The 72,089-nt window shown below is 38.3% G+C and overlaps 2 long non-coding RNA genes and 1 pseudogene across 3 annotated transcripts; 2 read left to right on the forward strand and 1 right to left on the reverse strand.

The window, feature by feature from the left end:
* Positions 1-7,716: 7,716 nt before the first annotated feature.
* On the forward strand, positions 7,717-8,402 carry LOC146730162 (uncharacterized). Its single transcript, XR_014927894.1, has 2 exons — positions 7,717-7,821; positions 7,866-8,402. It is a non-coding gene; the product is annotated as an uncharacterized LOC146730162 (long non-coding RNA).
* Positions 8,403-15,369: 6,967 nt separating this feature from the next.
* LOC144344311 (bifunctional purine biosynthesis protein ATIC-like) lies at positions 15,370-39,431 on the reverse strand (annotated as a pseudogene). The gene is made up of 12 exons (XR_014927883.1): positions 39,379-39,431; positions 38,005-38,131; positions 33,854-33,930; positions 33,071-33,137; positions 32,460-32,548; positions 25,588-25,666; positions 24,646-24,718; positions 21,552-21,836; positions 20,900-21,036; positions 20,472-20,531; positions 19,899-19,993; positions 15,370-16,135 (listed from the first exon to the last, which is right to left on the reverse strand). The product of XR_014927883.1 is annotated as a bifunctional purine biosynthesis protein ATIC-like (transcript).
* A 4,378-nt stretch (positions 39,432-43,809) lies between these two features.
* LOC146730163 (uncharacterized) lies at positions 43,810-57,323 on the forward strand. The gene is made up of 2 exons (XR_014927948.1): positions 43,810-43,843; positions 57,128-57,323. It is a non-coding gene; the product is annotated as an uncharacterized LOC146730163 (long non-coding RNA).
* The last annotated feature ends 14,766 nt before the right edge of the window (positions 57,324-72,089 follow it).

Consider the following 72,089-nt stretch of genomic DNA (forward strand, 5'->3'; position numbering starts at 1 on the left):
TTTTAGCTAGCCACCTGTCTGCCTGTCATTTTAGCCAGCCACCTGACTGCCTGTCATTTTAGCCAGCCACCTGTCTGCCTGTCATTTTAGCCAGCCACCTGTCTGCCCGTAATTTTAGTCAGCCACCTGTCTGCCCGTCATTTTAGCCAGCCACCTGTCTGCCCGTCATTTTAGCCAGCCACATGTCTGCCTGTCATTTTAGCCAGCCACCAGTCTGCCTGTCATTTTAGCCAGCCACCTGTCTGCCTGTCATTTTAGTTAGCCACCTGTCTGCCCGTCATTTCAGCCAGCCACCTGTCTGCCTGTCATTTTAGTCAGCCACCTGTCTGCCTGTCATTTTAGCCAGCTACCTGTCTGCCTGTCATTTTACCAAACCACCTGTCTGCCTGTCATTTTAGCCAGCCACCTGTCTGCCTGTCATTTTAGCCAGCCACCTGTCTGCCTGTCATTTTAGTCAGCCACCTGTCTGCCCGTCATTTTAGCCAGCCACTCGTTTGCCCGTCATTTTAGCCAACCACCCATCTGCCCATCATTTTAGCCAGCCACCTGTCTGCCCGTCATTTTAGCCAGCCACCTGTCTGCCCATCATTTTAGTCAGCCACCTGTCTGCCCGTCATTTAGCCAGCCCCCTGTCTGCCCGTCATTTTAGCCAGCCCCCTGTCTGCCTGTCATTTTAGCCAGCCACTCGTTTGCCCGTCATTTTAGCCAACCACCCATCTGCCCATCATTTTAGCCAGCCACCTGTCTGTCCGTCATTTTAGCCAGCCACCTGTCTGCCCATCATTTTAGTCAGCCACCTGTCTGCCCGTCATTTTAGCCAGCCCCCTGTCTGCCCGTCATTTTAGCCAGCCCCCTGTCTGCTTGTCATTTTAGCCAGCCACCTGTCTGCCTGTCGTTTTAGCCAGCCACCTGTCTGCCCGTCATTTTAGCCAGCCCCCTGTCTGCCTGTCATTTTAGCCAGCCACCTGTCTGCCTATCATTTTAGCCAGCCACCTGTCTGCCCATCATTTTAGCCAGCCACTATCTGTCTGTCATTTTAGCCAGCCACCTGTCTGCCTGTCATTTTAGCCAGCCACCTGTCTGCCTGTCATTTTAGCCAGCTACCTGTCTGCCCGTCATTTTAGCCAACAACCCATCTGCCCATCATTTTAGCCAGCCACCTGTCTGCCCGTCATTTTAGCCAGCCACCTGTCTACCTGTCATTTTAGCTAGCCACCTGTCTGCCTGTCATTTTAGCCAGCCACCTGACTGCCTGTCATTTTAGCCAGCCGCCTGTCTGCCTGTCATTTTAGCCAGCCATCTGTCTGCCCGTCATTTTAGTCAGCCACCTGACTGCCTGTCATTTTAGCCAGCCGCCTGTCTGCCTGTCATTTTAGCCCGCCACCTGACTGCCTGTCATTTTAGCCAGCCGCCTGTCTGCCTGTCATTTTAGCCCGCCACCTGTCTGCCCATCATTTTAGTCAGCCACCTGTCTGCCCGTCATTTTAGCCAGCCCCATGTCTGCCCGTCATTTTAGCCAGCCCCCTGTCTGCTTGTCATTTTAGCCAGCCACCTGTCTGCCTGTCGTTTTAGCCAGCCACCTGTCTGCCCGTCATTTTAGCCAGCCCCCTGTCTGCCTGTCATTTTAGCCAGCCACCTGTCTGCCTATCATTTTAGCCAGCCACCTGTCTGCCCATCATTTTAGCCAGCCACTATCTGTCTGTCATTTTAGCCAGCCACCTGTCTGCCTGTCATTTTAGCCAGCCACCTGTCTGCCTGTCATTTTAGCCAGCTACCTGTCTGCCCGTCATTTTAGCCAACAACCCATCTGCCCATCATTTTAGCCAGCCACCTGTCTGCCCGTCATTTTAGCCAGCCACCTGTCTACCTGTCATTTTAGCTAGCCACCTGTCTGCCTGTCATTTTAGCCAGCCACCTGACTGCCTGTCATTTTAGCCAGCCGCCTGTCTGCCTGTCATTTTAGCCAGCCATCTGTCTGCCCGTCATTTTAGTCAGCCACCTGACTGCCTGTCATTTTAGCCAGCCGCCTGTCTGCCTGTCATTTTAGCCCGCCACCTGTCTGCCCGTCATTTTAGTCAGCCACCTGTCTGCCTGTCATTTTAGCCAGCCACCTGTCTGCCCGTTATTTTAGCCAGCCACCTGTCTGCCTGTCATTTTAGCCAGCCACCTGTCTGCCTGTCATTTTAGCCAGCCACCTGTCTGCCTGTCATTTTAGCCAGCCACCTGTCTGCCTGTCATTTTAGCCAGCCACCTGTCTGCCTGTCATTTTAGCCAGCCACCTGTCTGCCTGTCATTTTAGTTAGCCACCTGTCTGCCTGTCATTTTAGCCAGCCACCTGTCTGCCTGTCATTTTAGTCAGCCACCTGTCTGCCTGTCATTTTAGCCAGCTATCTGTCTGCCTGTCATTTTACCAAACCACCTGTCTGCCTGTCATTTCAGCCAGCCACCTGTCTGCCCGTCATTTTAGCCAGCCACCTGTCTGCCCATCATTTTAGTCAGCCACCTGTCTGCCCGTCATTTAGCCAGCCCCCTGTCTGCCCGTCATATTAGCCAGCCCCCTGTCTGCCTGTCATTTTAGCCAGCCACTCGTTTGCCCGTCATTTTAGCCAACCACCCATCTGCCCATCATTTTAGCCAGCCACCTGTCTGCCCGTCATTTTAGCCAGCCACCTGTCTGCCCATCATTTTAGTCAGCCACCTGTCTGCCCGTCATTTTAGCCAGCCCCCTGTCTGCCCGTCATTTTAGCCAGCCCCCTGTCTGCCTGTCATTTTAGCCAGCCACCTGTCTGCCTGTCGTTTTAGCCAGCCACCTGTCTGCCCGTCATTTTAGCCAGCCCCCTGTCTGCCTGTCATTTTAGCCAGCCACCTGTCTGCCTATCATTTTAGCCAGCCACCTGTCTGCCCATCATTTTAGCCAGCCACCTGTCTGCCCGTCATTTTAGCCAGCCACCTGTCTGCCCGTCATTTTAGTCAGCCACCTGTCTGCCCGTCATTTTAGCCAGCCACTCGTTTGCCCGTCATTTTAGCCAACCACCCATCTGCCCGTCATTTTAGCCAGCCACCTGTCTGCCTGTCATTTTAGCTAGCCACCTGTCTGCCTGTCATTTTAGCCAGCCACCTGACTGCCTGCCATTTTAGCCAGCCACCTGTCTGCCTGTCATTTTAGCCAGCCACCTGTCTGCCCGTCATTTTAGTCAGCCACCTGTCTGCCCGTTATTTTAGCCAGCCACCTGTCTGCCCGTCATTTTAGCCAGCCACCTGTCTGCCTGTCATTTTAGCCAGCCACCTGTCTGCCTGTCATTTTAGCCAGCCACCTGTCTGCCTGTCATTTTAGCCAGCTACCTGTCTGCCTGTCATTTTAGCCAGCCATCTGTCTGCCTGTCATTTTAGTTAGCCATCTGTCTGCCTGTCATTTTAGCCAGCCACCTGTCTGCCTGTCATTTTAGTCAGCCACCTGTCTGCCTGTCATTTTAGCCAGCTACCTGTCTGCCTGTCATTTTACCAAACCACTTGTCTGCCTGTCATTTTAGCCAGCCACCTGTCTGCCTGTCATTTTAGCCAGCAACCTGTCTGCCTGTCATTTTAGTCAGCCACCTGTCTGCCCGTCATTTTAGCCAGCCACTCGTTTGCCCGTCATTTTAGCCAACCACCCATCTGCCCATCATTTTAGCCAGCCACCTGTCTGCACGTCATTTTAGCCAGCCACCTGTCTGCCCAACATTTTAGTCAGCCACCTGTCTGCCCGTCATTTAGCCAGCCCCCTGTCTGCCCGTCATTTAGCCAGCCCCCTGTCTGCCCGTCATTTTAGCCAGCCCCTTGTCTGCCTGTCATTTTAGCCAGCCACTCGTTTGCCCGTCATTTTAGCCAACCACCCATCTGCCCATCATTTTAGCCAGCCACCTGTCTGCCCATCATTTTAGCCAGCCACCTGTCTGCCCATCATTTTAGTCAGCCACCTGTCTGCCCGTCATTTTAGCCAGCCCCCTGTCTGCCCGTCATTTTAGCCAGCCCCCTGTCTGACTGTCATTTTAGCCAGCCACCTGTCTGCCTGTCGTTTTAGCCAGCCACCTGTCTGCCCGTCATTTTAGCCAGCCCCCTGTCTGCCTGTCATTTTAGCCAGCCACCTGTCTGCCTATCATTTTAGCCAGCCACCTGTCTGCCCATCATTTTAGCCAGCCACTATCTGCCTGTCATTTTAGCCAGCCACCTGTCTGCCTGTCATCTTAGCCAGCCACCTGTCTGCCTGTCATTTTAGCCAGCCACCTGTCTGCCTGTCATTTTAGCCAGCTACCTGTCTGCCCGTCATTTTAGCCAACCACCCATCTGCCCATCATTTTAGCCAGCCACCTGTCTGCCCGTCATTTTAGCCAGCCACCTGTCTGCCTGTCATTTTAGCTAGCCACCTGTCTGCCTGTCATTTTAGCCAGCCACCTGTCTGCCTGTCATTTTAGCCAGCCACCTGTCTGCCTGTCGTTTTAGCCAGCCACCTGTCTGCCCGTCATTTTAGCCAGCCCCCTGTCTGCCTGTCATTTTAGCCAGCCACCTGTCTGCCTGTCATTTTAGCCAGCCACCTGTCTGCCCGTCATTTTAGTCAGCCACCTGTCTGCCCGTCATTTTAGCCAGCCACCTGTCTGCCCGTCATTTTAGCCAGCCACCTGTCTGCCTGTCATTTTAGCCAGCCACCTGTCTGCCTGTCATTTTAGCCAGCCACCTGTCTGCCTGTCATTTTAGCCAGCCACCTGTCTGCCTGTCATTTTAGTTAGCCACCTGTCTGCCTGTCATTTTAGCAAGCCACCTGTTTGCCTGTCATTTTAGTCAGCCACCTGTCTGCCTGTCATTTTAGCCAGCTACCTGTCTGCCTGTCATTTTACCAAACCACCTGTCTGCCTGTCATTTTAGCCAGCCACCTGTCTGCCCGTCATTTTAGCCAGCCACCTGTCTGCCCATCATTTTAGTCAGCCACCTGTCTGCCCGTCATTTAGCCAGCCCCCTGTCTGCCCGTCATTTAGCCAGCCCCCTGTCTGCCCGTCATTTTAGCCAGCCCCTTGTCTGCCTGTCATTTTAGCCAGCCACTCGTTTGCCCGTCATTTTAGCCAACCACCCATCTGCCCATCATTTTAGCCAGCCACCTGTCTGCCCGTCATTTTAGCCAGCCACCTGTCTGCCCATCATTTTAGTCAGCCACCTGTCTGCCCGTCATTTTAGCCCCCCCCCTGTCTGCCCGTCATTTTAGCCAGCCCCCTGTCTGCCTGTCATTTTAGCCAGCCACCTGTCTGCCTATCATTTTAGCCAGCCACCTGTCTGCCCATCATTTTAGCCAGCCACCTGTCTGCCCGTCATTTTAGCCAGCCACCTGTCTGCCCGTCATTTTAGTCAGCCACCTGTCTGCCCGTCATTTTAGCCAGCCACTCGTTTGCCCGTCATTTTAGCCAACCACCCATCTGCCCGTCATTTTAGCCAGCCACCTGTCTGCCTGTCATTTTAGCTAGCCACCTGTCTGCCTGTCATTTTAGCCAGCCACCTGACTGCCTGCCATTTTAGCCAGCCACCTGTCTGCCTGTCATTTTAGCCAGCCACCTGTCTGTCCGTCATTTTAGTCAGCCACCTGTCTGCCCGTTATTTTAGCCAGCCACCTGTCTGCCCGTCATTTTAGCCAGCCACCTGTCTGCCTGTCATTTTAGCCAGCCACCTGTCTGCCTGTCATTTTAGCCAGCCACCTGTCTGCCTGTCATTTTAGCCAGCTACCTGTCTGCCTGTCATTTTAGCCAGCCATCTGTCTGCCTGTCATTTTAGTTAGCCACCTGTCTGCCTGTCATTTTAGCCAGCCACCTGTCTGCCTGTCATTTTAGTCAGCCACCTGTCTGCCTGTCATTTTAGCCAGCTACCTGTCTGCCTGTCATTTTACCAAACCACTTGTCTGCCTGTCATTTTAGCCAGCCACCTGTCTGCCTGTCATTTTAGCCAGCAACCTGTCTGCCTGTCATTTTAGTCAGCCACCTGTCTGCGCGTCATTTTAGCCAGCCACTCGTTTGCCCGTCATTTTAGCCAACCACCCATCTGCCCATCATTTTAGCCAGCCACCTGTCTGCCCGTCATTTTAGCCAGCCACCTGTCTGCCCAACATTTTAGTCAGCCACCTGTCTGCCCGTCATTTAGCCAGCCCCCTGTCTGCCCGTCATTTAGCCAGCCCCTCGTCTGCCCGTCATTTTAGCCAGCCCCTTGTCTGCCTGTCATTTTAGCCAGCCACTCGTTTGCCCGTCATTTTAGCCAACCACCCATCTGCCCATCATTTTAGCCAGCCACCTGTCTGCCCATCATTTTAGCCAGCCACCTGTCTGCCCATCATTTTAGTCAGCCACCTGTCTGCCCGTCATTTTAGCCAGCCCCCTGTCTGCCCGTCATTTTAGCCAGCCCCCTGTCTGCCTGTCATTTTAGCCAGCCACCTGTCTGCCTGTCGTTTTAGCCAGCCACCTGTCTGCCCGTCATTTTAGCCAGCCCCCTGTCTGCCTGTCATTTTAGCCAGCCACCTGTCTGCCTATCATTTTAGCCAGCCACCTGTCTGCCCATCATTTTAGCCAGCCACTATCTGCCTGTCATTTTAGCCAGCCACCTGTCTGCCTGTCATTTTAGCCAGCCACCTGTCTGCCTGTCATTTTAGCCAGCCACCTGTCTGCCTGTCATTTTAGCCAGCTACCTGTCTGCCCGTCATTTTAGCCAACCACCCATCTGCCCATCATTTTAGCCAGCCACCTGTCTGCCCGTCATTTTAGCCAGCCACCTGTCTGCCTGTCATTTTAGCTAGCCACCTGTCTGCCTGTCATTTTAGCCAGCCACCTGTCTGCCTGTCATTTTAGCCAGCCACCTGTCTGCCTGTCGTTTTAGCCAGCCACCTGTCTGCCCGTCATTTTAGCCAGCCCCCTGTCTGCCTGTCATTTTAGCCAGCCACCTGTCTGCCTGTCATTTTAGCCAGCCACCTGTCTGCCCGTCATTTTAGTCAGCCACCTGTCTGCCCGTCATTTTAGCCAGCCACCTGTCTGCCCGTCATTTTAGCCAGCCACCTGTCTGCCTGTCATTTTAGCCAGCCACCTGTCTGCCTGTCATTTTAGCCAGCCACCTGTCTGCCTGTCATTTTAGCCAGCCACCTGTCTGCCTGTCATTTTAGTTAGCCACCTGTCTGCCTGTCATTTTAGCAAGCCACCTGTTTGCCTGTCATTTTAGTCAGCCACCTGTCTGCCTGTCATTTTAGCCAGCTACCTGTCTGCCTGTCATTTTACCAAACCACCTGTCTGCCTGTCATTTTAGCCAGCCACCTGTCTGCCCGTCATTTTATCCAGCCACCTGTCTGCCCATCATTTTAGTCAGCCACCTGTCTGCCCGTCATTTAGCCAGCCCCCTGTCTGCCCGTCATTTAGCCAGCCCCCTGTCTGCCCGTCATTTTAGCCAGCCCCCTGTCTGCCTGTCATTTTAGCCAGCCACTCGTTTGCCCGTCATTTTAGCCAACCACCCATCTGCCCATCATTTTAGCCAGCCACCTGTCTGCCCGTCATTTTAGCCAGCCACCTGTCTGCCCATCATTTTAGTCAGCCACCTGTCTGCCCGTCATTTTAGCCCCCCCCCCCTGTCTGCCCGTCATTTTAGCCAGCCCCCTGTCTGCCTGTCATTTTAGCCAGCCACCTGTCTGCCTGTCGTTTAGCCAGCCACCCGCCTGCCCGTCATTTTAGCCAACCACCTGCCTGCCCATCATTTTAGCCAACCACTCGCCTGCCTGACATCATAGGTCGACACGAGTGACATCATAGAATGATGCAAGTGACGCCATAGGTTGATACGAGTGACATCATAGATTGATATGAATGTTGTCATAGGTTGATATGAACGTCATAGGTTGATATGAGTGACTTTATAGGCTCATATTATTCATGAAACAAAGATGAAATTATTCTTTCATATCTTTCTTTTTCAGGGTAAATTCGTGGACGACGAAACAGAAACTCATTTCAAAGTACATGATCACGCGTGTTATATAAAAGTGGTTAGTAGTGGTAAAAGATGTGATGGAATCGAAACTAACAAGGGAAGACAAATTGTGTCTTGAAAAAAAAACTTGCACAGTTTCCTTCCCTCCCATAGTTTCTAATGATTCACCCCTTAGCTCTGTGAAACGTGAATTCATCTTCATGACTTGCCAAACTGTCATGGCAACACTGCATCTGGTGATGATTAGCAAAACATATTTTTAGAGAGTTGCTAAAAGCCTGGTGTGTATTTGGGGGAAAGCTAGCAAGGCCACACCAACAAATTATCTTGTCATCTGATTTTTCTTTTGAAAAGCTTGGGACAACTAGTGTACTGTGAAATACTTTATTTTAGCTGGAATAAATTTTTTGAGTGTTTTGTATGGATTTTATTTTCACTAATTTTTGACAAATTGAATGTAAAATATACGAAAAACAGTATATTCGCTGGATTTTATTTTCACTGAATAGCAAAAATTAATTCAAAGCAAAAATAAAGTATTTTACATTATTTTATGTTTATACTCTGATCTTGGTTGTTTTTGCAAACATTGAAGCAGTTTTTAATCAGCAGTGTGAACAATTGCTATAAATGTGGTTGATTCTCATGATTTTTTGGCACAAAGAAATTAAATCCAAAAATGTTATCTGGCTGGTGTGAGCTGGTCTGTTATTTTTTTTTTTTCATCTAACTTAAAAACAACAATTGTCATTTTTGGTTTGGTCAAATTCCAGCCATGTTACATTTAAATGAACTGTTAATAGCACAGCTTGCATGACATATGTGTATACCAATTTCATTTGTCTTGATGAATATTGTTCAGACACAATGATATAATGTGACCTCTTAGAGAATTTATCCTTTTTTTTTAACTTTATTTGATATGTAATCTAATTATGGTGTAATAGCATCAGTTTTTTTCATTCAACCACTTTGGGTGTAATAGCTAGTCTACACAACATTCAATTTAAATTATGAAATTAAATTTTTTATTATCTTTTTCTGTACTTTTTCGAATTCTTCACATTTTAAATGTAATTTCTGTTGATAAGATCTATTGTAATGTAGTGGAATAGTGGTTTGAATATAAAACATGATTTAGTTTCCACTGGAATTCTTGTAGTTTTGTTTGAATGGTAACTCTAAAATCATTTCCCACTTATTGTCAGCAGTTACTTCAATTAAATTTTACCTTTTGGTGGAATAAAATAAAGAGATGAAAGAGCATTTCTTATTACTTTACATGTTTGCCGTATTCAATGGACAAAATATGTTAATGTACAGACAATAGACAATTCTAGTCTAACAAAGAGGGGAGTACACCCTGTCCATTCTAGTGGTAGAGCGGAAACTATGCCATGCCAAAGGTGATATTGTCTGGGAGTAAATCCAATCTGTTGTATCGGAAGATGTGCCCAATCTTTAATTTTAAAATTTCTTTAATTGAAATAAAAAGGACAGATGTAAACAATGCCCTTTAAAATGAAATCTAAATAAAAACACTCTTGTTATCAATGAGAATGTTGGCGTTATTCCAAATTATATTGTTAGCAACGGGTTGCTGGGATTGTAATTTCCACCAACTGCACAATAGACTGTGATAGAAAGAGGGTAAAATAACAGGTAGTAGCTCAATTTTACAAGTCATCTGAAGATGACACAGCCCCTACTTGTCAGATGTGATTATAGTTGGCTATGAATTATAAAGTTTGATTGTATATGTATACAAGTGACCTGACGGTTGAAATAGCTCTGCTGTCTTCATTAGGCCAAAAAAAAAATTTTGTTGCCCTCAGCGACAGACCGAAAAATATGAAATATTGGGTCATGTTTTTTTTTGTTTTTTTTTATAGGCCCAAATATTAAAAACTCGCCATTTTAAGCAGTAAAAAAGTGTTTCCTCTGAAAATTAACGATCCCGAACCGTTGTTTGCTCCACGGGGGAAAAGTAGCGACTTTGAACCTTGGGTTGATCTGTATTTCTTTGACATGTTCTGAATACTATGAAGTCTCAAGAGCAAACGCGTCTTTTGCATTTCAGGCCATTATTAAAAATATCGCCGCACCAAGTATTTTCTTAATTAAATAAAAACATTTTGAATCAAAAGCAATACGTTTGTTGTAGTAAATATAATTTTTAATACATGAAATGCACAAAATTTAATGTGACATTTTATATTAAAACTCTAATCTGGTTACATCACAAACAAAACGACTTTTGCACATTGTTTTAGCGCTGTCAGTAATTCTCACTTCCAGGTTTGTCATTGTGTGTATGTACATGTGTACAGCAGTAGCAAACATGGTGAACACGTTTGCTGTGTACATGACAGCAAAAAAAAAAAAAATCCGACCGGCCGACCCAATTTTTCAATTTTCCGACTTGAGGGCAACATAATTTTTTTTTTTCGGCCTTATCATGGAACAAGAATCAGTAAAGTCGTTGTAATATTCGGTCATTTAGAGAACATTGCACTTGAGTTACATTTACAATTATGAACGTTTATAGTCTTCATAAGGATAGTGCATTTCATTGGACAAACATCATTGAGGCTAAACTTTAGAAATCGTAGGTGTGCAAAAACCTGAGAAATAGTCGAGAAAAAAAAATATGTTTTTGTTTGAAAAGTTATCCTTCCTAATAACGTTATACATGTACGTGATTGTTTTGTTACACCCAAGAACAAATGTTCAATAAATCTGTACAGTAATAGTCTTATGATAAGGGATATAAAATATCACTTTTTACCAAAAATGACAAAAATATTGAATTGAAGATATCATCATGAAATGAACAAATCTAAGAGAGGTCTACCCAAGGCAGATATATACACCAAGTATCAAAGCATTCAGACTTGTAGTTTCCAAGAAGTCGAAAAAAGTAAAAAATTGACACGGACGACGATGATAAGCTATGCTCGACAAAGTCGACAGCGGAGCTAAAAATTCACAATTGAATATGGAAATTCAATTGATCAATATTGAATACATGAACTAATAATTAGTTCACAAGATATTATTAAAAGAATGGCTGCGACTATGTGCAAATACACCAGTGGTCTCTGTCAATCTATAAAGTTTGAAGTGCACTCATCTTATAGAAATGATAATCGACATGCCAAAAGGCTGGACTTTACTCGGTTTGGACTGCTTTGGGGCCTTGTCAGGTAAGAGTGCAGTAGCCGGAAAGAACTGTTTATTCTTGGCAGGACTACCATAACTGCCAGTAAAATAACCAATCCCTTGCCACAACATGCTTCTATTAATTTTTCACACTCAATTGCATAGCATATATCTTATATTGACAAATCAAGTCTCTACCAAGTTTGGTCTGATTGTACTATTTGTTCACAAGATATGAACAAAAATTCAAATTAATAATTAAATGAGCTCATTAATTGATTCCTTGACAAAATAAATTAATGTGCAGTGCCAGTGGTCACTCTGTCTTTGTACCAAGTCTCAGCAAAATCTGTCCAGACATCTCTGAGAAATGATGGACACACCCTAAATACTGGATTTTACAGGATTTTGACATTCAAAATGGCCACCAGGCAGCCATATTTGATCAAATCAAGAAATAAATCCATGTGAATATGTATACCTCCTCACTTTGTCTTTGTACCTAGTATCATTGAAATATACCTCCTCACTGTGTCTTTGTACCTAGTATCATTGAAATCAGTCAAGGCATCTCTGAGAAACATCAATGGACAGACAAAAGCCATGATTAACAATCAAAATGGCTGCCAGTCGGCCATATTTTATCATTTCAAAAAAGTAAAAACGTGCATCTGTATGGGTGGTCTCAACAAAATCGATCAAGCCATCTCCGAGAAATGACGATGGACAAGCAAGGATCAAATTTGACTGAAGTTTGGCATTAAAAATGGCCGCCATTTGTCTATATTTGATCGAATCAGTAAATAAATTGATGTGCACATGTATGGTTGACCACTATGTCTTTGTACCAAGTTTCAATAAAATCGGTCCACCTATCTCTGAGAAATCACTCTAGATGGACTGATGAAGGTGAAACTACAACCCCCTCCCGGACTTTGTCTGGGTGGGGGCTAATAATTACATCTTAAGATTAAAGTACCACCAAGGGGAAGCAGATAGTATGATAAAAATTGTTTCCAGGGATGATTAATTTTTGGATTAAGAAAGTTTAACTTAAAAATATTTGACCTGCATTCCAGTCATTTTAAAAACAATAGATTCTCAGAAAAAAATATTACATGAACTATTTTTCAGGAAATGGAAACCGGATGTAGTTCATCTATAGTTCAACATTGACTGCACCTTGTGTAATTTATTCTTGCATAAAGTACAGTTCATGTCATCTAATTTCACCGAGGATATCTAAGTGGCTTTCATGAATGTTTTTTTTTAATTTCCGTCCTCGACTTTACAGTACGACATAAAATAATCTTTGGTTTGTCCCAGTTATGACATATTAGTAAGACTTACTTTTTTGAGTGCCAGAGATTTTGTCCCCCAAGACTTAGTGTAAATATTTTGTAAAATTTTTCACTAAATTTTCATTTGGGACAGATTGCTTTTAATTTTTATCAATATTTCATGTAGGGAGAATCAGACTATACAAAATAACTTTATAGATGGTCTCAAAAGATAACAATGGTGTATGTACTTAGTATATAAATGACTAGTGTCTGTGGTCAAAATAATACACTATAACAATACTGTATCATCTCTATTCTCAGGGTGGACATCCCTGTATTTACATCGCCTAGCAACTGTTGCCGATAAAAAGGGTTAAGAGTGTACCACCACAATAACTTGACATTCTGCCAACATACACATTTTTTTTTATTAATTTCTGCAACTCACATATACAACATGTACTTTGGTACAGGATTCATTGCACAACTATGCATGGGGAAAGTATAGTAGTGTAATGAAATCTAAGCCAAGGTACATCAGTGGTGCATTGTGGGTAATAATAACAACCATACGCCAGTCTGTGCAATTGAAATTGCTTTAGTATTTAATGAGAATTCAGATCAGAATTTAACAACAAAGTTAAACAGAAGCAGGTTAGCAGTGACATAAAGCAATAATATTTTTAGTTTCTCAACCAGTAACCATAGTAACCCCAGATTGATATTTACATGTTTACGTCTCCACTAGTATATACTGTAACTAACTGTTGCCACAAATTTGTTTACATACTTTGCTGAATGGGACAATCACTTTTTTTCTACCTGTCAAATAAACTGTGTACATGTAGTACAGGAATACATGACTGTCAAAATTATGATAAAGATAGCAAATGTCAAAACCAAACTTTGGACTGCATATATTTGTATAAACCCTGTAAACCAAAACCACAATTTAATTTTATATTTTGAATTAATATTGTAAAACCATTTATTTTCATTGGAATCTAACTTGGCAGGGAAACGATGAGTTCTGTTATTTTCCCTGGTCACATAAACTTAGATATCAGTAAAAAATGAATGAACTTACAGTAATTTGTTTTTGAGGAAATCATCGCAATTCAGCAAAACTGTTCCATTGCATAAAATATGGGAATTTTTCAGGGCAAATGTGCACAAGAAATCACAAAAAATGATTAATTTTGGCCCAGAATACATCACTAATTTTACTACAGAACAGTTTGGCCAAAAATGACGGAATCCATGGAATGGCTGCTCATTGGGAATCACCAACTTCAGTTATTATATTGACTTCTCACACCAATTCAGAAAATGTAAAATATTTCAAAAGCACAATATTTAATAATGGAATGAATAAAAAAATATAAAATAACTAACTTGACACATATGGCAATATTGGGAAATGAGGACAATTGATGATTAAAAACAAACTGGAAAAGAAAGTCATTTGATTTGAGGGAAGTAGCAAAATTTAGTATTGTTTTCATAAAAATTAAAATAAGAGATGACACACAAAAGAGTAACGTTAAACATGTGATACAAAAAACATCAATCAAATTTTTGACTCATTCTATTCTTTGCAACATTCATGTTGCGGATTGTTGAAGGCAGTCAAATATAGCATTATAAACAGATCAACGTTTGTTGATTAGTGTACCGTAGTCTTACCGGATTCTGTAGTAAATTCGCCCAGGGCCGCTAAACTACAGTTCGGGTTTAAAAAAAAAAAAAAATTTGAACCAAGAAACCACCCAGGACAATTTTTCGACAGTTTTTTAAGGTGTTATTTTAATCTTTTCTGATGCCTAAAGGTTTCGCCGTAGTCATTGACGCCAATTAAAGTGTATTGATGTTTATTGCGACTAGCGTGAATGGGTTAGCTTCGTTTCGACAATAAGTTGTTATCACTGTAAATAATGTTAAATTATTCTTCAAATGCTCAGCTTATCTTTTGAAAACAAATATTTTTTTAATTTAAAAACAAATCATGCCGCTTTCCCATCAAAATCCAAGCCAAAAGATGCGTGGTCTACTTTTTAATCCAGCTAGAAAAAAATGTATACAATTTTAGTTTCTTTCGTTTTGGGTGGTCCAACTGCCGGAGTTGAAAGTCGATGTAGGTGGATTTTTCAATGAAAATATAAGCCCCTAAAAATATTTAATGATAATTTTTTTGAAAATTTGAACTCCAAATAAGGGCCCACTAGCCGTGAAACCACCATGGGCAATTTTTCGGATGGGCGAATTTACGGCAGAATCCGGTAATATCCGGATACTTGAGAAATACTGAAAAATTTACATATCAAGGTCAAAATATTAGTTGTGTATTTTCATACAACTACCTTGGGGTATCATTACAGTCGAATGGTAAATTCAGCGACACAAGAAATAATTTGGCAGACAAAGCCACAAGAGCTTTATATGCAATGATGACTTCTGTGCCAAAAGAAACTGACTGCAAAACAATGTTACACCTATTCAAAACATGTATAAGACCAATACTATTATATGGATCAGATGTATGGGGCTTCGAAATTCAAGAAAATAATAAATGGGACATTACACCAATCGAGAAAACCCATCTGAAATTTAGTAAAAGAATGCTTGGATTGAATAAATTTTCATCAAATCTAGCTTGTAGAGCAGAAATAGGTGAACTACCATTACTAGTAGACATCAAAATAAATCTTATAAAGTATTTGGCACGGATCAAAGAACTTCCAGAATGTAATTTAACAAAACAGGCATACCATGAACAGATAAACTGCAAACTCCCATGGATTATGTCAATTTACAAAGAGTTAAATAAGGAAGATAACACATTAGATATAAAGAATATCAATGACAAATTGAATGCAACAAAACAAAATATAAAGAGAATAGGAAACAATATTAAACAAAAATATATTGAATTCTGGAAGGAGACAATTATGGATAAACCTAAGTTGAGAACATATACTCAATTCAAAACAAACTACAACTTTGAAAGTTACTTAATTATACTGAATCTAAAACATAGAATTTCTGTCTCTAGATTCCGAACAAGTAATCACAGCCTAGCAATAGAAAAGGGTAGACATACCCAACCTAAAATTTCTTTGGAAAACAGGATTTGTAAACAATGTACTTTAGCAGACATAGAAGATGAAATGCATCTCCTCATCAAATGCCCAAAATATCACACACTGCGAATGGATATATTCTCAAATATACAGTTTCCTGATGAAACAAAAACTGACCAACAGAAATTTACATACTTAATGAAAAATTCTAACACAAATGTAATCAAACTTGTTGGAGAATTTATACACAGCTCGTTCTTAATGAGAAACAAGAAAGATACTTAACAAAAACACTAAAATCTATCATTTATTATTTGCTATAGTTATTTTGTTATTTTGTTTTTTAATATCTTACTTTTGTTGCTATAAACTGATGGAAACACTGTATTTCTAAGGATGCAATAAATTATCTTTATTATTATTATTATTATTATTATTGCATTTAGTTGTTGGATCCACAGCCTCTATTTCAGTCATTTCATCCAGTGTTGTAGACATCACATGATGTCATATCTAGTGATGGAATAGTCTGGTATTTGTGAATACTAATGCAATGGAATGGTCGTCACATGCTTCAGTTATAACCTGGTCTTGAGTTGATCCCGATGGTGAAGCAATGTATTGAACACCACTCTGAAAATATAAAAAAATTCCACTCATAGTTATACCAGTTCTGGGTCTGTTTAAATTTGTTTAACCCTGCATAAACTAGCAACTAGCATAAACTTGTGTAAACCAGAAACTGGTATAATTCTGTCTAAGACAGCAACCTGTCTAAACTGGTCTAAACCAGTGTTACCCTGTATAAATTGGAACTCCTTTTAAAACAGCAACCTGTCTAACCCTGTACAACCCTGTATAAAATAGCAACTGTTCTGAACCTGTTCAAACTGGTTTAAACCAGTCTAACTCAGTATAAACTAACAAACTGTCTAAACTAGCAAACTGTCTAAACCTGTCTAACTCTGTATAAACTGGCAAACTGGCAACCTGTTTAAACCAGTCTAACATCCTATAAACCAGTCTAACCCTGTATAAACAAGCAACATTTCTGAACCTGTTCAAACTGGTCTAAACCTGTAATAAACTGGCAACCGTTCTGAATCTGTTCAAAGTGGTCTAAATTAGTCTAACACTGTATAAACTGGCAACCTGTTTAAACCAGTCTAACCCTGTATTAAACTAGCAACCATTCTGAACCTGTTCAAAGTGTTTAAACCAGAAATAAACCTGTTAAACTGTCAAACCGACAACCCGTTTAAACCAGTCTAACATCCTATAAACCAGTCTAACCCTGTATAAACTAGCAACATTTCTGAACCTGTTCAAACTGGTCTAAACCTGTTCAAACTGGTCTAAACCTGTTATAAACTGGCAACCGTTCTGAACCTGTTCAAAGTGGTCTAAATTAGTCTAACACTGTATAAACTGGCAACCTGTTTAAACCAGTCTAACCCTGTATTAAACTAGCAACCATTCTGAACTTGTTCAAACCAGAAATAACCCTGTTAAACTGGCAAACCGACAACCCGTTTAAACCAGTCTAATCTTGTATAATCAAGCAAACTGTCTAAACCAGTCTAACCCTGTATAAACTAGCAACCGATCTGAACCTGTTCAAACTGGTCTAAACCTATTATAAACTAGCAAACTGTCTAAGCCAGTCTAACCCTGTACAAACTAGCAAACTGTTTAACTCAGTCTAACCCTGTATAAAACTGGCAAATTGACAACCTGTTTTAACCACACTAACCAGGCAAACTGTCTAAACCAGTCTAACCCTGTATAAACTAGCAACCGCTCTGAACCAGTCTAACTCAGTATAAATTAACAAACTGTCTAACTCTGTATAAAATAGCAAACTGAAAACCTGTTTAAACAAGTCTAACTTCCTATAAACCAGTCTAACCCTGTATAAACTAGCAACCATTCTGAACCAGTCTAACCCTGTTTAAACTGGCAAACTGACAATCTGTTAAAACCAGTCTAATCTTGTATAAGCAAGCAAACTGTCTAAACCAGTCTAACCCTTTTATAAACTAGCAACCGCTCTGAACCAGTCTAACTCAGTATAAATTAACAAACTGTCTAACTCTGTATAAAATAGCAAACTGAAAACCTGTTTAAACAAGTCTAACTTCCTATAAACCAGTCTAACCCTGTATAAACTAGCAACCATTCTGAACCAGTCTAACCCTGTTTAAACTGGCAAACTGACAATCTGTTAAAACCAGTCTAATCTTGTATAAGCAAGCAAACTGTCTAAACCAGTCTAACCCTTTTATAAACTAGCAATCGTTCTGAACCTGTTCAAACTGGTCTAACTCTGTATAAACTAGCAATCTGTGTAAACCAGTCTAACTCTGTATAAACTAGCAAACTGTCTAAACCAGTCTAACCCTGTATAAACAAGTCATTGTTAATGACACGTCCCCGTTCCGTTCATATTTGAGTGACATATACATTCAAAGCAGATCATGACCGAAATGCACCTGCATATGTACAACACATTGTACTAAATCTGAACAAAATCCATCCATGCATGACTGAGATCCGGTTCCGGAATTGTGAAAATACGTGATTTTGATGCTTTTTCGGCCTTAAAATGGCCATCATTCAGCTATTGTTAAGCGGATCATGAAACAAATGCACATATCTATTTGTGACATGATGTACCATGTGTGTGTGAAGTTTGAACTTGATCAATCCAGACATGTCTTGGATACGGGATCCAGAACTGAATTCTTTAACAAAATGGCCGCCAGTCAGCCATTTCGAACTTGATCCGAAAAAAAAAAAAGATGTGCATCAAGGTCCTATTATGTTTAATGTGTGTACCAAATTTGAACAAAATCCGTCCATGCATAACTGAGATCCGGGTCCGGAATGGTGAAAATGTGCGATTTCAATGCATTTTCGGCCTTAAAGCGGCCGCTATTTCTCTATTGTTAATGAGATCATGAAACAAATGCACATACATATTTTTGACATGATGTACCTTATGTGTGTGAAGTTTGAACTCGATCAATTCAGGCATGTCTCAGATACGGATACAGAACTGAATTCTTTAAAACAAAATGGCCGCCAGTCGGCCATTTCGAACTTGATCCGGAAAAAAAATGACGTGCATCAAGGTCCTATTATGTTTAATGTATGTACCAAATTTGAACAAAATCCATCCATGCATAACTGAGATCCGGGTCCAGAATGGTGAAAATGTGTGATTTCAACGCATTTTCGGCCTTAAAGCGGCCGCCATTTGGCTATCGTTAATGAGATCATGAAACAAATGCACATACATATTTGTGACATGATGTACCTTGTGTGTGTGAAGTTTGAACTTGATCAATCCAAGCATGTCTCAGATACGGATCCAGAACTGAATTCTTTAAAACAAAATGGCCACCAGTCGGCCATTTCAAACCCAATCCAAAAAAAAAATGACGTGCATCAAGGTCCTATTATGTTTAATGTATGTGCCAAATTTGAACAAAATCCGTCCATGCATAACTGAGATCTGGGTCTGGAATGGTGGAAATGTTTGATTTTGATGCATTTTCGGCCTTAAAATGGCCGCTATTCGGCTATCGTTAATCGGATCATGAAAAAAATGCATGTGCATATGTCCCATATAATGTGTGATGTATGAGTTTGAACTTAATCGGTCCATGCATGTTCGAGATACAGGTGATCACGGATGCACACAGGGCAAAACATAAGTCTTTGTTTTCGGACTACGTCCGAACGGGGACTAACTAGCAACCATTCTTAACCTGTTCAAACCAGTCTAACCCTGTAAAAACTAGCAAACTGTCTAAACCAGTTTAACCCTGTATAAAGTAGCAAACTGTCTAAACCAGTCTAACCCTGTATAAACTAGCAAACTGTCTAAACCAGTCTAACCCTGTATAAATTAGCAAACTGTCTAAACCAGTCTAAGCCTGTATAAACTAGCAATTGATCTAACCCTGTATAAACTAGCAATTGATCTAACCCTGTATAAACTAGCAATTGATCTAACCCTGTATAAACTAGCAAACTGTCAAACCAGTCTAACTCTGTATAAACTAGAAAACTGTTTAAACCAGTCTAACCCTGTATAAACTTGCAATTGATCTAACCCTGTATAAACCAGCAATTGATCTAACCCTGTATAAACTAGCAATTGATCTAACCCTGTATAAACTAGCAATTGATCTAACCCTGTATAAACTAGCAATTGATCTAACCCTGTATAAACTAGCAAACTGTCTACACCAGTCTAACCCTGTAAAAACTGATAACCTGTTTAAACCAGTCTAACCTGTATAAACTAGCAACTGATCTAACCCTGTATAAACTGGCAATCTGTCCAAACATTTTCTGCACAGTATTGGTAGACATATCAAACACTCACCTGATACACTCTGTCAATATTATCACGGAATGAAAAGATGCATCTGAATTTAGTGCTACACCTTTCAGTTTTGAAAACCACTGCTCATGCTCAGACTGCAGTAAGAATAACAAAGCAATCATTGATATATTTGAAAACTGATTTCAAAATACTGTATTCAATACAAACAATGAATTCAGAATATGTAAATAACCACAATGTATTCTGAAGAAGATGACTGAACCTATCTATATGTGTATACATGATCAGAGCCATGTCGGGGCTCAACCCTATCAGAGTTCAATCCCGTGGGTTTATTAGAGATGAATGGGCTCTGATAAAATGCAGTTGTGTAAATGTAGCAACTGTCTCTCAATAACAAAGTCATTGTTCAAACCCTGCTTGGCCAAATTTTCAGTTATTGCCGAAGAACTCTCATTTATTTCTAAAGTTCCAAACCTTGGCCAAGCACTACACTTCAGAAATGCTTGACATTTAAAATTATGTACATTACTTCATATGCACAAATCAAAACTGTTAGTGAGGCTGATTAAAAAAATCAACAAATATAAATGGTATAAATGCAGTTAGTACCTGTGTTAACTGTTCAGGTGGTTTCTCTAGCATACTCTCCCGTGCAGATGTCTCCATGTCCTACAAAAAAAAAATTATTAAAATATTCACAGAAATCATAACGAGAAGTCATAATTATATTTATGTTAATTTCTAAATTACATTACAGTGTTTAAGTGAATATACAGAGTGGTTTATATTTGATTGGCATTTACCTTGAACTGTTTAAGTTTGTTTTTCCCCTGACATTTATTTAATAGTAAGCTTTGTTCAAGTTCAAGCATTCCAAGTACTTTGCGATGTTGACGGAATCACTTAGCAACAAAATTTTGAATTTTTTTTACAGTGAGTAGTTGATAACTAAAGTTAACTTACCAGTTATTAGTTTTATCACCAGCTAGTCTAGTACAATGGATACGTGACTGTTGTCCAGCACCCATACCATTAACTTGACCATCTCTAGCATAACATACTGAGTTTGACTGTGTATACTTCAATGCAATGCTAGCAACTATCAGATCACGTACAGCTGCCTCAGGAAGCTTGAAAAAAATATGATAAAAATGAATTACAGCAATTGTATCAACTAAAACATAGCAGGACAGACTCAAAATTGATTCCAATAGACTAATTTTCTCTGAAGTTCCCTGTTATGCATGATATCAACTGTAAACACAGGACAAACAAGCAGCTGAGATAGCTCCGCTGTTAGCAATGGACATTTCAATTAAAGAACTGAAGATATCATTAGAAAATTAGCAAATCTGAGAGAGGTGCACGAGGTACCTATATGTATAGTATCAAAGCAATCGGACTTGCGGTTTTCAATAAGAAGATGAAAATATCACTTTTTACCAAAAATTACAGAAATATTCATCAAAATTGAAGAATTGAAGATATAACGAAAAAAACAAATCTAAGAAAGGTCTACCCAAGGTACATATACACCAAGTATCAAAACATTCAAACTTGTAGTTTTCAAGAAGTCGAATACGATAAAAGTTGACACAGACGACGACGGACAAACACTCTTATGATAAACTGTGATGCAACACCAAGTGATGTGACAGGTGGAGAGCAGTCTTCAGTTCAAGTACTTACCTGCTGGGCTGACATGTTTAAAAGATGCAGCAGCTGGTAGGTTGAGGGCAGTCTTCAGCTCTCTTTACTAACTGCCCTGAATTGAAAGCGTCACCCAGATTAACAAATCAAGGAGAACCATTCAGGACTTTGACCGGTAGTTACCGTAGGTGTAGTGTTTAACAGTGCTGGCTTTTGATGAGGATTCATTCCATATCGTAGTGGTAACCGAGACACACCCTGACTGTATTCCTTTCGAAAATAATTTGAAATAGCGCTATCATACTCTCCTGTGTTGTTGAATGCCTAGAAATGAATGACAGAATGTAATAAAAGAATGAATGCACTGTCAAGAAAGATTAAAATGTCATTTTTTGGACAAATTTTTGTGATGTAAACAACATTTTGTAAAAAAATTTTGACAAAATCTTGAAAATTAAAAGGTCATTGACATTCCATGTTGTAGGACACCAACAAAATTTTCACTGTTACAAAACAAGTAAAATCCTTGAAAATTCCTTCCTCACAGTGATTAAAACTGACTTGTCTTGAGTTTATGAGTAATTTTCAAGAGAATCTGACATGTAACTTTTTTTTGATTACCACATGTAAATATTAATTGTCCAACAATCTAATTCAAAGAGAATGTAAATTATGAGTAAAAGTTTTAACCTGAGTGTGACATGCACCAATTACCAAAGAAATTACCCAGTTCAGGGTTTTTTCTAGAAAAAAGAAGCAATGCAATTCATCAAGTTGGGAAATAGGGTTCTCCCTACCAGGGTGTGGAGTTTTTGATAATTCTAAGTTAAAATGGAGCATTCTATGGCTTCCTTGACAGGTCACAGATGAACACTGTGGCAACATGTGATCCCTGGTCAATCAGAATTATATAGTTGCCAGAGGATCTGCTCCCCAGGGTGAGGGGGCGCATGGCCATTCCATGAGGGCGCTGTGACCCTATTCCCTTGTTTAAAAAAATCCCTGCACTTAAAGCTTGGTCTCAGTTTGTAGTCATTAGTCTGCACAACAGAATTTTACCCAGAATTCAACACAACAGTCAAAGTCACCATCTTTGTTTGTAGTCATTAGTCTGCACAACAGTCAAAGTCACCATCTTTGTTTGTAGTCATTAGTCTGCACAACAGTCAAAGTCACCATCTTTGTTTGTAGTCATTAGTCTGCACAACAGTCAAAGTCACCATCTTTGTTCATCTGAGACCCATATTTAGTGCATGCATGGCACAGCGACCACCGCCCTTTAAGATTATTTCATGTCACATTCTACATCAGAAACTACAGTCAAACCTGTCTATAGCGGCCACCCAAGGGACTTTAAAATTTTGGCCTTTATAGACAGGTGGCCTTTCTATACAGGTGCACTAATTTATTCATGAATATTAATTAGGCATTGAATCAATGTATTAAAACAGATCTCGCAACCCCATTTGACACACAACTGTACACAGTATCCAAACACTTTATTACAAATAAAAAATGTTGGTTTTAAATTGTATTATGTAAACTAAAATCATTTCACAAAAATCTATCATTGCACAATGAGTAGTAAGAAAATTATTTGAAGATTTGTACAGTAAAGTTCATGTTCAGCAGCAGTTTGAGTCTCATTTCCTACTAAAGAAATCACTCAGCTTGCTTTGCTTAGCTATTCTGAATTTGTATGTTTTTTTTTAATATCTATTGTGTCTGGTAACTGTTTTAATAAATCGGAGTGTATCTGGGCTATAGCAAATTCTTCCAAGGAGAAGGGAGAGGGACAGTTAGCAGTGCTTTATTGATCCCTACAACGTTACGTATACGAAAAGAACACTTATCTATTGTAGTGATAGATGGATCTCCTTCCAGTTATGTGACAACTTGAAAGTTTCCTCCCCAATCACAATTCCCTTAACATTTTGTTCATTTTTTTTTCAAAAATCTTCTCAACCTACCTCACTTACGAAATGGTTGATTCCTAATCAAAACATTACTTTGCGCAATCAAAATCTGAGCGACTTCCATGTTATTGTACTGATGCAACAATAGAAACATGTGAAATATGTCTGGTGAATTTGGCCAGTGAACTGGGGTCAATTTAACATCATTGTTAAAAGCATCTATTGTTAAATGTACCAAGGCAGTAGCGACCGACGAAACAAAATAGTTGAATGAATTTAGTTGGACAACGAGACGATCGAAAGGCAGTAACGAAAGCGACTCTACTTTTTGACCCGAGTTATCATAACCCCGGAAGAACAAGAAATGCACATGCGCAAGGGTTGTGTTGATTTTTTTCATTTTTGCTATCAGTTCCAGTTTATTTTACATGCGTATTTATCGATATTTATAGGAGTTCAAAGTGAATAAATATCGATACTAAATAACAAGTGAGTTATGTTTTTTTGTTGGTAATCAATTAGATTGGTGATTTACTGTCGACATTCCGATTCACCCCAGCCACATGCATAGGGACCGTGACTGTGTCCCGGTGACTCACAAAACTTTTGCGGGTCGTCATCGTTGTGGTTGCTCGATTCATTCATTGAACAAAATTGTAAGTTATTCCCATGGTAAACATATTTCAACAAAACATTAATGACAGCATGTTTTTTTTATCAAGACACTTTCAAATTCCCAATTATGTTTTGGGGTACGGTGTGCTTGCCGTGGTAAACTGAATTATAAACAAGAATAAAACAATTGCCGAAGCCATCGGTTGAATGAAAGGTGTGAAAACGTGCTAACTTTGTCCTTTGTGAGCTTGTGAGTTGGCTGAGATGGAAGGCAGTAGTCTGCAAGACATCCGGGAACTATGTCCGTTATATGCAGTTCAACTGATCATTGCGGCCGCTGAAGCGTGGCCGTTGGCCGCGTTAGGCAGGTGGCCGCTATAAACAGGGTACTTTACATGTAAAATGCATAGGGACTGTTCGGTTGTGACCGCTATAGGCAGGTGGCCACTGTATCCAGGTTTGTCTGTACAACAAAGCAGATGATGGAACTCTGGTCACTGAAATTATTTTGATGAGAAAAATCTTTCTATCAGTGAACACAACCACTTTATTGCCATCATACATACATATCCCATAATATTATTGACTGAGTTGATACCAACCTTGACAGCAAGCATTTTCCTTGTATCAGCTTTTGTGTCATGAGTTTCTGAACTTGACATTTCATCTGCAATTCTAGAAATGTTTAATCTAAATAAATGAACTTGTTAATACAAGTCATGTTTCATAATGCAGTACTTATCCACACTGACTACTGTAAAGGCATTAATTACTGCACAGATTTTATTTTCATAAATAAATCCAATCTTTTAACCAAATTTATTAATATGAGTCATGTTTCATAATGCAATACTTATCCACACTGACTACTGTAAAGGCATTAATTACTGCCCAGATTTTTTCACAAATAAATCAAATTTTTTAAATAAACTTATTTATTCTTGTAATGTTGTTAAACAATTATCATGAGATTCATTTGTTTATCTAATCAGAATATACTGCACTTCTGGTTGCTAGGCATAGCATACCCCCCACAATTTATTGACAAGTCTAGGTCAAAGGTCGCATGTCACAACAGTAGAAAAAAAAATCTTTCTGGTATTTAGCATAATGTAAAATACCCTATTTTTGTAAAAAATATTTTTTGTTGAAATAGAATTTGGCTATTTTGTTTAGAATTCATTTTCACTGTTCTTTGATGAAATGACTGTAAAATATAGAAAAAAATGCAGGATTTTATTTTCATCACCCAGCAACAATAGCAAAATACATTTTGTCATAATTTTTTTATTTTTATTTTGTCTTACCTTTTTGATTCTTTACAAATGCATGTGTAATGTATTCTACTATGCAAGTGGATTTGACAATATCGCCCTCTATGTTGCTTGGTAACTATGCTATTTACATGGCCGCCATTTTTTTGAAATGTTGATATGTTGTCTGGTGGTACTTTTCTTTCAAATAAACAGCAGCCTGTCTTTTTATTCATGTCATTTTTGCAATTTTATTTTTGCATCTATTTATTTTATAGTGTGTATTATTACCTGTTGTAGTCATTTGGATCACATACTACTGTCACTCTGCCATGATTCTTAGCTGCAGCTCTGAGTAATGTAACTCCACCTACAATAAACATTACAAATATTACAGAAAGACGATACAGGTGATCTTTACCCACCCATTTCAAGTACACCCACCCATTTCAAGTACACCCGCCCATCCCAAGTACACTCGCCCATCCCAAGTACACCCGCCCATCCCAAGTACACCCGCCCATCCCAAGTACACCCGCCCATCCCAAGTACACCCGCCCATCCCAAGTACACCCGCCCATCCCAAGTACACCCGCCCATCCCAAGTACACCCGCCCATCCCAAGTACACCCGCCCATCTCAAGTACACCCACCCATTTCAAGTACACCCACCCATTTCAAGTACACCCACCCATTTCAAGTACACCCACCCATTTCAAGTACACCCACCCATTTCAAGTACACCCACCCATTTCAAGTACACCCACCCATTTCAAGTACACCCGCCCATTTCAAGTACACCCACCCATTTCAAGTACACCCACCCATTTCAAGTACACCCACCCATTTCAAGTACACCCACCCATTTTAAGTACACCCACCGATTTTAAGTACACCCACCCATTTCAAGTATACCCACCCATTTCAAGTACACCCACCCATTTCAAGTACACCCACCCATTTCAAGTACACCCACCCATTTCAAGTAGACCCACCCATTTCAAGTAGACCCATCCATTTCAAGTACGTCCATCCATTTCAAGTAGACCCATCCATTTCAAGTACACCCATCCATTTCAAGTACACCCACCCATTTCAAGTACACCCACCCATTTCAAGTACACCCATCCATTTCAAGTACGTCCATCCATTTCAAGTACGTCCATCCATTTCAAGTACGTCCATCCATTTCAAGTACATCCATCCATTTCAAGTACACCCATCCATTTCAAGTACACCCACCCATTTCAAGTACAACCAGGTAAAGTATACCTATATATTTCCCACATGACATGTATATTCCCAAATATTGCCAAGTGTACATGTACCTACCCAGGTAAGGTATGCCTAGTATACCCACCTATTGTCACCATGACATGTATATTCCCATATATTGCCTTGTGTACATGTATCTACCCAGGTAAGGTATGCCTAGTATACCCATCTATGCCTAGTATACCCATCTATTGCCACCATGACTTGTATATACCCAACTATTGCCTAGTGTACATGTACCTACCCATTAAGGTATGCCTAGCATACCCATCTATGCCTAGTATACCCACATATTGCCACCATGACATGTATATTACCATATATTGCCTAGTGTGCCTGTACCTACCCAAGTAAGGTATGCCTAGTATACCCATCCATTGCCACCATGACTTATATATACCCAACTGTTACATCAACCGATTGCCTAATATACCCACCTATGACTTGTATACCAACTACCACCTAGTATACTAACTACTGCCCAGAATTTTTTTAAACCAAGGAACAGGGGCGCAGCGCTCTCATGCCATGGCCATACGGTCCCTTACCCTGGGAAGCAGATCCTCTGGCAACCATAAAATTCACTTGGTGGCGCCCTTAAATTGCAGTGCTCCTGCAGTTTTTCCCATCCATGTGAAGTATACCCACACATGCCATTTATATACCCATATTTATATACATTTACATTGTCTAGTATACCCACACATGCCATTTATATACCCATATTTATAAACATTTACATTGCCTAGTATACCAACCCATGTGAAGTATACCCACACATGCCATTTATATACCCATATTTATATACATTTACATTGCCTAGTATACCTACCCATGTGAAGTATACCCACACATGCCATATATATACTAATATTTATATACATTTACATTGCCTAGTATACCCACCAATGTGAAGTATACCCACACATGCCATTTACATACATTTACATTGCCTAGTATACCCACCCATGTGAAGTATACCATACATGCCATTTATATACCCATATTTATATACATTTACATTGCCTAGTATACCCACCCATGTGAAGTATACCCACACATGCCATTTATATACTAATATTTATATTCATTTACATTGCCTAGTATACCCACCAATGTGAAGTATACCCACACATGCCATTTATATACTAATATTTATATTCATTTACATTGCCTAGTATACCCAACCATGTGAGGTATACCCACAAATGCCATTTATATACTCATATTTATATACATTTACATTGCCTAGTATACCCACCCATGTGAAGTATACCCACACATGCCATTTATATACTCATATTTATATACATTTACATTGCCTAGTATACCCACCCACGTGAAGTATACCCACACATGCCATTTATATACCCATATTTATATACATTTACATTGCCTAGTATACCTACCCATGTGAAGTATACCCACACATGCCATTTATATACCCATATTTATATTCATTTACATTGCCAAGTATACCCACCCATGTGAGGTATACCCACACATGCCATTTATATACACATATTTATATACATTTACATTGCCTAGTATACCTACCCATGTGAAGTATACCCACACATGCCATATATATACTTATATTTATATACATTTACATTGCCTAGTATACCTACCCATGTGAAGTATACCCACACATGCCATTTATATACTCATATTTATATACATGTACATTGCCTAGTATACCCAACCATGTGAAGTATACCCACACATGCCATTTATATACCCATATTTATATACATTTACATTGCCTAGTATACCTACCCATGTGAAGTATACCCACACATGCCATTTATATACCCATATTTATATTCATTTACATTGCCAAGTATACCCACCCATGTGAGGTATACCCACACATGCCATTTATATACACATATTCATATACATTTACATTGCCTAGTATACCTACCCATGTGAAGTATACCCACACATGCCATATATATACTTATATTTATATACATTTACAGTACATTGCCTAGTATACCTACCCATGTGAGGTATACCCACACATGCCATTTATATACTCATAGTTATATACATTTACATTGCCTAGTATACCCACCCATGTGAAGTATACCCACACATGCCATTTATATACCCATATTTATATACATTTACATTGCCTAGTATACCCACCCATGTGAAGTATACCCACACATGCCATTTATATACTCATATTTATATACATTTACATTGCCTAGTATACCCACCCATGTGAAGTATACCCACACATGCCATTTATATACCCATATTTATATTCATTTACATTGCCTAGTAAACCCACCCATGTGAAGTATACCCACAAATGCCATTTATATACTCATATTTATATACATTTACATTTCCTAGTATACCCACCCATGTGAAGTATACCCACACATGCCATTTATATACTCATATTTGTATACATTTACATTGCTTAGTATACGCACCCATGTGAAGTATACCCACACATGCCATTTATATACCCATATTTATATTCATTTACATTGCCAAGTATACCCACCCATGTGAGGTATACCCACACATGCCATTTATATACACATATTTATATACATTTACATTGCCTAGTATACCTACCCATGTGAAGTATTACCCACACATGCCATATATATACTTATATTTATATACATTTACATTGCCTAGTATACCTACCCATGTGAAGTATACCCACACATGCCATTTATATACTCATATTTTTATACATTTACATTGCCTAGTATACCTACCCATGTGAGGTATACCCACACATGCCATTTATATACCCATATTTATATACATTTACATTGCCTAGTATAACTACCCATGTGAAGTATACCCACACATGCCATTTATATACTCATATTTATATACATTTACATTGCCTAGTATACCTACCCATGTGAGGTATACCCACACATGCCATTTATATAGTCATATTTATATACATTTACATTGCCTAGTATACCTACCCATGTGAAGTATACCCACCCATGCCATATATATATACTTATATTTATATACATTTACATTGCCTTGTATACCAACCCATGTGAAGTATACCCACACATGCCATTTATATAGTCATATTTATATACATTTACATTGCCTAGTATACCTACCCATGTGAAGTATACCCACACATGCCATTTATATAGTCATATTTATATACATTTACATTGCCTAGTATACCCACACATGCCATTTATATACCCATATTTATATACATTTACATTGCCTAGTATACCCACCCATGTGAAGTATACCCACACATGCCATTTATATACCCATATTTATATTCATTTACATTGCCAAGTATATCCACCCATGTGAGGTATACCCACACATGCCATTTATATACACATATTTATATACATTTACATTGCCTAGTATACCCACCCATGTGAAGTATACCCACACATGCCATTTATATACTCATATTTATATACATTTACATTGCCTAGTATACCCACCCATGTGAAGTACACCCACACATGCCATTTATATACCCATATTTATATACATTTACATTGCCTAGTATACCCACCCATGTGGGGTATACCCACACATGCCATTTATATACCCATATTTATATACATTTACATTGCCTACTATACCTACCCATGTGAAGTATACCCACACATGTCATGTATATACCCATATTTATATACATTTACATTGCCTAGTATACCCACCCATGCAAAGTATACCCACACATGCCATTTATATACCCATATTTATATACATTTACATTGCCTAGTATACCCTCCCATGTGAAGTATACCCACACATGTCATTTATATACCCATATTTATATACATTTACATTGCCTAGTATACCTACCCATGTGAAGTATACCCACACATGCCATTTATATACCCATATTTATATACATTTACATTTTCTAGTATACCCACACCCATGTGAAGTATACCCACACATGCCATTTATATACCCATATTTATATACATTTACATTGCCTAGTATACCCACACCCATGTGAAGTATACCCACACATGCCATTTATATACCCATATTTATATACATTTACATTGCCTAGTATACCCACCCATGTGAGGTATACGCACACATGCCATTTATAAACCCATATTTATATACATTTACATTGCCTATTATACCCACACCCATGTAAAGTATACCCACACATGCCATTTATATACCCATATTTATATTCATTTACATTGCCAAGTATACCCACACATGCCATTTATATATCCATATTTATATACATTTACATTGCCTATTATACCCACACCCATGTGAAGTATACCCACACATGCCATTTATATACCCATATTTATATTCATTTACATTGACTAGTATACCCACCCATGTGAGGTATACCCACACATGCCATTTATATACCCATATTTACAGTGTTCTCCCCAGACTCTAAGCCAAGCATCGCGGCTAATTTACATAACAATACATCTTATTTGCATAATTTTGTTTGCATAATAATTAGCTTCCCCAACAAACATTTTAACTGAAATAAAAAACTGATACATATCTCATATATTTTTTATCATTTACATTCATTGTGTTTTATGTGTGCATCAAGTCAAATAAAGTTTGAAATAGAACAGGAAAGAAATGGCAATACTTATAGCCAGTCAGTAAATATATTGTTTATCCGTGGAGGTAACTGGTTCATCATTATTTTGTGTACAAGTACAGTCAGTTTTAGTGCCAATGTTACTGTCAGTTCATACGACGGGGGGGGGGGGAATTTGTTTGTTAAATTTGTAAAATCTGTATGAAGAAATTAATAAATCAATAATGACATTTTTTTTCTACAACGGCATTTCAAAACTAAAGTCAGCGATTTTTCATTGATCTATCTATTATTTGTGTAACGCTACGATCACCGTAACATTGTCAGCTGACGGCATTGCGTTGAACGGGTATTCACCGCTGCTGTTGCGATCATCGGTCCCTGACTTTTTTGTTTAAAAATACACAAACTTAGAATGTTTGCTTAATTAAAACGATTCATTGATGATTAACTAAGAAATTACATCAAAATCGCCAACGAAATGTTGTTTTTAAACATCGCGGAAAAACATGCACTCTGCGCCGCCATCTTTGTTACCTCAGTCAAAATCTCCGCTGTAATCCAGCATGCATTGGTTGTGATGTCACTACATGCGTTATGTCGCCTTAGGGTGGCGTTCCTCGGTAATGACGCACTATGAATGAGGTATTTCTAGAGGTCAGGGTTCGTTTTTTCCTTGTCCGTCTCGTCTGCAGTTGAATAATTTTTACTTCGATTTATTTACAGTTTTTTTTCCCCGATGCGACTTAATTTCACTTGTTTTTTTAATTCTTGGTAATTAGTGTCACTGGCGATGAAGTAGTAAAAACGCAATTAATCGCAGTGCAGCAACTCGGGATAGACCATCCCGACGCAATGGGCAAATTATTACTACCCTAGTATTTTGGGTTTGCCTGCTCCGCACCCTTGATAGAGTTGGTAACTTCTTGTAGACTTCCAATTTTATCACTGTTTTTGTAAGGCTAACTATGTACAAAGGCGAGATTACCTTTCGATCAATACATGTTATTGTTTTAAAGGTGTGCTAGACGAGGCTGACACTTGTAAACAATACAACGTGAATAAGCATCGCGGGCAGGATTTCAAGGATCGCGGGCAAAACAAAAGCGACGCGGCTGTTTGTCTAAGCGACGCGGGCCCGCAGTGCTTGAAAGGCCTGGGGAGAACACTGATTTATATACATTCACATTGCCTAGTATACCCACCCATGTGAGGTATACCCACACATGCCATTTATATACCCATATTTATATACATTTACATTGCGTCGTATACTGAGTCATATTAGCTAAACTGCCATCACTTCTTTACTTACCAATATCAATTTGTTCCACAGCTTCCGCTACAGTCACACCTTCTTTTGATACAGTGTTTACAAATGGATACAAATTACAAGCAACCAACCTACAGGTAAACAGCATAATGGTAATGAGACAAATAGATATTTATAATATTTAACAGTCAACGCTCAAATCAAATTGTGAATGAGAGCAAATAGAAAGGTGTTCTGTAATTGGTTAGCTGGTACATGTAAGTATGAAGGATTGAATGACCAATGAGAGCAAATAGAAAGGTGTTCAGTAATTGGTTAGCTGGTAAGTATGAAGGATTGAATGACCAATGAGAGCAAATAGAAAAATGTTCTGTAGTTGGTTAGCTGGTAGGTATGAAGGATTGAATGACCAATGAGAGCAAATAAAAAGGTGTTCTGTAATTGGTTAGCTGGTAGGTATGAAGGATTGAATGACCAATGAGAGCAAATAGAAAGGTGTTCTGTAATTGGTTAGCTGGTAAGTATGAAAGATTGAATGACCAATGAGAGCAAATACAAAGGTGTTCTGTAATTGGTTAGCTGGTAGGTATGAAGGATTGAATGACCAATGAGATGCATTTTTTATAAGCGTTTGGCATTCTGTCATAACTTACTTGATGTATTTAAAATCTTGTTTTTCCATGTCAGCACGGTCGCTTTCTGAATTACGTGCCAAAATGCCTGCAAAAACATAACACATAATAAATAATAACAGAACATAAATTATGAGGAATTTTACATTCCATGTTAACTAAAGCCAATAGTGTTCTCTGATTCCTACAGGTGTTATGCCATAAAAATTTAAACTATGAATATTAATGAGGTTATTTGAATACAACAAAGCACGTTTATCGACCAACACACAGCAGAGATCGTTGCGAGTCAGTACTGCTCCAGTCCATACTTTGCAGAATGATTTTTCTGTTTGTACTAATAAATGTAATTTACTAAAAGATAATAGCAAAAAATGCTGATGAAAATTGTTTTTCTCTGTGTGAACATTTGTGATTAGTGACAGGATTATGGATTTATTACGAGTTACATGTATACATTTCTGTGTTCAATGTAAACACAGGAAAGTGTTCTAATGTGACATGACATATTTAATATTGGTGATGTGGTTTACAAGTATACATTTCTGTGTTCAATGTAAACACAGGAAAGTGTTCTAATGTGACATAACATATTTAATATTGGTGATGTGGTTTACATGTATTCATTTCTGTGTCCAATGTAAACACAGGAAAGTGTTCTAATGTGACATAACGTATTTAATATTAGTGATGTGGTTTACCCCATAATCACCTGACATTTGAGTACAACACACAGACATCACAACAACAGCTGCTGTTTTCTGTTATCACAAAATCTAATGAAATTATCATTTACTGTCATACCTCCATGTACAGCTGGATGCAACGTCTTAACTCTACCTCCCAACATTTCAGGTGCACCAGTTACATCAGACACATCGCTATAATACAAAAACAAGAAATAAAATGAAAAATTATTATCATTGAGCGGGTATGTAACTTTATTGCGTCTACAACAGTAATTGGAGTGTCTAGGAAAGTGCCTGGGGATGTTGCAAAGTCCCTCAGTAATTGCCTACCAGGTGCGGGAGTATTTAAATATCTTGGATCCGCTGTAAACATTTTTTAAGGAGATTCTCATTACAATTTTTGTTCTGTTGATTGTGAAAGTTAAAACTAAATTCCCTAAAGTCTCAATTTATAATGCTTGTCAGTATTTATAGAATGTGACAAGATATTATTACTCCCTAATACTAAAATATGTTTGGATAATTAGAGTACAAGCACATTAGCACGTATGGTCCGGTTAGACTTAAAATACACCACGAATATTCACTTTTGAGATATAATTTTTGATATGTGTTGATTCTTGGATATTTCATCTTCGTTGTTCTGTACTTCGTTTAGTAATTCGAACTTCCCAGTTTGCGTAAAAAGGGGGAGTTTCGTGATTTCCGCATCGAAAATGCTTTTGCTTCATTATTTGTTGAGGGACGGCCGCTTACCCGGTAGGTATGTGCTCTGTAAATTGCAGCACATGGACCTAAAAACGTTAGGTAATCAAACAAAAATTACGTAGTACTAAAGTCCAAAACGTACGTTCAAGGTCTGCATTTTTTCGTAGCATAAAAACGATTTACTACCTCGCTTATTGTGACACCATCAAATCAACTGATTTCCATTCCCCTCAAGAGTCAAAATGGTATGTGCCTCCATTGTATGCCACGACCCAAAACAGTCTTTTTTTGCCTGGCGTGTTCATTTGCCTACAATAACGTTTCAGTGGCTGTCACTGTCGTACTCTGAGTCTTGTTGATAACATTTTGGTTCAAATTCACGTAGCTGTCGACGAGAAAACTCTGACAAATTTTCAACTAAAGCTAATTTGCATAACAATGTTTTTCCCCTTGGAAATTCACTCGCATTGAATTGCGTTCTCCGTGATAGGCAAAAATGTACTAAAGTACGTTCGAGATCTGCACTTTCTTATAGCATAAACACGGTTTTTACCTTCGATTACTTAATCTAATTGAGGTAGCAGGTATTCACGCTAAATTTTTGATTTGGTAAATAACCTATCCTGTTTTTGGTCTCGACCTTTTTTCGCCCGAAGGGCAAAGGCAATAAGACTAGATTCTCAAGGACGCAGGTCATTTGGGTCAGACGATTTCTTTTGTTTCGAATTCGTTGTACGCCTAGCCTAGCAACGTTGTTTTGGGGGAATATATAACATGTTCATATGCATAACAATTCCTTACTGAAACATTTCCTGTTCTCTCTAAAATTCTACAATGCCACTAGCCCGAGATGAACTTCCTGTTCAACACGTTGTTGAACAAGTCATTGAAAATGACACAGTCCCCATTAAATTTTTGAAAGTTCTCTTTGTGCTTGTAATATTAAAGCGGAGGGGTTGCCGCGAGCATGTCCTTGAAACTTGAGTTCCAAGTGGCGTATACAACAGATTGTTTACATCAAAACATGTGTTCCGTGTAGTAGTAATATGGCCAAAAATAAAAACAGCAGTTATTCGGCCATCTTTGATCTGATTATGAAACACACTGATATGTATGATGTATGTGCCAAATACGAATGAAAATGGTACATAAATTGTGGAAATATAGTAGTAAGGCCAAAAAGTCAGATGGTTGTCAATCGGCCATCCTTGACCAGATTTTGAAACAAATTGTCATGGACATGCATCCTAACATGTATAAAGTACATGTATGTGCCAAATTTGAATGAAAACTGACAGAGCACATCCAAGATACCGCAGAAAAAAACAAAACAAGATGCCTGCCAGTCGACCATCTTTGATCCAATCATGGACATGTATGCTAACATGTATAATCTATGTACCAAGTTTGAATGACAACTGACAAAGCATGTCCAAAATACAACATTTTCAAAAAACTAGATGGCTGCCAGTCGGCCATTTTGAATCGAATCACTAAACCACTGCATGTGCATATGTCCCAAATAAGGTACTAGGCTCATGCAAAGAATGAACGGAATCGGTCCACAGGATTCTGAAATGACTCTGGACAGACTGACGCACAAACGGACGGACACACGAACGGATGGACGGACAGACTCAAGAACTCACGGATGATCGGGGACATGTATCCTAACATGTATGATCTATGTACTAAATTTGAATGAAAACTGACAAAGCATGTCCAAAATACAACATTTTCAAAAAACAAGATGGCTACCAGTCGACCATCTTTGATCCAATTGTGAAATAAATCGTCATGGACATGTATCCTAACATGTATATAAATCTATGTACCAAGTTTGAATGACAACTGACAAAGCATGTCCAAAATACAACATTTTCAAAAAACAAGATGGCTGCCAGTCGGCCATTTTGAATCGAGTCGCTAAACCACTGCATGTGCATATGTCCCACATAAAGTACTAGGCACATGGAAAGAATGAACGGAATCAGTCCAAGGGATTCTGAGATATGACTCCGGACAGACGCAGACCGAATTATAAGTCCCCGTTTTCGGACTTCGTCTGAACGGGGACTAATAATATAATAATAATAATTGTTTATTGCATCCTTAGAAATATACATTTTTTTCAGTATATAGCAATAGGAATATTAATCAATACAGAAAAATAAAATAAAATATAACAAGTTAGTAAGAATTTTGAAAAGTAAATAAAATATAATAAGTTCAAATCACATACAACACATTGTTGAATGTTCGCGTCACTGTACATAAAAACACACTCTTGAACTTGACAATTTTGAAGTTCAGACCATTAAGCAAACAGATGGAAATACCAGTTGCATAAATCATGAAGATTGATCATACGATTGCTGACCGAGATAGCTGAATTTAGTGTTCTTTTCTATGCAATATAAAATCATATCGATGCTGTGGGCGGCGAAGGGTAACAGGTTGTTTTGGTTCAATGGCTCTCAAGGCACAGGCAACTGACATTTCCTGACTTTTTCTGACTATTCTGACATGTTCTGGGCTGTATATAACAGTCAGACACTGACAAGTAAGTGTTTTTGTCTGTTTCCATGGTAGGACATGAACGTGAAGCTATAACGCGAGTTTATAACTAAATGGGTCCCGTATACAAAGTTCACAAAAACAATTCAGTCTTTAGAAGTCACTTAGTTTATTACTAGGACGTATTCTGCTGTTACATTTATTATTTCCAACCGTTTTGCGATAGTATTTTCTAGAATGAAGGCAGCATTTACAGTTCATTCAAAGTTGCATTAGGATTACGTTGATACAGTGTATCAATGATATAGTGAAGGTACGACCTACCTGTCAAGTATGAACAAAATCAGGCGAGCCAAAAAAATCACAAGAGTTAAAAGCCGTTGCTGGTGAAAAGTTACCCCAACTTTTGGGTAAATTTTCTCCGTAATGAAAATGGGCCGCGTATACGAAGTTTGCAAAAACCATTCAGTCTTTAGAAGTCACTTAGTTTATTACTAGGACGTATTCTGCTGTTACATTTATTATTTCCAATTGTTTAGTATTTTCTAGAATGAAGACAGCATTTACAGTTCGTTCAAAGTTCAAAGTTGCTTTGAGATTACGTTGATACAGTCTAACAATGTCGGCACCGGATGATCTCTTACCAGTGCGCAAAGTAGACAAAATAAAAAGCATGATCATTTGAACACTGCTATTACAAAACTGGTAGGAGGTAATAAATTTGGGGCGAAAGTATTCAAAAAACACTTTGTGGCTGTTGCAATGGCAGTGGTGTGACATGATTTTTTTCCAATCAGTGACGGTACAACCTACCTGTCAAGTATGAACAAAATCAGCCAAGCCAAAAAAAAATCACAAGAGTTAAAAGCTATTGCTGGTGAAAAGTTACCCCAACTTTGGGGTCAATTTTCTCAGAAATGAAAATGGGCCCCGTATACGAAGTTCGCAAAAACCATTCAGCCTTTAGAAGTCACGAAACCCACTTATCGCAAAAGCCACTTACCGCAAGGCTACTAGTTTTGTCAAAAAATAAGACATCACCTGATTGGAATACCAGCATCTCTGATGGCTTTCGCTGTACCACCGGATCCAATCAACTTTAGTCCCAGGTTGTGCAGCTTCTCAGCAAACGACACCAATCCTGTCTTGTCAGACACACTCAGTAAAGCTATAAATAGAAAGTATTTGTGTCATATTATTATAACACGATATTGATTAGTAGAAATGTGCAGAGGTGTCCATGGCAACAGTACATGTACCTCATAATTTAATGATCTAGTTAAACAATAATGACACCCCCCTCCACCAACAGCACCATAACTGAACACATACAACGAAATAGAAAATGAAGAGCACTTCCTTCTTAAAAGTGGTCTTTATAAAAAAGAAAAAAATGAGCTTCTCAAAAAATTGCTGCTATCTCCCTAACTTTCTAACAAATAAAAAATAGTTGCAATACTAAACAATGGTAATACAAAATTGGTTCCTCAAATTGCTAAGTACATACATGATTGTTTTAAAATCTGAGAGAACAACTTGAAAAAAGTACTACCAGCTGCCTCAAAATCAATAAAAACATTTACTTTAACTTATTATATTTTATTAATAACTTTGTTTTCTACTCTTTTAATTTTATTTAATTTTTTTCACAATCTGATTAAAATCTGAAGTAGTGTACGGGCTTTAATTATTTTAGCTCTAAACTTATTTTAATTTTATTTTTTATTACTTTTGTTATTAATGCCCTTTTATTTTATTATTTTACTTTGATTTTGATTGTACAGATGATCATCTAATAATGCCTACTCTACAACGTGATGGGAATCCTGATATACACTAAGCTAGCCACAGCCCACAGGTAATTCTATGCACGCTGGTATAAGTTACTCTTTTAATACATGTACCAGTAGATATTCAATATTTTGGAAATATATAGAAATATGCATGCCATTCTACATCGTACTATTCAACAATGTCTTGTATTATTCATTCATTCTCTGACTGATGTCCCAATACTAGACAATAGCCACGGTGACGCTAGACATACAGCCACAGTTACTTTGGCAATCCACTACTAGTATTTAGCCCTTCGTACAGTGCTGTGTGTACGGGGAGGGGATAGCATAAATTTGTAGGCGGGTGTCGAATCCTCGGTCTATGCGACTTCTCAGGACTGTGGGGGCCGAATGATCAGAGGAAGAAGGCCAACCTACAGGACTGTACTCAGGGCTAGGGAGGGGACATCTATCAACCGAACGCGTCCCCGTATACACAGCACTGTACGCAAAGAATCGCCATGTGAAAACACATTTCAACGATCCATTTTACATTTAAAAGTCGTGTAGCCTCGAAGGAATTAGAAACGATACGAAATAAAGTGACAAACGTGAGAAACACGGCCAATATAAAACTCACCCATTTCAACCGCCGCCATTTTCTCGTCTGGTGACTGACCGGAAACACGTGGGTGAATTGAGGTCATGCCTGAGGTCATGAGGTCACTGGTGTAAGAGGTTCTCCATTTTAAAACAACAACAACATAATGAACAACGAATGAAAATTCAGAAAATGTTGTTAAGCATATGTGAAAATATTGTAAATACCAAATTCCTCCAACCTTTCCTATGGCGCGGTATCCATGACAAAATTAACGTCCATAATATGGCGCGGTATCCATGCCAAAATTAACGTCCATAATATGGCGCGGTATCCATGCCAAAATTAACGTCCATAATATGGCGCGGTATCCATGCCAAAATTAACGTCCATAATATGGCGCGGTATCCATGCCAAAATTAACGTCCATGATATGGTGCGGTATCCATGCCAAAATTAACGTCCATAATATGGCGCGGTATCCATACCTAAATTAACGTTCATAATATGGCGCGGTACCCATGCCAAAATTAACGTCCATAATATGGCGCGGTATCCATGCCAAAATCAACGTCCATAATATGGCGCGGTATCCATGCCAAAATTAACGTCCGTAATATGGCGCGGTATCCATGCCAACATTAATGTCCATAATATGGCGCGGTATCCATGCCAAAATTAACCTCCATAATATGGCGCGGTATCCATGCCAAAATTAACGTCAATAATATGGCGCGGTATCCATGCCAAAATTAACGTCCATAATATGGCGCGGTATCCATGTCAAAATTAACGTCCATAATATGGCGCGGTATCCATGCCAAAATTAACGTCCATAATATGGCGCGGTATCCATGCCAAAATTAACGTCCATAATATGGCGCGGTATCCATGCCAAAATTAACGTCCATAATATGGCGCGGTATCCATGTCAAAATTAACGTCCATAATATGGCGCGGTATCCATGCCAAAATTAACGTCCATAATATGGCGCGGTATCCATGCCAAAATTAACGTCCATAATATGACGCGGTATCCATGTCAAAATTAACGTCCTATATTATTACATTTTGTAATATCGATTCCTACCATTTTTATCCCTAAGTGTGATGATTTCGATTCCTATATTCGACCATTTTTATCCTAAATGCGATGATTTTCATTCCAACATGCGACCATTTCCATTCCTACATGCGATCACTGAATTTGAGCATCTCGCATTTGAGGGACTCGTTGTAGCTTGCCGAGGAAGTACTGTACGTAATCAGTAAACACATTTCAGGAGGATTATTTTGGCTGTGATTCCTTCTCTTTTTACCTCCATGCACGGTCACAGTGATTTGGTCGAGATTATAATAATTTTGGCCGAATTATTCTATGTGTTTTTTCTCCCTGTGAAACTATGAGCTTTTTTTTTCAATATTTTGTGACAGGGTAGGGGCACCGAAACCAACTCACCCGAATACCAACTCGATTTAGTATTCGACGTAAAAAAAATACCGGTGTTGTCGATTTCGATCTAGGGTATCGGTGTTGTTCATTTCAACATAAAAAAAATTACCGGTGTTGTCGATTTCAATCTCGGGTACCGGTATTGTCTATTTCAACTTAAAAATTCCAGTGCTGTCGATTTTAACATGAAACAATACCGGCGTTGTAGATTTCGATCCAAGGTATCGGGGTTGTCAATTTCAACATGGAAAGTGCTGATGGTGATTTTCATCTTGTGGATCATTTTCATACAATTTCTTTACTGAACGTAAGCACCTCACACTCCCATTGTTTTCAGACTTGGGATAGAGGGACTGTGGTACATGTGAGCTGTAAGCTTATTTTCAATGCAGATTTAATAATACACTCCTTTGGGAGCGTGTTCTTGGTTCTCTACAGCTCTTCTGACACCAGAGGTGGGAATGGATGTGCGGGAAAAGAAATAAAATAATGGCAATAATAACAAATCACAATAATGCAGTATTATACGACTGTTCATGCTTTATTCAATAAGTGGACACTTGGGGGCGCTAGACACTCAAACTGATGTACCGGTAAATGAAAATAAGAATATCGATCAGCGCTGTACGGTATTCTGTTTAGCCTGAGGTTTTGGCAGATCGCATATTTAACTGCTTATGAAAGGTATGGCGTAAGAGAGTTCCCTCTTTTTTCAAGCCCAAGCTGCAATTGGGAAAAAAACAGAAAACCCTCAACGCTAGTGTTTAAAATGTTCACCCGTTTACGGAATCTATAATTCAAGTTAATAGTAAAATGTTTGTGCCGCATAACTTCACGATCTCCCATAAACATACGTGTTGTAGCGTAGGGGCGTGGCACTATACACGTCACTATACATTACCGCTACTATTATTATTTTATTTCTACAGCCACGTATACGTCGTTGAACCCCGATGCTAAACCAGCTTTAAAATGCTTTATAAAATTCCGTGGTAAAGCCAGAACGCACCTGGACTGTTTTTAGTTTGGCATAACTGTAAGCACATTTTTTGCTTCTACAACCGTCAGTAGAATTTCTAAGTTAATCGTTCCTCGTTGATTGTTTGCTCTGTGCTGATGTCATGACACCCAGAACCATGTTATGAATATTCATTAGGCCACCATAAAGTTTTTTGTAATGTTTTTTTCTCCTTGAAAATATGTTTGTAATAAGTAATTTTCTCGTTAATATCTTTTATTATTTTGTATCCATGGTTTTATTCACACAACCCCCATAGTCACGGTAGATTCTAAATCGTGTAAATTCTTCTGTGACGGAAAATCAATAAATCCAGGTTTTCAGTACAAGTAACAAATTCTGCTTTCACTTTTTAATATATTGTTTTTCTAATGCACTGCAAACTAGATCAACATCCCCCTTATTAGTCCCCCGCCGTTCGGATGTAGTCCGAAAACGGGGACTTATGTTTTGCCTTGTGTGCGTCCGTGCGTCCGTGCATCCGTGCGTCCGTGCACCCTTGCGTCCGTGCGCCTGTGATCACCTGTATCTCGAACATGCATGGACCGATTAAGTTCAAACTTCACTCATACATCACACATTATATGGGACATACGCACATGCATTTTTTTCATGATCCGGTTAACGATAGCCGAATAGCGGCCATTTTAAGGCCGAAAATGCATCAAAATCGCACATTTTCACCATTCCGGACCCGGATCTCAGTTATGCATGGACGGATTTTGTTTAAATTTGGTACATACATTAAACATAATAGGACCTTGATGCACGTCATTTTTTTGGATCGGGTTTGAAATGGCCGACTGGCGGTCATTTTGTTTTAAAGAATTCAGTTCTGGATCCTTATCCGAGACATGTCTGGATTGATCAAGTTCAAACTTTACACACACATGGTACATCATGTCACAAATAGATATGTGCATTTGTTTCATAATCCGCTTAACAATAGCTGAATGATGGCCATTTTAAGGCCGAAAATGCATCAAAATTACGTATTTTCATAATTCCGGAACCGGATCTCAGTCATGCATGGATGGATTTTGTTCAGATTTGGTACAATGTATTGTTACATATGCAGGTGCATTTCGGATCAAAGTGGACTGAGATTTCGGTCATGATCTGCTTTGAATGTATATGTCACTCCATAGTCCCTCTATCAGTCTATCCATGATAGAGACACTGTGGGTGTATGAATCAGAATCAATCAGAACGATGTGTTCAGAAAATTAAAATGCTGATATAATTATACGCAGATTACGTTAATACACGTGACTCTATAGCGAACCATGGAGGTAGAATGGGCGAACAAAAAAACGCAATTAGAAATAGGTTTTGATTTAAAAAAAATCAATATAATGAAATATTGTGATGAAAACTGTATTTTTATGGATCTTAGTTTATCGCACACATGAATGCATACATAGCCATATTAAAATAATTATAGTTCATTTTTATTCTAACACTGAACTTTCAAAAATGAATCGAAATAGCTTATTACTTGCTCACACAACTGCACAAAAAACAAAAATGAAACTGTAACTTCAAACCCAACTTTGATATGCACAGGTACAGTTTGTGTGACATAACGCCCTCTTGTGGTGCTGTTATGCAAATACTGCATGATTTTTAATAATGAGTACTTTATGTAATTAATTGTTTCAGTCACGAACAAAGCTTGTAAATTCATAGTTTTGTAATTTATGGCGTATTGTGCGTTATCATGTGAACGTGTGAAGAGCCACTTTGTTGAGATCTTTGAAGACGTTACATTGGAGGAGAGAAACAACGAATGCTCTAACAGCAGTGGTAGAATAGACATTGAGTCAAGGCGGTTTACAAAATGTATCACATGCAACGAGGACACTCATTGTCTTTAAAGGAGTAATAAAACTGTCTGGAACATCTAAACCTGCGTGGAATACTTCGGAACTCTGAGAGATAGTGGTGCAGAAAGTTACGCCTTTGTGATTGGCGCCTCGCTGGACCGACTGCCAGATAAACCCGGGATATTATTTAGCTGAAATGGTGTCTTGGTGAGTAACTTATTCTGAAAGGGATCCAAAGTTATTTGTGAACTGTTCTCACATGAACATTTATTGCGTGAACTCGGGAGACTTTCTATTTTCTTGTCTTGCATTCTTCTTTTGTGGTAGTAAATATTCTCTTTTAGTAAAGTCCACACAAATAAGTACAAGTTGACAGTAATTGCACGATGTGCAGACGACAGCTGTCATTATTATAAAGTCATTGGCGACATTCTTGATCCAGTTTTCAATGATGAGGTATTCCTTGGATTAACGTCAACACTGTGATTATTGAGTAATAGCCTATAGATGGTATTTAGGGAAATTTAAATCCGTGGATAAAATAGGAAAAAATAACACTAGACAGTAACTGTATGTTTGTTGTATATCGGTATTACGGGTGTCAACACTTTCTGGACACAGTATTATTTTATCTAATTATGGTATAATATGATGTGCATGCAATATGACTGGGCTGTCTTACCTCTGTCCAGGCGCATACATTTAATTTAATTCATGTGTAACGGCAAAATAGTGTGGCGAACATGAAATTTACATGAGTTGAAAGCACCCTTATAAGCTATTCCTTTAATCCACCCTAAACCAGGGTGTTATCTTATAATTAATTATGAAAATCTGTTATCAGTTAGCTCAAGAACTACATCAGTAGAATAAACAGCCAATGTCAACCAAGGTGTTAAAAATGGATTAAGTACTGGCAAATCAAACTACTGTAAAATGACTAATTTTCACTGTGTTTAAATTTCACTGATTTACCATTTCAGACATATTCAGTGGGTTTTAAATTCACGGTTTCGTCATTTAGATAATGTGTTCTATGCTAAATTTTACATATTCACTGTGTTTTAATTTAGCGCATTTTTCCAGTCAGTGAAATAAGCTAAATTAAAACCCAGTGAATAATTACCCCCTTTACAGTAACCTTCAACTACATTGTATTGTTTTAGTAAGCTATAAAAATAATAAACCTTTTGTTTGTTCTAAGAATGATGAAAGTCTGTATTTAATTAATTTTCCATTTCAAGGTATACAAGTATATAAATTACCATTTTTAATAATAATAATCTTTATTGAATTAAGCATGAGATGATAATCAAAAGACGAGACAAAATCAACAAAATACTTCACACACAGTTGAATAGCAGAACATATCAGAAAAATGATAGAAAATAAATCTAGGAAAGATAAATAACATGACAAAATTATTATGAGGAAACTGACAATTTAATTTTTTTCCCTCCCTTAAATTAAAACAGATAGTACTCCCTCATTTTCACTGGTCATGATGACTTTCATATTTCTCTTTATTTTATGTGATACTTCATTATAAATTGTTCTGCTTCACTTACAAGAAATTTTCTCTCACTTGTGAATAATTTATTGATTTCACTTTCATCACAGATTTAATATTTGTCACTTGGGTCATTGGATTGCGTTAACCCCATATTTTGCTTCCCGGACTCCAATTATTGTAGAGGGACCCAGTTTTTCAGGCAAGCTGGGGTCCAATCTCTAATAAAGTTATCCAGAGTCAAATTTCAATTTCTTAAAATTTTGTAAGTGGGACTCGTCTTGCCGAGACACTAGCGCAAACCCTGCGCGGCGGCGGGCTACCGGTATCTCCTATCTGTAAAACATGTGAACTGGCTGGGTTTTTAATTTTTGATATTTTTCAAACTTTTGTTTTAGCAGTCAATACACATACATGACATGTGTGTATCTACAAAGATTATTTTTGTGGTTAATTACTTGTATATTATTTTATTGTGATTTTGGTATTTACTTCAAATTTAGTAATTTAATTTTTTAGTGATTAGTTTGTTTAATTAGGAGATTTAGATGTTCAATATATTCTTTCTTCCATGGTGCTTTCCACACTATTGGATTTTAATACACACAGTTTTGAATACCAGATTTATTCAGAGTGATTGTAGGAATGCCAGACATTTGGGCAGCGAACGTTTCGGCCAAGAGTTTTGACCAGGGCGGACGTTTTGGCCTAAGTAGAGTTCAATGGTAATATGATCTTTGCCACAGAATGACTATGCATAAAATATTTCTGTAAACAACTGTATGCCGACATAACTAATAGACTATGTATTAAATATTTCTGTAAACAACTAAACATCTGTACGCCGAAATTAGATTTTACAAGTATTCTCCTGTAAGACTGAGTGCTTTGAAAAAGATACAGGTATGTTGTTTGTACCAGTAATTTAAATGTTGTCAAATAATATAGGGTATATATGTGTTTATTAATCAATTGTAAAATATTGACAGAAAAGTATGACAAACCCTGTCTTGAAACCAAAGCAAGCAGAAGCTGTAAGATGGTTGTCATACAATGCTGCATGTGACACATATTTGAAGATTTATTCAAGTGTAATCACCAGTCTTTACAGAGAAGCTTCTAAATGAAATGATCCATCATTTCTTGCTTTTGCCAAATTTGTGGAAAATTTAGTTTGTAACCACATTAGGAATGATGTGTGATGTCCTGCCTCATTCTGACTAACCTTACCGGGACGTTAAAAAAGAAATTTCATACATGTATAAACAAGTTACTTTTCCTACAATGTACTACAGAAGAAGATGGTTTGATATAAAAGAATACAGTGATAATTTTATTCTATTTTATTTTTTCACAATTATTTGAATATTGACTGATGTGAAAGACGTGATTTACCACAACACTTGCTGTACTTGATGCAAGACTGATAATTCCAGATGACAACTACAAAGACACTACAGACTACATCAGTGACTTCAAACAGCAATGGTCTCAGTGTGAAGTGGAAAGGTACAAGGTATATGGATTGTCACGTAAAAAAAATGTAAGTATAATTTTGATCATTTTACTTTATTTTATTACAAAAACAAACATTGAAAAATTTAGATTAATGAACACCAGATAGTATGAGCAAATGATGTGTACTGCCCTCTGTGGTGTATTGCCAAGTGTATTTATTACTGTGTAATGATTGACAGTATGTCACCTACAGAGGGCAGTACACATCAACTCACTGATACCAACACTAGTTAGTATTGCCAAGTGTGTTTATTACTGTGTAATGATTGACAGTATGTCACCTACAGAGGGCAGTACACATCAACTCACTGATACCAACAATAGTTAGTATCCTCAGGGGCGGAGCTACGTCACAATACGTTCCACGTTGCTAAGACGCGCACTACTGTACCATGCATTTCTATGGGCTCTGTGCGCGCTGCTGTGGAACGCCGGTCGAGCCGGTGAAAATTCGAAAAAACAGCACAAACTCAACTTTGAAGTAATCCCGAACAATCAAATTTATATATGTTACACACGTAGGACTAATCTTGTTGCACTGTTCAGAGGAGTCTCAACAATCATCCCAAAGTACCGTTTTCTGCAAGTTTTGGGCCTTTGTTTTCACCGCCGCAGGTTGCCAGGCGGTGAAAATGCCCGGATGTCCACCCCGAGGATTGCCAAGTGTATTTATTACTGTGTAATGATTGACAGTATGTCACCTACAGAGGGCAGTGCACATCAACTCACTGATACCAATGCTAGTTAGTATTGCCTAGTATATTTATTACTGTGTAATGATTGACTGTATGTCACCTACAGAGGGCAGTACACATCAACTCACTGATACCAATGCTAGTTAGTATTGCCTAGTGTATTTATTACTGTGTAATGATTGACAGTATGTCACCTACAGAGGGCAGTACACATCAACTCACTGATACCAATGCTAGTTAGTATTGCCTAGTGTATTTATTACTGTGTAATGATTGACAGTATGTCACCTACAGAGGGCAGTACACATCAACTCACTGATACCAATGCTAGTTAGTATTGCCAAGTGTATTTATTACTGTGTAATGATTGACAGTATATCACCTACAGAGGGCAGTACATAACTAACTGATACCAACACTAGTCAGTATTGCCTAGTGTATTTATTACTGTGTAATGATTGACAGTATGTCACCTACAGAGGGCAGTACATAACTAACTGATACCAACACTAGTCAGTATTGCCTAGTGTATTTATTACTGTGTAATGATTGACAGTATGTCACCTACAGAGGGCAGTACATATCAACTCACTGATACCAACACTAGTTAGTATTGCCAAGTGTATTTATTACTGTGTAAGTCTTCACTATACTCTTATACCATTGAATAAATTCCATTACACTTCATTCATTCAATAATGATGGATGAGCCAGAGATGCGGCAGCTTTAGACTCCACTAAAGAAAGGGGAAGTGAAAATATCTGATTACAGACCAAGGTTTTTGGATACAAGCAGTCTAGATTCCAGTGAATCCTCAACGTATCCGTCCTTTGCAGTTTCGGATTTCCATCTACCATGACGTTTAAAACATCTTTCATTGACATTGGCATTAGCCGCAGCTGTCGCTCCCCCGCACCGTAATGAGTGTAACCCAATATTAAGTTTATTGTCGGCAACCTCTTTCAATCTTGCGACAAGGGTTTCCCGCGCCCTGGTATAACTTAAAGGTTTGTTTTTTGAAATACATTTTACAGAATCTTTTGTAAAAACTAAAGGCTGAAACAAGTAGAAATCACTCTCCAAATCAATTTTACATACATTAACATATCTTTGAAGATTAAAATACGGGCATGCAATTGATGTCAATTTTGCTAAAACTATTTCATTTCCTTTCCGATACTGATCGGTTTTACTAGACTCAATACTGAGCGTCATATGCTCCCCATGGAAATGCACGTTGTTACATTTTAGTCTACTCAACTCATCAAAACGTAGAAATGCTGAAAAAGATAACGTAATCATGGCAATATCTCTAATTACTGCAACGTCACCAGTGTCTTTATACTTCGAACACAACTCTACCAACATTTCTGGTGTCGCCGGGTCTTTCCGCTGCACTGGTCTTCCGCGACATCTTTTAGCCGATTCTAGTAAATTCCTAATAGATGGGTGAGATGTAGGGCTTTCAAAACCAGAAATTTTGTGAGCCCACTTAATACCATACACTACGCTATTAATAATACTAACACTATGCTTTTCTTCAATCAGTTTTGTAATATATAATGCTACAAAAATAGGATTTGCTGGCAACACCTCTACATTTTTTTCTGTTGCCCAAACCTTCCATTTTCTAAACGCACTAAAGTACTTAGTATTTGTATGCGAACTTCTAGCATCTAACAGTCTACTGGTCATCTGACTTGCTATGTTGATAATCTTCTCATCAATCGTCTCGCCTTCCAACTCACTTTGCACTCTTTCTTGCAAATTTAGAGCTGCAACATAATATTACATTAAGTACTCGTATAATCAATATGCAGTGCTAGCATATGAAATGCCATATACTGACCACTAAATATGCCATTTCTTCCCATTCCTTTTTGTATTATTTCTGTCGACGGCAGATAACGCCAATCTACGATATTCGGCATAAATTTCCCTTCTTTGGGACATAAATATGACCAAAACGGCGCAGATCGCCATTGTGGTACAATTAGTGTTCCCCTCGCCCTGTCCCTTGCCAATTTACGCAACGTTGCTAGTACTATTGTAGGTGGAGGCACAAGCCAGTTGTTTTCCCCTGACCAGTTTTGACAAAATGCATCAATGCCCCCGGTCTCTGGACACCAAAATTTTGAATTGAAACTGGCACACTGACTATTGTAGTGCGTAGCAAATCTGTCGACCGTATGTGGTCCCCAAAGAACATTTAATATATTATACACTTTCACATTTATCGACCAATCATTATCCACACATCGACTGAGATAATCAGCTTTCTCATTTACGGTACGAGGTACCCATTGCATTTGCAACTGAATATTCATGATCTCACAAAAATCATATATACGTAATGCAATAATATGCAAATTGGGCTTTCTACTGCCCACTTCAATTATACGTACAACATTTTGATTATCAGTACGCCATTGTACTACTTGACCCTCAATGGTCATGCCTAAGTCATGCAGTACTCGGTGTACTGCTTCAAGCTCTCGCCAGGTGGAGCTTTGTACAGCCTCGGTGGCTGACCATGTACCAACACTATTCACATTATCATATCTCACAGAGAAGCCTCCGTAACCGATGCCCGAAGCATCGGAATATACAACCTGTGTGTATCTTGGCGTCCTATGCCAATTACGTCCATTTAGACGTTCCAAATTATTCAACCAGAAACACAACTCGGTCAGTGATTCTGAGCACACTAAGACTTTTCCCCACCAACTTGTGCGACTATTGATGCAATTAAACAAGTATCTCGTTCGGAGCCTCACTATTGGCCCCACAGCCTGATACAATGAAATTAACTGTCCCACAATGGACGCAAACATTTTCACTTTCACACTATTTCCTTCTATGGAAATTATTTGAATGGCCTCAAGAATAGCCGTCAGAGCTCGTTTGACTCGTATTTCTTGCCCATATACTCTCCCGTCTTTCAAATCGATATCATATCCCAGCCACGGTACTGATTGCCGTGGGTTCCAAACACACTTATCCTGAGCGATAAGGAATCCAAATCGGCTTAAATCTCTTTCAATCTGTTGTGCCAATACTACTGCCTCCTTGTATGTCGATATACCAGCAATGCCATCGTCATAAAACAAAACTATTTTCTTACCTTGTCCTCGCCAATAACTAACCATGGTTCTGGTTACTTTTGTGAAAATATACGGGGCAGTTGAAACCCCAAAAGGTAGTACATTAAATACGAAATAACGCGTACCTTCCCCAAGATCCCAACAAAACCCCAAGTATGTGCGATGACTTGGGAATATTTCAATATGATGAAATGCCGATTTTATGTCAAACGTGATTAAATAATCCCCCTGGTAAAATATTTGTTGAGCTACTTTCATATCTTTGCATCGAAATTTGAATTTGTGAAGAAACCAATTAATTGCTCTACAGTCGAGCACAAGTCGACACTTACCTTGCCGATTAACTGCCACACTCAAAGGGTTTATAACATGTGGTTTAATCTCAGCATATGAAATGCATTCTTTGTTCAGTAACTTGCGTATTTCAGATGTCACAAAATCATTGTGTTTCAACGCTGATGCGTTATTTCTCAATTCTTTGTTAGATGGCAATTCTTTTAGTGGGAGTTTGTATCCCTGATCAATTACTTCAAGTACAAAGCCATTAACACCAGCTGTTTTCCACATATCACGAGCAGCTTTCAATCTGCCTCGTGGACTCACAACACTGTCACACTTGTCATAGCCAAAGTGTAGTTTACATTCCCTCAATGGGTGGGATTTTGATCCACAACATTCAATTTCTTGCCATGCCTGACTCATCATATCAAAACAAACATCATCACTTTCTAATGTGTTTTCCTTACTGCACACACCATGGGAGATGATATCCCCGTTAACGCATTCCACCACACCCACTTTACTGGGTATCGTCACATCCAACTGATTTTCCCTCGTTAAGACATGATGACTAGAACAGGCACTCTCATCACATACGTGTAAACACACAACTTTGTCATTCAAATATGAATTAAATGAACTTATCTTTGGCTGCATTGAACTTGCACCAGATGCGTGATTATCTTTACATTCTGATCGCCAATGGCCTGGTTTACCACAACCATAGCAAATGCCAACCCTCTTAGATATACCGCTTTTCTCACTGTATGCAACCTGTAGCACTTTCCCGCTATCTCGGTAGTCTTTTACCGCCTTTGTACTTGTACGTCTCCGCTCTTTTAGCTTTTGTGATGCTCGATATTCTGCCTTTTGTATTCTCTTGTCATCTTCATCATCAGATGCTAAATCGTGAGCAGTATATTCCTCAACAGTAGCCCATCCGCTTTTTGACATGTCCGCCAACTTGATCAGTTTTTGATGCCTTTTAACCATAGCAATACCGTCTATTATCTTCTCTTTTGCCTTCCCTGTCTTTTCCTCGTTGATAGAAGAAACAGCCTCTTCCATGTGCTCCAATACACGTTCATTATGCTTGTATTGTAGTTCGTTTCCTTTCTTTCGAAAGGTAGGTTTTTCAGACCATCTCATCGACTTCATTGTTTCTATTTGAGCCGATGAAGTAGCACTCTGTGCCTCCTGCAGCTGAGTAGTCATCGTTGTAACTCGTGATGTAACAAGTTGATCCAGATCTTTCAATAACTGGCTGGAAATCTGTTTCACAGAATCAGCTATTTTCTTGTTAATCTGTTCTTCTGGCATAGCGATTATAGTAGTAGTAGCTGGTGTTTTCCCGGCGGTGGCACTGGATCCTGCCGGTCTACTTGCAGTTTGCTTATGCGACTCCATGGAGAATTATGAAGACGAAGTGAACTTTTAAATATTTGATGTAATTGAACTTGAACGTCTGTGAGCTGCTGAGTTGCTGACTAGACTGACTAACTTCCTACTGCTTCCCGCTATTCCCTATCTGATTGCCCCACCCATCTCATCAATTACTGTCACCGTAACATTGAAGACAGTATTTTCCCTCTATACTATCGAACCGAGGGAAAAGATATTTACTGTGTAATGATTGACAGTATGTCACCTACAGAGGGCAGTACACATCAACTCACTGATACCTATGCTAGTTAGTATTGCCAAGTGTATTTATTACTGTGTAATGATTGACAGTATGTCACCTCCAGAGGACAGTACACATCAACTCACTGATACCAACACTAGTTAGTATTGCCTAGTGTATTTATTACTGTGTAATGATTGACAGTATGTCACCTACAGAGGGCAGTACACATAAACTCACTGATACCGACACTAGTTAGTATTGCCAAGTGTATTTATTACTGTGTAATGATTGACAGTATGTCACCTACAAAGGGCAGTACACATCAACTGACTGATACCAACACTAGTTAATATTGCCTAGTGTATTTATTACTGTGTAATGATTGACAGTATGTCACCTACAGAGGGCAGTACACATCAACTCACTGATACCAACACTAGTTAATATTGCCTAGTGTATTTATTACTGTGTAATGATTGACAGTATGTCACCTACAGAGGGCAGTACAGGATATGATTGACAGTATGTATATAGTAACATGCTCAATGATAAAATCTTTTTGTTGTAAGTGTACACATGTGATGTACGCAGTCTATGGCGATATCCTGCCAAGACTGTATGCTAATACATGTATCAAAAACTAGTAATATACAAGTAACCTGTAGAATGCTTTGTGGGTAATATTTTTATATTGATTTTTGTTGCATTTGCAGCAAATAGTTACCAAACAATGAGAAATCTATGTGATTGGATATATATCTCAGCTGGCTTCACATGCATAGTTCAAGACTGCCTAACCGGTGCTTACACCAGGTATTACCTAGACGGCCTGTGGTTATAGCTTCATGTTCTGAGTAATCGCAAGAAATTGACATTGCAATAGAAAATAAAAGACTTGCACTCATATGCAACTAATAGCAAGTGAAATTCCTGGGATTGAAACATAGATTTTGAAGTCACTGATGTAGACATTGAATAACTTCAAATTGACATAAAGACGAGGTAGTTTATTTAATCAGTGCTGAACTAGAGACTGAAATTATAATTAAGTTTGTTGTCATATAATTTGTTTATTTCAATTTCTCCTGAAGTCAAATAGAATACACTGGTGAAAGCATGTTTTGGGATATAGTTTACTTTGTGTATGGATCGGTAAGGTTGGGTTTCATATAATTTGTTCATTTCCAACTCTCATGAAGTCACATAGAATTTCACTTAATTTATTTTTGATGAAAAGTTTTCAAGCATAACGTGTGATTCCAATGTTCACTGTGCTGTGTCAATTCTCAATAGAGTATGAGGAAAGTTTTCACTGGAATTTATTTTAGAGGAAAAATGTTTACATTAAAAATGTATTCCACATTATTCCATATGTGCTGCAGTTTATTTTGATTTGTCCCAGAAATCAACATCGGTATTACCACACCCCATATGCAAATGAGGTCTGGGAGCAAACAAAGTAGTCCTTTCAAGAGTAGCGTTTTTCGAAACATAACAGAAATAAACAATATTTAGAGCTACATGTACGATATATTACCCTTGGGTTCATGAATATACTCGCCGAGTGAAATGAAATTTGAACAACAGTAATGGAACTTCTAGGCAGTCACTTATGTTGACTAAAACTAATTTGCATATTACCAATGCAATAATGTTTTTGGTATTTTCACGGTCAATATGCAAATGAACATGGTATTGGCGATCCACCTTAAGCAGTTACTAAGCAGTACAAACTGGTCTGAACACCATGTTCTCTAGACCTTAAGCAGTTACTAAACAGTACAAACTGGTCTGAACACCTTGTTCTCTAGACCTTAAGCAGTTACTAAGCAGTACAAACTGGTCAGAACACCTTGTTCTCTAGACCTTAAGCAGTTACTAAGCAGTACAGACTGGTATGAACACCTTGTTCTCTAGACCTTAAGCAGTTACTAAACAGTACAAACTGGTCTGAACACCTTGTTCTCTAGACCTTAAGCAGTTACTAAGCAGTACAGACTGGTATGAACACCTTGTTCATTAGACCTTAAGCAGTTACTAAACAGTACAGACTGGTCTGAACACCTTGTTCTCCAGATCTTAAGCAGTTACTAAACAGTACAAACTGGTCTGAACACCTTGTTCTCTAGACCTTAAGCAGTTACTAAGCAGTACAAACTGGTCTGAACACCTTGTTCTCTAGACCTTAAGCAGTTACTAAGCAGTTCAAACTGGTCTGAACATCTTGTTCTCTAGACCTTAAGCAGTTACTAAACAGTACAAACTGGTCTGAACACATTGTTCACTAGACCTTAAGCAGTTACTAAACAGTACAAACTGGTCTGAACACCTTGTTCTCTAGACCTTAAGCAGTTACTAAACAGTACAAACTGGTCTGAACACCTTGTTCTCTAGACCTTAAGCAGTTACTAAACAGTACAAACTGGTCTGAACACCTTGTTCTCTAGACCTTAAGCAGTTACTAAGCAGTACAAACTGGTCTGAACACCTTGTTCTCTAGACCTTAAGCAGTTACTAAGCAGTACAAACTGGTCTGAACACCTTGTTCTCTAGACCTTAAGCAGTTACTAAGCAGTACAAACTGGTCTGAACACCTTGTTCTCTAGACCTTAAGCAGTTACTAAACAGTACAAACTGGTCTGAACACCTTGTTCTCTAGACCTTAAGCAGTTACTAAGCAGTACAAACTGGTCTGAACACCGTGTTCTCTAGACCTTAAGCAGTTACTAAGCAGTAGAAACTGGTCTGAACACCTTGTTCTCTAGACCTTAAGCAGTTACTTAACAGTACAAACTGGTCTGAACACCTTCTTCTCTAGACCTTAAGCAGTTACTAAACAGTACAAACTGGTCTGAACACCGTGTTCTCTAGACCTTAAGCAGTTACTAAACAGTACAAACTGGTCTGAACACCTTGGTCTCTAGACCTTAAGCAGTTACTAAGCAGTACAAACTGGTCTGAACACCTTGTTCTCTAGACCTTAAGCAGTTACTAAACAGTACAAACTGGTCTGAACACCTTGTTCTCTAGACCTTAAGCAGTTACTAAACAGTACAAACTGGTCTGAACACCTTGTTCTCTAGACCTTAAGCAGTTACTAAGCAGTACAAACTGGTCTGAACACCTTGTTCTCTAGACCTTAAGCAGTTACTAAACAGTACAAACTGGTCTGAACACCTTGTTCTCTAGACCTTAAGCAGTTACTAAGCAGTACAAACTGGTCTGAACACCTTGTTCTCTAGACCTTAAGCAGTTACTAAGCAGTAGAAACTGGTCTGAACACCTTGTTCTCTAGACCTTAAGCAGTTACTAAGCTATACAAACTGGCCTGAACACCTTGTTCTCTAGACCTTAAGCAGTTACTAAACAGTACAAACTGGTCTGAACACCTTGTTCTCTAGACCTTAAGCAGTTACTAAGCAGTACTAACTGGTCTGAACACCTTGGTCTCTAGACCTTAAGCAGTTACTAAGCAGTACAAACTGGTCTGAACACCTTGTTCTCTAGACCTTAAGCAGTTACTAAACAGTACAAACTGGTCTGAACACCTTGTTCTCTAGATCTCAGGCAGTTACTAAACAGTACAAACTGGTCTGAACACCTTCTTCTCTAGACCTTAAGCAGTTACTAAACAGTACAAACTGGTCTGAACACCGTGTTCTCTAGACCTTAAGCAGTTACTAAACAGTACAAACTGGTCTGAACACCTTGGTCTCTAGACCTTAAGCAGTTACTAAGCAGTACAAACTGGTCTGAACACCTTGTTCTCTAGACCTTAAGCAGTTACTAAACAGTACAAACTGGTCTGAACACCGTGTTCTCTAGACCTTAAGCAGTTACTAAGCAGTACAAACTGGTCTGAACACCTTGTTCTCTAGACCTTAAGCAGTTACTAAGCAGTACAAACTGGTCTGAACACCGTGTTCTTCAGACCTTAAGCAGTTACTAAGCAGTCAATTTAGTCAGGGGATTGACAGTAAAATCCAAATCAGACTCACAATCCCACTTCTTACACAAACATTTCTGACTCTACGGTGTACATGTATACTGATAGATGATGACCTATTCAGACGAAAATGCCACGGAACAACGGTTATATCAAATGCGTAAAGTTTTGTCTGAAAAATTGTGTGCAAAACCTTTGGATCCTGGATTCATTACAATTCCCTCATGTATCGCACTGTACTGAGAATCTAGATGGGAGATACCATTTATAGCATAGGGTTGAAAGACACAACTGTGTGTGAATATGAGAATTACTTTTGTTTAAATTTAATGCCAACGTAATTAATAACTAACGTTTTAGATGGAATACTGTTTTACTTTAGTTATAACAATTAAAACTACGTTTGTGGCAAGCCTACAAATAAATGGATCATTCCAAGTTGTTTGGATTAACATCTCATATTGCTACGCTTCTGTGTCAGTTAGCTGTTATGCAAATTAGGCAGGACATTTGATAGCCATCTTGACAAAATGCATTTCAATGCACACGAGTCCCATCAGTAACCTAGTAGTATTCCCAAGCACATTGACCATAATGTAAGTTTGTGTGACACGATCAAGAATAAATCAAATAAGTAAAAGAAAGTTCAAAAAAGAAGAAAGGAAAAAGTTGTCTGTCTCACATGTGCTTTTATTATTCTTTTTCAAATTCTGTCAATAGTTTGTGTTTTTTCCCGGGCTATTTTCATTTCAGTAAGTGCCTGCTTTCAATTATTTTAACTATGTCATTTACTCGAACTTTGTTTTTGCAGATTTTACGAGTTTTGCATAGGAGACATTTATTATTGGATTTATGGTCCCATTGATAAGAATACAATACGACTTCACAAAAACAAGGTGCTTATTAAAGTGGGTGTTGCTTGCGATTATCGAATGGATAGCTTGGTCCTGCATTAGGCGCTTTTAAACGTACATGGTGTCCTTGAAACATGAATTTATAGAGGAAAATTACAAAAAACTACAAAAGATAGATTACTGAGTGACAAGCAATAAAACAACACACACACAGTATGCTATCAGACCATGCTACTGTGGTCATTTAATTGACGTCACAGAGTTATATATGTCTTACAAGATACTATTGCATGTACATTCTCCGCCATTAATTTCAAAATCGGGATAATACAGAGTTTGATCACGACTAACATCATCAATCTACATGTACCATTAAATAAAATCTCTAGCATTCTATGACATGAACGCAATTCCAGGTTACATTGGTTTCTTCAAGTCTCGTATTTAGCACCCGTTGACAGTCAACACGTGCTTGTGTCCTGTGTTACCTGTCTGTGCAGCAAATTTTTAAACAAGATGTCTCAGGAATCGGTGATTGTAATGAAATAAAACTAGGCAGTCATATTCTATGGGAAATTTGCAAGATATGATTAGGATTTAGTCATCACTTAATCGATCATTTAAATTTTTCCTTTAATTATGTATGCAACCAGCATCGTGACATCGGGTTAATTTTTGAAAGGATCCGTGCTTTGGCGTCTTAAATTTATTTCAAGGTAACACGCCATTTATGGCTTCTTAATCATAATAATTTCAAAAACCTGTCTACACGTTATAATATACGATCAGAAACAAGTTGGATAGGTGAAAGGAAGTTTTAAAAAAAAGTTGTCTGTCGTACTAGTGAATGACAATACAACAGCAAGGCCTGACAGTGCCTGCTATTTTTTTTATTTCTGTCATCCATTCATAGTTTGAGTTTTTGCCCTGTTCTTTTTACTCATTCAGTTGGTGCCTGCTATTAATTATGTTATTGGCTCGCACATTGTTTTTTGTGCAGTTTACAGTTTTACAAGTTTTATAAAGAAGACATTTATTATTGGATTTATGCAATGGAATTAATCACACCTGGTTATATTGATAAGAATGCAATACGACTACACAAAAACAAGGCGCTTATTAAAGTGGATGTTGCTAGGGACTACGAAAACAACAAATAAATAGCTGGGTCTGTTTCTGCATTTGGTGCTAAGAAACGTACATGGTGTCCTTGAAACATGGATTTATCTAGGACTATTTTCAACAGATGACTACAAAAATAGATTACTGAGTGACATGCAATAAAACAACACACACACAGTATGCTATCAGACCATGCTACTGTGGTCATTTAATTGACGTCACAGAGTTATATATGTCTTACAAGATACTATTGCATGTACAGTCTCTGCAATGAATTTCAAAATCAGGATAATACATTAACAGTGCCTGATATTTGTTTTTATTTCTGTCATCGGTTCATAGTTTGAGTTTTTGTCGTATTTTTTTTCAACTCAGTCAGTCAGTGCCTGCATTTAAGTATGATATTGGCTCGTCGACTGTTTTACTACAGTTTACAGTTTTTACGAGTTTTATAAAGGAGACATTTATTATTGAATTTATGTGATGAAATTAATCCTTCCTGGTTCCACTGATAAGAATACAATACGACTTCACAAAAACAAGGTACATGTACTTATTAAAGTGGGTCACTCAGTATTTGCGTACATCCCGACTGTTTAACCTACGTGCGGTAACGGGCAAAGACTTCCACAATTTATACGCTGTGATGTTACAATTCGGGCCACTTAGCTTGACGTACAACGATATAGTTACTAATATTTGTCAAAAATGGGTTTAGCGCTTCACAAGTACATTGAACACGATCACAAGACTTAAATAAATTTCCTTTGATAAAAATAACACAAATCAATACAAAAAATATATGGGCAAAATTTATGAAACGTGCAGGACCCCTTAACTCTGTTTTTTTTTAATCATCCATGCAGACGACAATTTAGTTTTTCAGGTTTCTCGTCTACTGCATCTAAACTATTTCTCTGGATAAAGAATGAGTATTTATGTGCCACACTGACAACACTAATAATTGGCAGATCATGGCCAAATTGCAACTCAACTCTATCTTGTCTCTGTAAACATGGATGCCTACTTGCATCTGTGACTTCATGAACTACACAAGTAGCATTGATTTTCTGTGAATCATTACTATTCTGATCACATGTCAACATCGTAGCTGACTTACTTGAGGTTTAAAACTTTTATACCACTTAGGACACCACACAGCAGAGTGCTAAATGTATCTCCTGCTACAAATTTAAGATAAAACACCTCATAAATAGTTCATTCTACTCAGCTTGAGTGTGGGCACAAAGTAACTATTTGTAACATCTGAAAACAAATTCTGACCACCATTTCCATGGCAACAACCAAAAACTGAATTTTTTGAATACCTTTAAGCCAAATGTATCACACCCTACATTTCTATGATTAAAAAGCATGGACGGAGGTCATTCTACTCAGCTTGAGTGTGGGCAACAATTTACTGTTTTTTATGTTTATTTTCATTACCGAGAAAATTGACCCGAATTTGGGGTAACTTTTCACCAGCAACGGCTTAGAGATTTTTTTTGGCTTGGCTAATTTTGTTCATATTTGACAGGCAGGCCGTACAGTCACTAATTGGAAAAACAATCCTGGCCCACAGCTACCATGGCAACAGTCAAAAACTGTTTTTTTGAATACTTTCGCCCCAAATGTATTACCTCCTACCAGTCTTGTAATAGCAGTGTTCAAATGATCATACCTTTTATTTTGGCTACGTTGCACCGGTGAGAGATCACCGGCACCGATAATGTTACACTGTATCAAAGTAATCTCAACGCAACTTTGAACTTTGAATGAAATGTAAATGCTGTCTTCAATCTAGAAAATACTATCGCAAATAAAATAAAGTGACTTCTAAAGACTGAATGTTTTTTTGCAAACTGCGTATATGGTGCTCGGTTTTAGTTATAATGGCAATCGGACTATTTTTATTTTGTAAACAAATTTTCGTCTGCTAATTTTGTTGACTGAGGTTTATAAACCCTGAAGGGCTCTTCGAAGATCCACCTGCAGTAAAATTAGCGATTACCATAGAGGCACCACCATCAACATCAAAGTATCATGAGGTTTCTGCTGGCGACGTTACCCAGTTCCAAATAAAGATTACCAACGGCAAAAGAGCAACATTTTAACCGGTAACCAAGGCTCATTCAATCCACGATCAGTAAGCAACATCACAAGCAAAGTTGTAGCGTGCTGCTCAGTGACGACCGCTGTCGACGCAAGTCATGTTTGCCTTCACCATTGTATTCAAACATGTGGTGTGCCTTTCTCCTTCAACCCCAGGATTCGATCAATAGGGGAGTTTCAGTAAAACAAAAATGCTTGACGATGCCAAAAAAGGATAGATATTACTTTTCAGTATACACATCTCTGTTGATACTATCCCTCACATATTCTACTCCCAATTACTCCTTCGTAAAATGGACTAGCCTCTTTTCATTCAGAGTAAAATCATGTGACAAGCTGTTAAAATTGACTGTGGCATACTCTTTCGCCGGTCTGGAAAATGTGTTTAATTAGCTCTCATTCAAGCAACAATGCAGATTTCCCAGTGGGAGTGAAACTATTCGACTCTTCCATTAAAACATAGGGGTGTTTTCAGTAAAAAACGAATAACCCTGGAGTGCACACAACCCACTGAATTTCGGAACAAATCGTGCATTAGTTACAGCAGCAGAATAGCACAGAAATATCAGATGAAACATGAAAACACTATATATTGTATTTCAGCCTGAACCCTCTATATTGCAATTCAAGGAATTAACCCCATATGTGCATCCATTTTCCACCTTGGTATCACCCACCCCTGAAAACAAACTCTTAATACCACACTGAAGCGTTTGGTAATAATATGCTCAGTCTAGATTCTGTAATTTTACCCTGTAGTAAGATAAGTGATTGTGTACTATTTATGAAATATGCTCACAGAAATCTGTGCATGTTTTTATCTTTTTTATTGCAGCTGACAAACAATCAGTTGTGCTTGAATACAAATTCACCCCCTCCCCCACTATCGGTTTATCTGTGCTATACTACTCATAGTGGGTAATTTACGATCAACTTATTATTTTATAACAGTCTGTTTAATGTGACACTTAATATATACAGAACTATTGATAACAATTAGTCAGTGTTTTATCCCTAGTAAACATATTCTATATTAAAGTATTATTAGTGTACCACTTTATGTACACATTTGATACTTTTATTTTTGCATTCATTTAATGTCAACTTTAATTAATTTGCAAATTCTGTGTAAACCTCCACTCAGGTATTTATTATCTTTGAGAAGGAGACATTTATTGGTGGATTTATGTTATGGAATTCAGCACTACTGATCCTATAGATAAGAACACAATACAACTACAGAAAAACAAGATTGTAAAATTGGTGTTGCTCTGAACTATGGAATAAGTAAATGTATTGTTTGGTCCACTCTTGTATAAAGAAACCTACATGGTGTCCTTGAAACAGATTTGTAGAGTGCAGGTGACTGCACAAAATAGGTCACATTGTGATTGGCTAATTTGCCACATAAAATATAATGTATTTGAGTTTGACACAGTAATATAGAAATAATTTAGGTATGTTTAGGTATGAAAGTGACAGGGAATGGCCAACTATCATGTAAGAGAGTCTGATAAAACATCATAAAATGAAATGATAATAGCAATATACCTTGTGATATATCAGGATACGACAGTGATGCTGGGCTCAATGCAATGCATTGTGGGTGATGAAACTTGATATTGAGTACATGTATCTTGGGAAAATATCTGGAGACTACAGTGTAGTGCATTGCAATGAATTATGGGTAGTGACATTTCTCACGATGTGTCATATGTGGGAACTACAGTAAATAGATGCATTGCAATGAATTATGGGTATCTCAGATCGCCAGCAAGACCAAACAATGATGGATAACTGGAAAAACAAAGCCTGTGTATATGCATTGCCATGTCTTATGCTGGCCCTGAACCAAACACTCTGGTTCTCAGCAAGATCAGACAATGATGCATAACAGAAAAAACAAAGCCTGTGTATATGCATTGCCATGTCTTATGCTGGCCCTGAACCAAACACTCTGGTTCTCAGCAAGATCAGACAATGATGCATAACAGAAAAAACAAAGCCTGTGTATATGCATTGCCATGTCTTATGCTGGCTCTGAACCAAACACTCTGGTTCTCAGCAAGATCAGACAATGATGCATAACAGAAAAAACAAAGCCTGTGTATATGCATTGCCATGTCTTATGCTGGCCCTGAACCAAACACTCTGGTTCTCAGCAAGACCAGACAATGATGGATAACTGAAAAAAACAAAGCCTGTGTATATGCATTGCCATGTCTTATGCTGGCCCTGAACCAAACACTCTGGTTTTCAGCAAGATCAGACAATGATGCATAACAGAAAAAACAAAGCCTGTGTATATGCATTGCCATGTCTTATGCTGGCCCTGAACCAAACACTCTGGTTCTCATCAAGACCAGACAATGATGCATAACAGAAAAAACAAAGCCTGTGTATATGCATTGCCATGTCTTATGCTGGCCCTGAACCAAACACTCTGGTTCTCAGCAAGATCAGACAATGATGCATAACAGAAAAAACAAAGCCTGTGTACATGTATATGCATTGCCATGTCTTATGCTGGCCCTGAACCAAACACTCTGGTTCTCAGCAAGATCAGACAATGATGCATAACAGAAAAAACAAAGCCTGTGTATATGCATTGCCATGTCTTATGCTGGCCCTGAACCAAACACTCTGGTTCTCAGCAAGACCAGACAATGATGCATAACAGAAAAAACAAAGCCTGTGTATATGCATTGCCATGTCTTATGCTGGCCCTGAACCAAACACTCTGGTTCTCAGCAAGATCAGACAATGATGCATAACAGAAAAAAACAAAGCCTGTGTATATGCATTGCCATGTCTTATGTTGGCCTTGAACCAAACACTCTGGTTCTCATCAAGACCAGACAATGCTGGATAACAGAAAAAACAAAGCCTGTGTATATGCATTGCCATGTCTTATGCTGGCCCTGAACCAAACACTCTGGTTCTCATCAAGACCAGACAATGATGGATAACAGAAAAAACAAAGCCTGTGTATATGCATTGCCATGTCTTATGCAGGCCCTGAACCAAATACTCTGGTTCTCATCAAGACCAGACAATGATGGATAACAGAAAAAACAAAGCCTGTGTATATGCATTGCCATGTCTTATGTCGGCCCTGTACCAGACACTCTGGTCCCCAGGATGACCAGACAATGAAGAATAACTTGAAAAACAAGGCTAGTGTATATGCATTACCATGTATTACATCAACCCTGAATCAAACACTCTGGTCCCCAGCAAGACCAGACAATGCTGGATAACTGGAAAAACAAGACCTGTGTATATGCATTGCCATGTCTTATGCCGGCCCTGAACCAAACAGTGTGGTCCCAAGCAAGACCAGACAATGAGGGATAACTGGAAAAACAAGGCCTATGCATGGACATACATGTTGTACCATGTCTTATGTTACTGTTAGCCCTGATCCAAACACTTTGGTTCCCAGCTAGACCAGACAATGATGACTAACTGGAAAAACAAGGCCTGTGTATATGCACTGTCATGTCTTATGCTGGCCCTGAACCAAACACTCAAACCCAATCAAGCAATATCAGTTCTTAAAAAAGTGGTATGATCTTGTTTAGACCACATGTCCTCTCTATGGTAATATTTTGGCAAGTTTTATTTTCACACTTGTATGACTCAATCTGGAATATGAAAAAACAACTGGGGGGTCATAATTGTTCAATTTTATCATGACAAACCAGCAAGACTCTATGTAGCCTGGTTAACTCTACAGTTTTTATGAGATTTTTGAAGTAGACATTAATTATTGGATTTATGCGATAGAATTAATCACTACAATATGACTTCAGAAAAACAAGGTGCTTATTAAGTTGCTCTGGACTATAAAAGCAACAAATAAATAGCCTGCTGCGGAATTTGGTGCTAAGAAACATACATGGTGTCCTTGAAACATGCATTTATTGAGGGCAACTCTGAACAGATGACTGCAAAAAATAGGTTTCTGAGTGACATGCAATAAAACACACACATGGTGTGTTATCAGAAAAGAATTCCATTCGGGGCTATAGTACCATTGTAAAAATTTGGAGAGTCAAGAACTATTTATATGCAAGATGTTAAAGGAATTTTTGATATTGGCATATCAAAATCCTTTATCAGGAATGAACATGTTCTGTATTCACCAAAATCCAACATTGATATGTTTCTAGACAAACAAACTTGAAACAAAAAAGAAACCATTCGATCTAAACAACCAGTGACCTTGAAAATCTAGTTGTATTGCAATTGCATTTTTGAGTGAGAAAAATTTGAGGCCAAAATTGACTGATATATGCCCAATCTTCTATGATTTTTTGATAAAATCATTAATTCAGTCCAGTGGTTAGATAAGTTATTTATTAGATGCACAGGAAACCAAAATTTTGGATGTATATCACTCAGGTGATGAAAAATTGGTGATAATAACCAAGGGGTGAGGAATTGCATTTCAAATGTATACTGTATCTTTAAATTATTCATTTCAGACGCCATTTTGTTGGACTGTTACATTTCCACAGTGACATATCCTGTAATATATGATATTCTCAGTTCAAAAAGACCGACTTGTCAAATAAAAAAAATAATTATGCTTAGCTTGAGAAAGATAAATACAAACTTTGCAAAACTCACCTAACAACTTTAGAATGTTTGGCACCAAACTATGTTTATAATGCCGTAAATTCTGTTTATTGCACAGTTTTACGTGCAACTTTATTTCTGTCTTTCTCAACTACATGGATGAACTTTACACACATTAAGAAACACTGTAATTTTCAGAAATTATAACTGATATAATTAATGTAAAAAGTTCCAAAGTGTTTTACTTATTGTATAATCATTTATTTTTGCTGAAAGAATGATCAGTGAAAATGTAATTCAGCGAATATACCTTTTTCCCCTATATTTTACATTCAACTCATCAAAAATCAATGAAAATAAACTCCATAGAAAATATATTCAAAAATTCTTTCCAGTGAAAAATGATTCCAGCTAAAATAAAGTATGTTACCCGGTATGCAAGAACTTGAGACCATGGATGCACTTAATGGTACAAATACAGTACATGTGTCTCTATGACAGTTGCTCCACTAATAGAGTAAATATGGTACTATCGTATTTATCCGGGTAAGAGCCCAGGGTCCTGAACATGAAAAATTGGCAAAAAGAAGGGGTGGGCGTTTGTCCGGATATCCCCGGCAAAAAAATGAAAGATCGCGAAAATTGGCAACACGCAGATCGAACTGCGACTGGGAGTAAAACGGCAAATAAAAACATGCAACAAAAATAAACAATATGCAGCATTAGAAGTGTAACAAAAATTAATTTATTGCTAAGAATGTGACAAATAAACCAGAAATAATAAAAATCGACAGTGAAGATTCATTAGAATTAGAATATCCCCGTCAACAAACACGCAGTTTTTGACAAATATGGCCGACTGGCGGTCCATTTTTTAATGCCAAAATTCAGCCAAATTGGGTCCTTTCGTGTCCATTGTTATTTCTCTGGCAGCCATTTTTATTGTTAATCATGGCTTTTGTCTGTCCATTGATATTTCTCAGAGATGCCTTGACTGATTTCAATGATACTAGGGACAAAGACACAGTGAAGAGTTGTACATATTCACATGGATTTATTTCCTGATTTGATCAAATATGGCTGCCTGGCGGCAAACACCTGTAAAGTCCATTTTTTTTTTGGTGTGTCCATCATCATTTCACGCAGATGCCTGGACCGATTTTGCTGAGACTAGGTACAAAGACAGAGTGACCACTGGTACAGATGCACATTGATTAATTTTTTCAAAGAATCAATTAATGAGCTCATTTGCATATTTAATTATTAATTTGAATTCTTGTTAATATCTTGTGAACTAATAGTCCAAATCAGATAAAACTTGATTTGTCAATATAAGATATATGCTATGCAATATTGAATTTCAGCTTAATTAACAAGCTCATTTGCATATTTAATTAATTAATTTTTATTAATATCTTGTGAACTAAAAGTTAAGTTATGCCCAGCCTGTACTGTAAGAATATCTCTATGTTTATTGATTATTATTGATTACATATAATCATTAACTAGAGTATGTAGCAACGTTATCAGTTTAACATTAGTTACAATCACTTTACAAAATACAACCTACACTTGCAGCCACATATCTCAATCTGAACAGTGTATGTGCCAGCACCGTGTTGTCCACATCTTATGCTGATCTGCCATCTTAACGTGTTGCCACAATTCTGTGAGTTAATTCATCTTGTTTTTGTAGTACAATTATAAACTTCTCTTGCACAATGTAAAACTTGTTTTCATATTTTAAAATCACTTTGTTTAAACACTGATGTTTTTGTTCTAAATGTGTTTCTAATGTACATTCGAGTTAGCATTTTAAAACTGAAAATGGTCCCTATTCCAGCATTTCTGCCAATCGGAAACTCGATCTAATCAAACTTTACACACATGTATCTCTATATATAGCAATGATTTAAAGTGGCTGACTGTTTTCTGTTTTGTTTATTACATGACAAAGATTGTGTCAAGTCAATGACATGATGAAAAAAAATTTTTTTTTAAAGTTACATGATTTTATAGAGTTTGTTATAAATGATGTCAGCATTACATTATGTGAATAATTATTCATGAAGACGTTATTTATATCTGGTGTGGCATTAACATTTAATGAATGGAACCCTTGTGTCAGGGAAATGAAACGTAGATAAAATGCTAATTGTATCAATGCATGTTGCTTTCTATGTTTGTAAAAAACGAGTAAAAATTATTGCTAAAATAAGATTGATAGTAAAAAGTACTTCACATGAGAATTACACTTTATAATTGTTAAAACTATTTGGGAATTGTTTATAACTGGTGAGATTGGGTAAAAACGCGTTGGGAAAACAAGACAAGCTGAATAATGGCAGGCATGATGATGAAACAGACAACCTCAGACACTAGACTAATTATATAGCATACCATTCATCATTGGTCCCAGGGAATAAGCTGTTGCATACCTAAAACAACAGCTGTTGTCAGACAGGTGATATAGACAGACTGTGGTCAACCTGACAAATGCACTGCTTTTATTGTTTAGTTTACAGCTTTCAGTTAATAATTAACTGAAGACAAGAAACAGCTCAGTGGTACGTATTGCAATATCAGCGGTACCAGACCATATATCCAGACTGCAACGGCTAAGAGTGACACCTTGCCTGCTCCAGAGTGAAGATACATATCTCAGGTAATATCTACAAAGTGGTGACTATAAGTTGACATTATCTGGTGTGTTCATTAACTGTAGCTATGGTGTGAGTGTTTACTTGTGTTCATGTTACAGGATCTGGGCACATGCTATAATTTGTAATCCTTCATGTTTGGAGCAGGACAGTTTCATTCACGTTAGTTGGGACCAACTTGGGACTCGCTAGGGCTGTGCCGAAATCATGCCCCCAGTCTTCGTTCTGTAATTTGACCAAAACATGGAAAATAATACGCATATGATGTTAATAATAATTGCTATATGAAATTATTTCCATTTGCTGTTATGATATTTATTACGAGTCATAAGATTATAAAACACAATTATTTTTTCATGTTGATATAGCATTGCAAGAAAAAAAAACGGTTGGAGCAGCACATTAATATGGTTTGCATTCATTACTACAGCATCTGACCATATCTACGGTATATAGGGCGATTTCATTTCTCTGACACCCTTTGACCGATCTCGTTCAAACTTGGCATACAGACAAAATATGATAACCTACATATGCACAAAATTTTTTATTATGATTCGATTAAATATGGCTGACTCACAGGCCATTTTGATATTAAAACGTGTCCGGAACTGTTTTTCTGAGCTGAACAGGATGTATGGTTATCATGCCTATTGGGTTGTAGGTGCACATCACTTTTTTTTCGAGATTCGGTCCAAGACTGCCGACTGGTCGCCATTTTGTGTTTTTCTGTTTTCGTGCTGATTCCTCCATAAATTATGGCCAGATTCAGTTCAAAGTTTGTCCATAGGTACTATACTTCAAGGTAATACAAAACCTTGTTTTGCTTTGAGATTTGATCAAATTTGTCGAAATGGCGGCCATGTTGTTTAATATCTTAAAATCACAGTCTGTAACATGTCCGGAACTGTTCCTCATTGCTAAATAGGGCGATTTCACTCAAACTTTGTATGATGATAATGTATATTGGGTTACTAGTGCACGTCATATTTTTTTTAAATTTTGGACTAAAATGGCCGACTGGTGGCAATTTTTGCCCCCTTTTTTGTGCTGATTCCTCTGAAAGAAATGGCCTGATTCACTTGAAAGTTTGTAGATACATGTAGGTAGTATACTGCAAGAAAACACAACTCAAATTAGCTCAAATTTGTCAAATGGTGGCCATTTTGTCAAAAAAACGTGAAATATCATTCTGTAACATGTCATAACAGGGCAATATGGCCTGATTCAGTTAAAAATTGAATAGGGCATTTTCAATCACACTTTGTATGATGACCTTACATATTGGGTTACAGTGCAAGCCATATTTCTTTTGGAGATACTTTAACAACAATACCCGACTGGCTGCATTTTTCTTTCATGCTATTTCCTCTGTAAGATATCAGTTCAGTGGCGCCACCAAGTTGGGGGAGATAGGGTTCCCCCTACCAGGGTGTGGAGTTTTTGATTAAAGCTAAAATGGAGCATTCTATGGCTTCCTTGGGGCCAAAATTACTATCAGACAGGTCACAGTTGAAGACTGTGGTCACATTTGATTCCTGGTCAATCAGGATTTTGTGGTTGCCAGAGGATCTGCTCCCCAGGGTAAAGGTGGTGCACGGCCATGGCATGATGGCACTGCACCCCTGTTCCCCTGTTTAAAAAAATCCCTGAGATATAGTCAAATTCTGTTCAAGGTTTCTACATAGGTACTACATTGTACACTGACAGTAACACAATCTATCATCTGTGTTAGTGTTAAAAAAATATTGATCTTTCATTTCTACATGTCACTTGTACCATGGAAGGTTAAAAGAGAGGAGATAGGACGACTTTTAATCCAATTTATTAGTCCCTGTTCGGACGAAGTCCTAAAACGGGGACTTATAATTCAGTCTCCGTCCGTCCGTACGTCTTTGCGTCTGTGCATCCGTGCGTCCGTCCGGAGTCGTATCTCAGAATCCCTTGGACCGATTCCGTTCATTCTTTGCATGTGCCTAGTACTTTATGTGGGATATATGCACATGCAGTGGTTTAGCGATTTGATTCAAAATGGCCGACTGGCAGCCATCTTGTTTTTTGAAAATGTTGTATTTTGGACATGCTTTGTCAGTTTTCATTCAAACTTGGTACATAGATTATACATTTTAGGATACATGTCCATGATGATTTATTTCACAATTGGATCAAAGATGGCCGACTGGCAGCCATTTTGTTTTTTGAAAATGTCGTATTTTGGACAGGCTTTGTCAGTTTTCATTCAAATTTAGTACATAGATCATACATGTTAGGATACATGTCCCCGACCGTCCGTGAGTTCCTAAGTCTGTGTGTCCGTCTGTCCGTGCGTCAGTCTATCCAACGTCATATTTCAGAATCCTGTGGACCGTTTCCGTTCATTCTTTGCATGTTCCTAGTACCTTATGTGGGACATGTGGGATTATACATGTTAGGATACATGTCCATGACGATTTATTTCGCAATTGGATCAAAGATGGTCGACTGGCAGGCATCTTGTTTTTTTATGCGGTATCTTGGACGTGCTCTGTCAGTTTTCATTCAAATTTGGCACATACATGTACTTTATACATGTTAGGATGCATGTCCATGACAATTTGTTTCAAAATCTGGTCAAGGATGGCCGATTGACAGCCATCTGACTTTTTGGCCTTACTACTATATTTCCACAATTTATGGACCATTTTCATTCGTATTTGGCACATACATCATACATATCAGTGTGTTTCATAATCAGATCAAAGATGGCTGAATAACGGCTGTTTTTATTTTGGCCATATTACTATGACACGAAACACGTGTTTTGATGTAAATAAACAATCTGTTGTATACGCACATTGGAACTCAAGTTTCAAGGACACACTCGCGACAACCCCTCGCCTTATTGCTATTGTTTATATTTTGTTTTACCCCGTCACCAGTACCGCTTATTTACTCGGCGAAATGGGATGAACTCACATTTTTCGTGACTGAAAAAAAAAACCACCGTCACGAGTGGCACTGCGCATCAGCAAAGAGACAGAAGGGTGTATGCGCAGAAAGGTTCACGTGACGTCATAGGTCATTGGCAAGGCCTGACACCGGAAACGAAACATTCGTCGGTTGTTTTCCAGCATGAGCGGATGATACGCTGCTCGGTCTCTGCACGTAAACTTGTTCCATTTTAAAGACGAAAAAACCACGGTTACCTAAAAAGACAGTTGGGAAACGAATCATGTTCTTTTCATTAGATGCGTGTCGCGGGTAAACATTTGAAACAAAAGACGTACTAATCTGTGATAAATCATTAACATAAAATATAGACAGGAAATCACGCAAATATGACGTCATTTTCCCCAGAGTTCATTGCAATCAACAACTGCACGCCATTTTATTGTGTCTGTGTCGATACTTTCAGTAATACTAAAGTGTAAGTTGTTCCAGTGAATCCTGACAAAACCTGTTGCTCAGTTTAAACTCAATACAAATTTGCCTGTCTTGTATGGCACTTTCGTTTCTAAATAACAAGATCGGCAGAAAACTGAAATAAAAAAAACCAACAAAACATGATCAGAAAAAAGACGTCAAAGAAACCATACAAGTGTTTATATTTCAGCCATGCGAAAGTTTTAATGAGCCATGATACCACGTACATTTTGTTGGAAATAAACAAAATATGCGATAAGATAACTGAAATAACCCGCCCAAGCTCTACAAAATGCATGTAAGCAGACCAAATATGCAACAACAGGCAGTTTCAATGAAATTAAGAACGGTTAAAAAGGGTTTGAAAAATTGATTTGGCGAAGAGACTGCTAGAAAGTTGTACCGAGTGTTCAATGTGTTCAAAAATTGTAGCGTTGACTAAAACCACATTTAACGGCACGCTGAATATTGCAACATGAAAAATTTTCCAAAAAACTGAAACAAGAACAGACAAGAACAATTAAACAGGCATTTTATGAAACTGGCAGAAAATGTTGAATACATTTTCAACAATTTCTACGGCGTCTACAAAAAAAGTGTTACGACTTTGAACAAAATGGCTGATACAGTGACGTGAAAGCAAAATGATAAAATTTACTCTAATAAGCCCCCAAATCGCACACAACCTTCATAAGTACGCACAGTAGTATACTAAAAATTCATTTGGTAGTATTTTTTATAATGTATTTTAAAATAGTGACTTAGGGGTTAGAATTTTTGTCACTTTTCTACCGGGACCCAAGCTTACTCTCATGACAACAGTGAAAACGATAAAGGACGATTCTCGATTCTGAATGTTATCACAGTCACAAAGAGTACTCATCTGAGACGTACATGTAGTTCTTCGTAGCACTTGTTCACTAAACGTGAATATTCTATCGAAAACGAGCTTAAAATTTCAAATTCGCGGAACATCAAGTGATCGACATAAAAATGAGACAAAATGGTGGACCTTGAAATCTCAAGCGCGACACGCATC

The sequence above is a fragment of the Saccoglossus kowalevskii genome, chromosome 20 (genome assembly GCF_978046115.1).
Source record: "Saccoglossus kowalevskii chromosome 20, keSacKowa6.1, whole genome shotgun sequence".
NCBI classification, from domain to species: domain Eukaryota; kingdom Metazoa; phylum Hemichordata; class Enteropneusta; family Harrimaniidae; genus Saccoglossus; species Saccoglossus kowalevskii.